Source organism: Spinacia oleracea, chromosome 5, assembly GCF_020520425.1.
Source record: "Spinacia oleracea cultivar Varoflay chromosome 5, BTI_SOV_V1, whole genome shotgun sequence".
Lineage (NCBI taxonomy): Eukaryota > Viridiplantae > Streptophyta > Magnoliopsida > Caryophyllales > Amaranthaceae > Spinacia > Spinacia oleracea.
Genome location: NC_079491.1, coordinates 112,014,103 through 112,086,191, shown reverse-complemented (window position 1 = coordinate 112,086,191; position 72,089 = coordinate 112,014,103). Strand labels below are relative to the sequence as shown.

General features: G+C 37.1%; 2 protein-coding genes and 1 long non-coding RNA gene across 3 annotated transcripts in view; all 3 read right to left on the bottom strand.

Moving 5' to 3' along the window:
• The window catches only part of LOC130460723 (uncharacterized), a 5,380-nt gene extending 5,151 nt beyond the window's left edge, over window positions 1-229 (bottom strand). Inside the window, exon 1 of the long non-coding RNA XR_008920810.1 lies at window positions 1-229. This exon is cut by the window's left edge and continues 61 nt beyond it. This is a non-coding gene — a long non-coding RNA (uncharacterized lncRNA).
• A 48,345-nt stretch (window positions 230-48,574) lies between these two features.
• LOC110805291 (protein NUCLEAR FUSION DEFECTIVE 4) lies at window positions 48,575-51,237 on the bottom strand. The gene is made up of 3 exons (XM_022010885.2): window positions 50,902-51,237; window positions 49,398-50,212; window positions 48,575-49,289 (listed from the first exon to the last, which is right to left on the bottom strand). Exons 1-3 carry the CDS (start codon window positions 51,235-51,237, stop codon window positions 48,803-48,805), a joined length of 1,638 nt encoding a protein of 545 aa, XP_021866577.2. The 3' UTR covers window positions 48,575-48,802.
• Window positions 51,238-52,585: 1,348 nt separating this feature from the next.
• On the bottom strand, window positions 52,586-54,995 carry LOC110805289 (uncharacterized). The gene is made up of 2 exons (XM_022010884.2): window positions 54,680-54,995; window positions 52,586-54,489 (listed from the first exon to the last, which is right to left on the bottom strand). The coding sequence occupies exon 2, from the start codon at window positions 54,486-54,488 to the stop codon at window positions 53,304-53,306; it is 1,185 nt and encodes a 394-aa protein (XP_021866576.1). The 5' UTR covers window position 54,489; window positions 54,680-54,995; the 3' UTR covers window positions 52,586-53,303.
• Window positions 54,996-72,089: the final 17,094 nt, after the last annotated feature.

Genomic DNA, 72,089 nt, shown 5'->3' with positions numbered 1-72,089 from the left:
CATCGTCGACGCCGCCGCCCTTATCACCACCATATCCGTTAAATATCGACGCATGAGGAGGAGAGAGACAGAGATTTGGGGACGAGAGATCGAGAATGGGGACGGGAGAGAAGAAATGAGAGAATAAGAGAATAAGAGAGATTCGAGTAGGAGAGAGAAGTAGAAGACAACAAGAGGTGACAACCTAAGCACGGAGCAGTTTAGGTTTTGATTGGGTTTTGCGCGAGACTGAGATTTTAATTTTTTATGAATTTACGATGATGCCGCCAAGGAGCCAATTTGGTAGTCAATACTTTTTTTTCATTTGTTTTAACGAGAATATAGTACACAGTGTTATTCCAGTAGGAACACGCACAAGAGGGGGGTGAATTGTAATTAGAACTTTGATAAAATTTCTTTCGGAACTTAAGAAACAATCAAGGAACTGAGAATAGAGAAGACAATAACAACAATTGTGAAAACTTCTTGACACTAATCAAGAAGAGAATTCTTTTATTATAGTAATGCCTCGATTACAATAATCTCTCCAACACAAGTTCCTCTCAAACTTGTGTTCCTCACAGTAATCTACTCTGATTACAGCTCTTTCACTTCTCTCTCTCAGACTTAAACTCTAAGTCTCAACAAGATAACTCTATCCTTACTAATACCAAATACAATTCGTGTTTGGATAACTCTAGATATTAATGATGCTTTGGTGTATATATGTCACTTAGGAACTTAGGATTAACTAGGACACAAACTGTTTTTAGAAAAATCTTTGACAATGTGTTTTTAGGAAAGCAAGAACTCTTAGAAAGTTTGTGTATTTTTTCAGAAAACTTCTTGGCCTTATATAGAGTTTTGTCCTTAGGGTTTGTTCCCTTCAAAAACTCAACTGCCAACAACTGACACTTTGATTTTCACGTCCCTAGACTTGAGGAACAAGGGGAGACCACTTCCCACACAACTTCCTCAACTGCTGGACGTGTTTAAGACTATGTCAATCACTGAAAAATGTTTATTTATTTTGTCAAAATATTTAGGAGAAGTTTTAGGAAGATAAAAACTGTTTTTATTTAAGTAACAGAATGTGATGAAAATCTTATTTTTATTAAACAGGAAAAGATATTTTATTTAAAGTATTTTCCTTAAAACTGTGTTGCTTGATATTTTGACAAAAACACACGAGTAATCCAAGTTCCTCTAGTTCTTTATATACTACTTAACATATTAACATATTACATATAATCTAAGCAAGATAAACTACCTAGACATATATGTCTTTCCTTTGGTGAGGCATTCAACTCTGAAGCTTCACTTGTTCCAGCTCAGGAACATTAATGAGTTCCTCTTATGTTTAAATAGGAACTCGTGGCCATGAGTCTGTAATAGTTCTTGTGAATATTCGGAACTCTTGTTATGTAACTGTGTTGCTCCTCTTGTAACTTCAAACTGGAACAAATACAACTTCCAGCTCTGGAACTCCAGTGACTGTTCCAAGTGTACATCAGGAACTTCACCATCTGATTCAAGTTCCTATCCTAATAGAAACTTGGGCATTTACCTGTTCAAAGTCATTTAGCAACCATAATCAGGAAGTTTGCAATATGTGTGTGTCATCAACCAAAACTTAGGAACAACACACAGGATGCACCAAAGCTTTCTATCCTATTAGCTTTTTTTAATTTATATGGTGTAAAAATATATGAAGCAGTTAAGTCTCTTAGGCGCTCTATATTCTTTTCACCATGAAACTGTCACCATAGATAACCGCTCTACATGATCCTGTGAAACGCTTAACACACTTAGCCGCTCTACATTCGGTGTTTCTTATTCTGATTTTGTAGTAGTGTTAGTCATCTCAATATATTCAAGCGTAAAATATGTACTCCACAGGTTGAGTTACTGAGAAGTGACGTGGTTAAAATTGGGTTTAGGTCATTGTCGGTTCTGGTTTTGGGTTCTGGTTTCGGGTTATGATCTTTTATCATTCGGGTCAGTTCGTTATCGGTGAGCGTTCGGTCGGGTGTAGGGTTCGAGTCATACAACATCGGTTTAAAATCGGTTATCGGTTTTGAGTTACCTGTTTGTTTAGACAAAATTTTGGGTCATGGTCGGTTAAGGGGGTTCGGGCAGTTTTGGTCATTTTTGGACAGCTCCTTTTACCCGAATGACCTAACCCTGACCCTTACCCTAACCCTTACCCTTACCATAAATGATTTTAAGTGGCGGGCAATTGGGTTTCCCCGTTACTGAGTGATATACCCGCCCATTAACCAGGACTAAAGCATACTTTCTCCCTCCTCTACCTTCATGTTTCCTTTTTCTCTTTCTCTGTCCTCCATTTTCACGCAGGAATGCAGAAGACTCTTGATTGAATCAGAAATGGCGAACAAGAGTCGAGATTACAATAGATCAAAACACGTACAGATCCGTCTGCCATTTTCATGATGGAAGGTCGAAAGCAGTCAATAATGGCGACGCGGCGACGAAGACGAGAAATCGGTCAACTTGGTGATTGTGTCGAATTAGGTCGAACTCGCACACGAAGAAGTACGAATCGTTCTACCTCGGAGTACGAACGAGTCTCCACCGTAGTAGGTTTAGTACTTTGTATTATTTTTATGAATTATTTTCTCCGTTCCTGAGAGTGTGAGACTTGTTCACTGACTTTCTACTTCGTATTATTTTTATGAATTATTTACTCAGTTTCATAGACCCCTACAAGACTTTGCGTACACAATGCCTCTGGTTGTTCATTTTTATTTATCCATTTATGAAGCACAGCTTTTTGAATTGTCATTTGTGCAACTTAAAACATAATGCAGCTGGAGTTTAGGTTCATGTTGAATAACTATTTTGGTTTAAAACAAATAGGTTTTTTTTATTAACGATTCGTTATGGTTTTTGAATATTCACTACTACAAAATAGAGAATAGAAAACGCTGAATAGAGGACGGTTAAATTTGTTAAGCGTTATCTAGGAGTATAGAGTACGCATTGCTCTCATAACAGTTGTGTGAAAAAAGAATAGAGTACGGTTACCTTACCTAACCGTCTTATATTTTTTACCATAATAAAAAAATATATAAAATTTAAAAATACTTAATAAAATATAAAATTGTTTTTAAGATAGCCGCTTCATATTCTTTTACAAAACTATTTTTACAATAAAAAAAACCTTAATTAAACCAAGTGAACCATTTATTTTAAAATAATAAAAAAAATAACAAAGCAATTCAAATTTTAAGCAGTACTCCCAAAAGTTAGGCGGCAGATCGAAAATGAATTCCCAAAACTTATGAGTTAGGCGCGGGGAATTTAGAAAATTAACCCTGCACGTACTCCAACCTCTACCTCTACTCGCAAGAAAAACCGAAAACCTCTACACCGTCGCTCCTCACTCTGCCGTCGCTCCTCACTCTGCACCGTCGCTCTCTTGCACCCCTTTCCGGCCGCCTCCCAACCGCCGGTAAAACCCTCGGAAAAACACTCCAACCTCTGCTCGGAAGAAAACTTGCAACTCCTCCGCACCGCCGCTCTGCACCACCCCTCCTCACGCTGCACCGCCTCTCCCTTTCACTGCTTTCCGTCCTCCTCCCAACCTCCGGTAAACCCTGGCTGCCCCACTGCTGCCTTCAATTTCAAGGGTTAGTATGTGCTTAATTCTGTTTCTCATTAATTTTATTTAACCTATAACCTAGGGATTATGAATATTTGTTTGTTTGTAATATATGATTAAAGAATTCAGTTTGATAATTGCCAAAATAAAAAAGAATAAGAAATTGTTTAGTTCAATCACGATTGATCAGCGTTGAATATGTTTATTGGCCTAATTGGTGTTTTCTTTGACCTGAATTTAATTTGGAACCGTGTTTTGATATTTACAATTGAATTTTGATGACTAGCTATTTTCTCGTATCAATAGGATGTGTTGGTGTTAATATTAATGCTCTTCTAAGGGATGATTATGATTTTGGATTTGTCTCTGCCTTGTTAGAGGCTTTAATTGATTTATTTAACATTAGCAATCTTTCGTTTGCTTAATACTCTGTATTATGGTTTCTCTGTGACCCAAGTTCTATTTGCCTAATTTTAGCTCTTTAAGAATTCAGGTTTTTAATTGCCAAAATAAAATAGAGTAATAAATTGTTTAGTTTTCAATCACGATCGATCAGCCTAGGATTGTTTAGGGCATTAAGCTCCCCTTAGAATGGAATCGCAACAAAGTGCCGGTTGGGGATAACAAAGATTACTTCGCATCTTACATTGGTGTTGTTGTTCGTGAACGTGTGAATATCAATTACACTGCATGGGATGAAGTTCCTAAAGAAGTCATCAATGAAGTTTATGACTACATTACAGCAAGAAGGATATCACTTCTAGTTTTTTTCTTCTCCCATTTGAATTTCGTTTTATTTTTCTTCAGTTTTTTCAGTTGAGATGCAAATTTTTGTTAGTTAATTGTTTAATCAGCCTGCAGTCAGGCTTCTTGGTTCTGTGTTGTTGTGTGTTGTGTGATGAAGAGTATTGCATCTCGTGGTTCTGTGTTTCTGCTTGGATTAGTAGCAGGGATGCAGGGTGTTTGTTTATGTCTTTAGGTTGCCAACCAGAACTGATGCCAAATCAACTAAAATATCAAGTTATTTAACTGAAATCCTAGGGACAGAACCGGTCAGTACTGAACTGATAAGAATTGATCTGATAAGAACTTATCTGATCAAAACTGATCAGAACAGAACATTAGAACTGACCAGAACTAACTGTCGTGTGTTCTCGCCCTCTCACTTGTCTCTCGTGTTCTGCACAATTCAAGAGAAACTATAAGGCTGTGGGTCATATATTTTACTTTAGGTGATGGCACCTCAAAGCGTCTATCTAAGTGCTACGGGGTAAATTTCAATGATGACTAAGGAATTTTCTGTTTAGCAGTTTAGTAATAGACTAGTAGTATGTAAATCTTAATGTTTCGTGACTGAATCCGCTTCTTTCATAGAAAGAAACTCTGCAAGTTTATGGATTCAGGTAGTTTAACTGTGCAAGTGTATGAATCCTGCCTTTTAGACTGGTAGTTGTTTGTCCGAGCTGTCCAACAATTGCACTGATTGTCGTATGGTTTTGTTGCTGTTTGCAAATATTACTAAATGTTTATTGTGGATCTTATTTATGATTTCGGAACAAGGAAACTGTATTCCTGAGATAAATTATTTGTGTTCTGGAAATTGTATAGAAAATGTTTAGGAGAATTGACTTCTCTTTTCTAAAATGGAATTTTTCTTTCATGCCCCCCTTGAAAACAAGTGTTCGTGAAACTGGCTTATATGACGTCTCTTTTTGTTTGTGGGTTAATTATGATGTTGTTTACAAAAAAGAGTTTTCCCAGAGACTTTTGAGAGGTCGCAACTCTCCCAGCTACCCAATACTCTCAAGAGGCCTTCCATTCTGTCCTCCCTTCCCTTTTATTTACAATTTGGAATAATAAGACAAAAGCAATTAAAACAGCAGCTAGTGTATAAGACAACAGGCTTAATGAGCATTGTGTTCGTTGCCACCCAGTGTAGTGGTGCCTCCCTTTGCCAGAGTATCTGCAGCTTCAGTGTTCCCAGTGCCTAGTTGTCATTTCTGTCGCCTCCTTTCATATGTACGGAAAACATCAAGTGGGTGAGGTGAGTGTGTAGCATATACATATTGTTAAGTATAGCCAAATAGCAAATTGAAAGAATAGAATGGGCTTGTTTTAGTTCCTGATTTATTTTTGTTATCTTTCCATGTTTGTTGTCATCCCGAACTCCCGAACTCCTGCTGCTTGTAATTTCTGTTACATACTTTGTTGAACTATACAAATAATGATCTCTCAACCATAGATGAGCAAATCTTGTATGTGATCACTTAGAAGTTAGAAGTTAGAAGCATAGATCTTGCTGATATTTACATGTATATTTTGTTTGCTGCCTGCTTATGTTGTTGCAACAGCCTTATAGTTTCTCTTGAATTGTGCAGAAGGGATTCACAGTGCCTGAAGAACGTAGAAGGTACGTGTTAGGGCGAGCTTCAATTCGGTGGAGATGTTTCAAGGCTAGATTAAGGAAAGTCTTCATGTACGAGTCTAAGGGAGAGAATGAAAATGTGATAATAAGGACTCCACCTCCGTTGTATGGATGGATAACACAAACTGATTGGGACAAATTCATTGCAACATATACTGATCCTAAGTTCAAGGTACTTTCAATACTCCATGTCACTAATGCATAGTTACTACACATTCAAAAGAATTTTGTGCACTAACTTTTATGTGCATCATATGGATAGGAACTAAGTGACTTGAATCGAGAAAGGGCAAAACACAATACTTCAAGATATCGTGGAGGTCGAAAAGGGTACTTGTATTATGAAGAAGAGATTGTAAGTTCAGAACGATCACATATAATCTAACACTGAAAACTTAAACATATGATTCTTATTCTTATGATTATTATTTTATATTGTTAGGCCGAAGAGCTTCAGGAACAAGGAGTCCAACTCACTGATGTGCCTCGACATTTTGTTTGGTTAAGAGCCCAATTTCGTAACAATATTAGTTTGTTAATACGTTGTATTCTTAGGTGCTTAATTATGATGTAAACTTTCTTGTGTAATAGTGCCCTCGCCAACCTCCAGGCTCCAAGGAAAGTGGATATTATGTTGGTCGCTACATGATTGAAACAATAGCTTTGAGGCAAATGTTCATTCGTGAAAAGGTATTACTTGCTTCTGATGCATTGAAACTCATGCTTATTTTTTATTCTATAATCTATTGCATCGAAACTCTCTTCCTATTTCTACTATATTTGCTGTATGAAGTATTTTTGGGGTCTTTGGATTGTTTGCTGGATTTTGTTTTATTCTGGAATAAAGCACTGTTGTTTAGTTGTGGACAATGTGCTTGGCTTTTAATGTCTTAACATCTTTTCTGAAATAGAAAATTGATCTTCTGATAATATAGTAGGGCCATTCTTTTCAGCTTATGCGAAATCAAATCAGTTCCATTAAAATTAGTTGATCATGTGATAAAAGCATTAGTGAATTAGCAATAGTCAATATTAAGGTGGGAATTTTCCGAAATCGAGGAACTGAAGAACTCTAGATGGTTCATTTGGTAATTAGTAATTCAGATTTGATAAGTTAATCGTCTGGTGTAGTTGCATTTGTCCACAAGGTAGTTTGGCTACTGTCACTAGTGGTCTTTGCTGCTGTCATTTGATTTTCATTACTTTCCTACAAGTTTGTTCCTAAAATACAATTGAAGCATTTTGAAAAAACAAAAAATGCCAAAGTTGTAACTATCTTTTTCTATGGAGAACTGAGAACAGAAACTTAATCATAGAAACATGATGAGGTTTGTATGACTAGCAATATGTCTTCCAGTTCTGAAATGTAATTTGCAACCAAATTTCCTAGTCTATATTATGATCAGTAAGAGTGAAGTAAGAAAGCTATGATTTCTTGTGACATCATAAATATCATGATAGACTTTTAGCACACCATTCCTTCAGCAAAAGCCGTGGGCAAAGTGGAACTTGAATCGTAAGCACAGCATGACTATGACAGGTAAGCTCACTGTGATACAGAATAGTAGAACACTGGTATATTGTGATATTGCAAACTCTATTCCATGATTTAGTATTCAGGGTTCTTGTACTAGTGATTCTCCTGTAAATCTCCTTCAGTCCATCCTCCTCTCCCAAGTTCCATCAAAGTGAAAAAGTCCCACAGCTACTTAAGTAGCAATAGACTCAAGAGCTTGCACATAGTTCACATGCCATTGATGGATAAGATACGATCAAAGAGGGCTATTATAGCTCTCTTATATCACATTTGGACTTGACACTATCAAACTTGATGCTGACCAGGATTGTTCATACGGGGGAATGTTTCACGCACTCAAAGCCCAGCTCATTTTTTGCAGCTTACCTCCTGTCTTGGTTAGCAGTGAACTAAAAGTACCCAGTTTCGTAACAGTGGATGATGAGACTTTCTTAATCAGTTTCATTGGACTGATGGAGTGGATTAAGTTTTATCTAATGTATTTGCAAGAGTTATACTATAATAAATACTGACCATATAAATACTTGTCTTGTAGTATTTTGCCAAAACTCCCACGTATTCTCAAACTACAATTGACGAGCTAAGGGAGAGGTGGATCTCATATGTTACCGAATATTCCCAACCAAATAACGATGAAGATGAAGATGATGATGACGATGATCTAGTGTGACTTAAGCTAGCTCATCAAGGAGATGGTTGTTGTTGTTCCTGCTGCAGTTGTTGCTGTTGCTGCAGTCTGTTCCTGCTGCAGACGTTGCTGTTGCTGTTGAGTTCTTGCTGTTGCTGTTGAGTTCTTGCGGTTCCTGTCTGTTGTTCAGTTCGTGCTGTTGCTGTTGAGTTCCTGCGGTTGTTGTTGAGTTTTTTTTTTTTCACAGTGATATTGGATTTTTTTTACAGTGATTTTTATTTTTATTTTATCAATGAATAATAGAATTTTGTTATTGAATGAACAATATTATTTTGTTATTGAATGGAATGATTGTTTGGAAAGATCGTGTGGATATAATTTTTGTTCTATCATTTTAGATTTGTTTTACATACTAGAATCGTAATATCCTCTTTTTAAATAATATTAATAAAAAATGCGTGGGCTGTTTTTAAATAATATTAAAAAAAAGGGGGTAGAATATAGAACGTTTTTGTAAGGAAACAACTTTATATCTTAATATTAAACATGAAGTATATAGTACGCCTATGTACGGAAGATGTTCTGTATCTCAATATTTCATAGGAAGAATAGAGGACGGTTATGTACGGGAGGCGCGCTTTATTATAGAGTATAGGAGACGGTTATGTACGCTAACCGTTCTATATTCCTTCTTCATTTCCTGATTTTAGGAAGGGAATAGAGGACGCTTATCTCTTATCACTGTACTTTATGACTAGGTATATAAAACGCTTCTTTTACCCGTTTTATAAACTTTATAGCGCGTTGAGTTGGAGAACGCCTCTAAGGCGTCCTATAAAGTGTATTTCAACAGTACTCTATGCCCTTTTTTGTAGTAGTGATTTAAATCTTCTAGAGCCTCTTAGCATAATGTTGCTGGATTATAGCATCATTTTGAATAACTAACTTTGTCTTCCTGTTACCCCTGTTCTCAATGGTGACAGTAACTTTATCTCCCGCTAATATGAGCGGGTTCAATTTAGTTGTAGCAGGCGATGATGATCCGGCACAGAAAGAGTGTGGGGAAAAGAGGAAGCGCAGGACCAGAGCCACTACACAACTGAAGGCTCCTACAACACCAGGAGAAAAGAGGGGTGCGGGGAGACCCAGAGTAGCCTGTAAAAAACAGAGGGAACCGGTAATGGTCTTCACTTACTGAGTATAATTAGTCCAGTTCATTCACTTGAATTTCTTATTGAAAACTAAATATTGCATTTTCTAAACAGTGATGAATTTGGGATGGTATTAACATTTACCAGTTTTACTGTGTTAGTTAGTGATATTTACTTATCCATGTTTGTTTGGACATGTTGATGCAGCCTTATACCTGTAGGTTCAGCCCTGGCAAGTGATGGACGTGAAACAATATATGAGTGATGAAAGGAAGAGCTGGATTGCGAAATCCCACTTACATGCTATGCTGGAACTGAAAATCGGTAAACTGGACAAAAAGTTCATGTGTTGGTTGCATAAAAGGTGGGATGTGGATGCAGGAACCCTGACCATAAAAAAGGACTATGTAGTTGATATTACAAAAGACGTAATAGGCTTTATCATTGGGTTACCCTTTGGAAACAAAACAGACAACCTTCCTCAAGATCTTCCAAAGACAGAATCTGAAGCAAAGGCTATGATCGAATTCTACAAGAATGAAAAGGATAACATATCGTTCGACTAGGTATTCAACCTATGCATTGCAGAGGTAGAGAGACCGGTCTTCTTTTTGAGGCATTACACGCTATTGGTTTTTGGATGCTTGCTCAGCGTGACAAAACATATTATATCAGTCCCAAATTGGTTCCTTATCTGTCGCATAGATTCCTTGAGGAGCCACGCCGCTGGAATTGGTCAGAGTTTGTGCTTCGTAGGATGAAGACGCATGGGCGTAGTGATGATGCCGGGAACGGAGCAAAGGGTGATGGAATCGCGCGTCCTTCTCGAGAAGGAAATAATGCCCTTGGTCCAAGTATGCATTCAATGATAAGTCTAATATATGCGGTTCAGTATTAATTAACAAGTTAATAATTCAGTGAGATCAAGTGAGCTGAATGGCTAGCTAGAGGCCGCTTCAGTTCAAGTGGAATTAATGATATTAATCCACAGCTTACTCTTGACTGAACCCGTAGGGTCACACAAATAGTACGTAAACGGATCAAGTATTTAATGGCATTAAATACTCCATCTATGGATATTCGGAATCGACGGACCTTGGTTTCAGTGGGAGCTGAGATCGTCACAGGCAAGAAATGAATACTCCGGAAACGATGATATTGTCGGAAACGGAAATATGGATCGTATCGGAAATATAAATATATCCAAGTTGTAGATGTTGCCGGAAACGGAAACATGGTACGTATCGGAAAATATTATCTGAAATGGAAATATTGCCGGAATCGGAAATATTGCCGGAAACGGAAATATTGTCAGAATCGGAAATATTATCGGAATCGGAAAATAATTCCGGAATTGGAAATATTAAATATTTGTTCGAAACGGAAATTGATTCCCGAATCGGAAATATTAAATATTGTTCGTATCGGAAATGAATTCCGGAATCGGGAATTTAATCGGAAGCGTATCGTACGAATTAGCATCGGACGAGGCCCACTAGACGAAGGCCCAGCACGAAGCCAGGCCATCGCCCAGCGAGCCAACACGCACCATCGCATGCCAAGCCTCGACCAGGCCCAGCGCAAGGCCAGGCCCAGCCAAGGCCTGGGGCGCGCGCGCGAGAGCATAGCAGTGGGCCGAGCGCTGTGCGCCTAGCGTGGGCCGCAAGGCTTGCGCGGGTGTACGGTGCTCATGCAATGCTTGTGCGGGAATCCTAAAGCAATCGGGATTCGAAATATGATTAAATCCTAAAACTATTAGATAATGATTATTTAATTAGAGTCCTAGTAGGATTATAATTAAATAAATTAGTATCCTAATAGGATTCCAAAACCTTTTCCATAACTCTATAAATAGGTGCCTAGGATCACATATTTACATAGATTATTCAAGTATTCAAAGTGAGTTTTTGAGAGAAAAATTCAGTCACATTCCTTGCCTAAAAGTGTCGAAAATTACTAGTACCTTAAGGGCTATTCTAGTTGGTCAATCTTAAGGCGGATCCGGACGTGCTGTGGACTATCTACGGAGGGACGACACTTGGAGTCCTAAAGACTTGTTCTTGTTCGGTTCAGGCGCAGCTAGGGAAGGCACGCAACAAAGAGTATGCATCTAAACTATGCTATATGATTATGTGTAAATAATATGTATTCCTGGCTAAATGGTTTTTCCGCATGATTTATGAATTGTCATATGTATCATAACCTAACAGTGGTATCACGAGCCTCTTATTATTTTCATAATCTAAATTGCATGAACATGGTTAAATATTACAAATTTGCAAGAATTAAAAGGGGTGATTAATTTTCGTAATTGTTAATTAATTGCAAATTGCGTTTATTTAATTATACGTACGCAGTTTTTCGGCAGTTTTTTCGTTACTCATCCAAATCGAGTGATTTTTGTGTCAATTCCGCATGTAAAAGGCATTCTAAAATTTTGACAAAACTAGTTTTTTTCTGCCGATCCCAGAATTCTCAAATTCGAAGCCTAACTATGACTTTTCGAAGGTTTTAGTTTTTCGAATGCAAAATTTCGTAAATTTAAGATGTTAAATTAAATATTTGCAATTCTTGTTGATAAATCTTGAATTTTTGATTGACCTACTGCATATGTTTAACAAGTTTGAATGCCTAGCCTTGTTAATTATGCAATCTAATTTGTAATTATGATTAATTTGTTGAAAATTAGAATAATTTAGAATTAATTTGATTTTCATAATTAATTATAATTTAATTAGATACCTATGATTAAAAACCACCATAAAAATGTAAATTTATGATAAATTTTAAATTTTTATGACCTAGACTTGAATCCATGTTAATCGAAAATCAATTGAATAATAAATTTTCGATTTTTCGCCCTAAAATTATGAAATTAATATTAATTTATTAATTTGTCATTAATTTTAAATATAAATTTTTTAAATTTTATGCGATTCATTCATATAACTTGCACGCACAAAGCAATGGACGCTACGTGTTACCCTTAAGGGGTGTTGTATAGTGCGGGCATGCGACGACGAGCAAGGGAGCTCGTCGCCCATGCGGCACGAATGCAATGAGCAAGGGCATGGTGCACGAGCACAAGGCAGCAGCCCTGCCTTGTGTCGTGGGCTATGAGCAATGGACGAATGGGCATGGGCGAAGGCATGGCACGGCAGTCGCGTGTGGGCAGCAAGCGAGCTGCGCCACAACGCGCACTGCCTCGCGCGCAGCGAGCGCAAGCTCGCGTGCCACGAGTGCTGCGCCCAGCGTCGATGCCGCGCGCAGTGAGCGCTGGCTCGCACTAAGCGAGTGCTAGCGAGCGCGCACAGCATGCGCTGGCAAGTGCACGAAGCGAGCGCTGGCGCGCGCGCAGCGAGCACTTGCTCGCGTGCATCGAGCGCTGGCGCGCGCGCAGCGAGCACTTGCTCGCGTACATCGAGCGCTGGCGCGCGCGCAGCGAGCACCAGCTCGCGCGATGGCTTGCGAAGGGTAGAAGCAGCAGTTATGCGACGCAGCGCATGGGCTGCGCGCACATGGCCAGCGATGGATATGTGCGTGTGGCCCATGGGCGTGCGATGCGTAGGGTGTTTGCGTTGCGATTAGATCATTTTGAATGTTTAATTTGAAATTTTCAGTTTACGTAATTTTAATTAATTTTAAAATTAATAATTTAAATTATTTTCTTGGATTTTGATTTTGAATATTGTAATTATAATAAATTTTTATTTATTCTAATTATTTTACTAAAATTAAAATCATGAATTAATTTAAATACGACTTAAATTAAATTAAACTTTTGGATTCAATTATAAATTTATATGAGCTTTAAATTTTAATTAAATTTGTATGTTTCCGGTTAGACTAGAAATACATTTTTATGTTTAAAATTAGTAAAGCATATGAATTTATTGGTTTGAGTGGGAGCCCCTTTTAGTCATAAACTCTTGATTAGGTCTACAAATCCTTAAGGTTAAAACAACTTGATTAGAATTAATGAGGACTGAATAATTGGTAGATTATTGGTGCCCTTGATTAATTGCTGCAAATGTTTACGTGATGCATAATGTGTTTTACTAACCAGCTATGTGGGCCATTCATGATAATGAATGGGTGAATGGTATATATTGTATATGTACTGTTTTGCAGGTTATGAAGTGACTAGTATGGCCCAAATAGGATAGAAAATATGGTCTGCGTACCATTAATTTGAATGTAATTGGTCTAAAGTACCAAAGTTGTTTTTCAATTCAAATATGGTCTGCGTACCATCAAATAGTTGTAATTAGTTTTAATTATAGCTTATCCTATTTGAAGAAAATGGTGCCTCCCACGGAGATTTTCAAGACGGACTTTGAAGTCAAAGCTTCAAGATGAAGTCGGGCCATACTAGATCACATTTATCTTATGCATGTTTTAAGTTATTTATTGCTTTTAAATATGTCTTAAAATGCATGAGATCAAAAGCTTGATTATGTTGCATGATTAAGGATTTTAGTTCACTTAAAATCTAACCAACATAGTAAGAGCCTTAAGTTCCAAACTTAAAAATTGAGTTAAAAGGTGCCATGCCAAAATATACACTTGCTTGGATATCCTTTACATCAATCTAGTAATAGTTTTCGCTCAGCGAGGTGTTACTTATTGGTCCTAAAGGGGCAAGGTACACAAATAATTGTGAGTACATGTTAGTTTTGGTGAAACTCAACGATATAAGTAAGGAGTCCTTTTATGTCGTGGCAAAATCGATAGGTTTACCTAATAAGTTCTTAGACGTACCTATCAACCAAGAATAGTTTCTAGACTATTAGCAAAAGGCTTTTGCTTACCTAAGATGTTTTAGGATTAAGTCGACAAACTGTGCTTAGTTCTTCAATGATTTTAGGATCTTGGAATCATTTTATTCACACCTGCCGGAACACATAACTTGAATAAAATGCTTAATAAACATTGAATTATGCATGTATGCTAGAATTTAAGTTTATTAAGAGAAACTGTGAATGGTTATTTATTTGTTTATTCTTTTCAATTGTAGTTTTAAATATGGCAAACAACAATCAAAACATCATCATAGGTTCTGAGCTTATGGTCAAGCTGAACCTGGCAAATTTTCTTGAATGGGAAGCTAAGCTAGTTGAAATAGTCAAACTCAATGGACTTGAGTATGTACTGTCACATCCCATGCCAAGCTACTATGCCAGAGACATGACCCCTGAGAGATTTTACGCCTGGGATGCGGATCTCAAAAAGGTTATGAGTCTCATGCTGAACAATATCCCTGATGATTGGGCTAGAAGGTTTGTAGCCTATGAACCTTTTACGCTCATCAAGAATTTGAGGGATATCTGTCGTGGAAGCACGGAGGACAGGGACCTGAACGTCCATGAGTTGATTGAATCAATGTCTGGTCTAAAGGTTAGTTCTCCCAACAGGTGTTATAGGATGGAGGTCCAAGAAACACATGTTCAGCTCCTTCGCACTAAACAGAGGGTAGGCGTCCCACTGAGGTTCCATGTGGATCTTATGCGTTCATACTTTGATCGCCTAAGTCTACTAGGAACACCAATAAGCGAAAGGATGGCAGTCTCTATCTTGCTCAATTCACTACACAGTGGGTTTGGTCGCTTCAAGCAACTATACCTAAGTGAACCAAGAGAAGAAACAGTTGCAGAATTTGTTCACCTTGTCAGAAAGGCTGAAATAATACTGGACTGTGAAGCCAAAGATTTACTCAAGGCTAGAAGAAGACCGTTCAAGAAAAGTGGAAAGTCCAAGGGCAATGCTAAATCAAAGCAGGACAAGTCCACATCAAGCTGTCTTTATTGTGATGGAATAGGCCATTACAAAAGAGAATGTCCAAAGCTAAAGGAAGATCAGAAGAACGGAACAGTCGTTCCATCTTCAGGTATTTTCGTTATAGACTGTATACTTGCTAATTCAACTTCTTGGGTATTAGATACAGGTTGTGGCTCACACTTATGTTCCAATCCACAGGGACTAAGAAGAAGTAGAAAGTTAAGCAAGGGTGAAGTCGACCTACGAGTGGGAAATGGAGCACGGATTGCTGCATTAGCTGTAGGAACTTATTATTTGTCGTTGCCCTCCGGGCTAGTTTTGGAACTGGAAGAATGTTTCCATGTTCCAAGTCTTACTAAAAACATCATTTCAGTTTCTTGCTTAGATGCTAAGGGATTTTCCTTTTTAATAAAAGATAATAGTTGTTCGTTTTATTTTAAAGAGATGTTTTATGGATCTGCTAGATTAGTCAATGGACTTTATTTATTAGATCACGACAAACAAGTATATAACATAAATACCAAAAAGGCCAAAAAGGATGATTCAGATCTCACCTATCTGTGGCATTGTCGATTAGGCCATATAAACTTGAAACGCTTAGAAAGACTTCAAAAGGAAGGAATTCTAGAACCATTTGACTTAGAGGATTATGGTAAATGCGAATCATGTTTACTTGGCAAAATGACAAAGAAACATTTCTCTAAAGTTGGAGAAAGAGCAAATGAACTATTGGGTTTAATCCATACAGATGTATGTGGACCAATGAGTACAAATGCTAGAGGTGGTTTCAGCTACTTTATCACTTTCACTGATGACTTCAGTAGATATGGTTATGTCTACCTAATGAAGCATAAGTCTGACTCCTTTGACAAATTCAAGGAATTTCAGAGTGAAGTAGAGAATCAATTAGGCAAGAAGATTAAGGCTCTGCGGTCTGATAGAGGCGGTGAATATCTGAGCTATGAATTTGATGACCATCTGAAAGAATGTGGAATTCTATCAGAATTGACTCCTCCTGGAACACCACAATGGAACGGTGTGTCGGAACGGAGGAACAGAACCTTGCTAGACATGGTCAGGTCAATGATGGGTCAGGCCAAACTTCCATTAGAATGTTGGGGACATGCACTAAATACAGCTGCACTCACTATAAATAGAGCTCCGTCTAAAGCTGTCGAAAAGACTCCATATGAATTATGGTTTGGAAAGCCTCCAAATGTGTCTTTTCTTAAGATTTGGGGATGTGAAGTATACGTCAAACGATTAATTTCAGACAAACTTCATCCAAAATCTGACAAATGTATCCTTGTGGGCTATCCAAAGGAAACAAAGGGGTATTACTTCTACAGTACATCTGAGAACAAAGTGTTTGTTGCTCGAGATGGTGTCTTTTTGGAGATAGATCACATTTCCAAAATGACAAGTGGGAGAAAAGTAGACCTCGAAGAAATTCGAGTCGAACAACAAACTCTAGAGAATGCTCAAGATGACATTCAGGATGAAACTCAGAGATCTTTAGAAGAATCTGGTGAGAATCATGGTCAAACTAGAAATGTTACCCCGCGTAGATCGCAAAGATATAGATCTCAACCGGAAAGGTACTTAGGTATTTTGACGAACGAGAACTATGACGTTCTATTACTTGAAAGTGATGAACCTGCGACTTACAAACAAGCTATGACGAGCCCTAGCTCCAAGCAATGGCAAGAAGCCATGCAATCTGAATTAGACTCCATGTCTGAAAACCAAGTATGGGATTTGGTCGATTTGCCAGATGGCTACCAAGCCATTGGAAGCAAATGGGTTTTCAAACTGAAAAAGGACAAGGATGGGAAACTTGAAGTTTTCAAAGCTAGATTGGTTGCAAAAGGTTACAGGCAAGTCCACGGTGTGGATTACGATAAAACCTTTTCACCAGTTGCAATGCTAAAGTCTATTCGGATAATGTTAGCAATCGCTGCATATTACGATTACGAAATATGGCAGATGGATGTCAAAACTGCTTTCTTAAACGGCGTTTTAACAGAAACTGTGTTTATGACACAGCCTGAAGGTTTTGAGGATCCAAAGAATGCTAAAAAGGTATGCAAGCTAAAGAAGTCAATCTACGGATTGAAGCAGGCATCCAGGAGCTGGAATATACGTTTTGATGAAGCAGTCAGTGACTTTGGTTTCATCAAAAACGCAGACGAATCTTGTGTATACAAGAAGGTCAGTGGGAGCAAAATCTCTTTCCTAGTATTATATGTCGACGACATATTACTTATCGGAAATGACATTCCTATGTTGAACTCTGTCAAGATTTGGCTTGGGAAATGTTTTTCGATGAAATATCTAGGAGAAGCACAGTACATATTGGGCATCAAGATTTACAGAGATAGATCTAAAAGGATGATTGGACTTAGTCAAAGCACTTATATCAATAAGGTGCTTGATAGGTTCAAGATGGCGGACTCCAAGCGAGGCTACCTACCCATGTCTCATGGAATGACTCTAAGCAAGACTCAGTGCCCAAAAACACTTGATGAGCGTAGACGAATGAATGGGATTCCATATGCATCATTGATTGGTTCAATAATGTATGCTATGATATGTACACGCCCGGATGTTGCGTATGCACTCAGTGCTACGAGCAGATACCAGTCAGACCCAGGAGAGGCGCATTGGACTGCTGCCAAGAATATTCTGAAGTACCTGAAAAGGCACAAAGATGACTTCCTGGTCTATGGTGGAGATGATGAATTAATTGTTAAAGGCTATACGGACGCAAGTTTCCAAACCGACAAAGATGATTTCAGATCACAGTCTGGGTTTGTCTTCTGCCTCAACAGAGGAGCAGTAAGCTGGAAAAGTGCTAAGCAAAGCACCATTGCGGATTCTACAACTGAAGCGGAGTACATTGCTGCACATGAAGCAGCAAAGGAAGCTATATGGCTAAGGAAGTTCATAGGTGAACTTGGTGTAGTCCCCTCCATTAAAGGACCAATAGCCCTGTATTGTGATAATAACGGAGCTATTGCACAGGCAAAGGAGCCTAGACACCACCAGAGAGTCAAGCATGTACTTCGTAGATTTCACCTTCTACGAGAGTTCGTTGAAAAAAAAGAAGTCGAGATAAGCAAAATTGGAACTGACGACAACATATCAGATCCATTGACTAAACCTCTGCCGCACGTGAAGCACAACTCGCACACTGCAGCTATGGGAATCAAGCATATTGGAGAATGGCTTTGATGTCTCTGTTTAATGTTTTAAAGTTTTAGAGTTTAAATCTTTGTAAAACATTATTGGTTAATCATTCACAATAAATGAAGAGAATTCATTTTTCCATTTAATTTGTGGTTTATTAAATGATGAGTCCCTTCAATTTGACGATATATTCAAGATAGACTGTCAGGACCAGTCCTGTGACTAAGAAATGTCTACCAAGTGAACTTGAATGTCAAAGGTTGAAAATGGTCCCTAGTCGGAGTTTTCTATAAAATTGGACGCATAGAAAACGTTAGACGATTAGAATGCAAGATGACTAGTAGTTCTGTTTCTTGAACTATGTGGACATGGCAATGTCATAATCATTTGCATAGATACTTACTTTGTGAAGACTAGTATCGGACAAGACCTATGAAACTTTACTGTAAGAGATGAAAATCTGTCATAAGTAAATTTCATTAAAATTATTAGACACTAAATCCTCAATACCTGAGTGATTTGAGATTACTTGTTTGAGAACTGGTTGCTTTGACGTTGACCAACCGTCGCACCGTAAAAGGAGGCTATAAAGGCAGCGCTCAGGTAATCACCTATCAAACGAAGTCTAATCTCAAGATCGCAAGATTGGGATTGTCCTCCCATAAATCGGGATGAGATGCTTAAAAGTTGTACAACGCCACTCGGAGAGCTAGAAACTGTGAAATGCATGGCCGTGCTCGGATGAATCATAGGCTATGATTATCTGTTTATTTGATCAGTTGAACTCTGAAACCGAGAAACACCTCTGGACATAATAAGGATGAAAACTCTTACCTTATGTTCAAGAGCAAGCATCGAGCGACAAAGGAATTAGGAAATGCACACTTGTCCCTAAGGACAAGTGGGAGACTGAAGGAAATAATTCCCTTGGTCCAAGTATGCATTCAATGATAAGTCTAATATATGCGGTTCAGTATTAATTAACAAGTTAATAATTCAGTGAGATCAAGTGAGCTGAATGCCTAGCTAGAGGCCGCTTCAGTTCAAGTGGAATTAATGATATTAATCCACAGCTTACTCTTGACTGAACCCGTAAGGTCACACAAATAGTACGTAAACGGATCAAGTATTTAATGGCATTAAATACTCCATCTATGGATATTCGGAATCGACGGATCTTGGTTTCAGTGGGAGCTGAGATTGTCACAGGCAAGAAATGAATACTCCGGAAACGATGATATTGCCGGAAACGGAAATATGGATCGTATCGGAAATATAAATATTATCCAAGTCGTAGATGTTGCCGGAAACGGAAACATGGTACGTATCGGAAAATATTATCGGAAATGGAAATATTGCCGGAATCGGAAATATTGCCGGAAACGGAAATATTGTCAGAATCGGAAATATTAAATATTTGTTCGAAACAGAAATTGATTCCGGAATCGGAAATATTAAATATTGTTCGTATCGGAAATAAGCCAGGCCATCGCCCAGCGAGCCAACACGCACCATCGCATGCCAAGCCTCGACCAGGCCCAGCGCAAGGCCAGGCCCAGCCAAGGCCTGGGGCGCGCGCGCGAGAGCACAGCAGTGGGCCGAGCGCTGTGCGCCTAGCCCAGCCAAGTACCAAGTACCAAGTACCAAGTACCAAGTACCAAGTACCAAGTACCAAGGCCCAAGGCCCAAGGCCCAAGGCCCAAGGCCCAAGGCCCAAGTACCAAGTACCAAGTACCAAGTACCAAGTACCAAGTACCAAGTACCAAGTACCAAGTACCAAGTACCAAGTACCAAGGCCCAAGTACCAAGTACCAAGTACCAAGGCCTTGGCTGGGCCTGGCCTTGCGCTGGGCCTGGTCGAGGCTTGGCATGCGATGGTGCGTGTTGGCTCGCTGGGCGATGGCCTGGCTTATTTCCGATACGAACAATATTTAATATTTCCGATTCCGGAATCAATTTCTGTTTCGAACAAATATTTAATATTTCCGATTCAGACAATATTTCCGTTTCCGGTAATATTTCCGAATCCGGCAATATTTCTATTTCCATTAATATTTTCCGATACGTACCATGTTTCCGTTTCCGGCAACATCTACGACTTGGATAATATTTATATTTCCGATACGATCCATATTTCCGTTTTCGACAATATCATCGTTTCCGGAGTATTCATTTGCTTGCCTTTGACGATCTCAGCTCCCACTGGAACCAAGATCCGTCGATTCCGAATATCCATAGATGGAGTATTTAATGCCTTTAAATACTTGATCCGTTTACGTACTATTTGTGTGACCCTACGGGTTCAGTCAAGAGTAAGCTGTGGATTAATATAATTAATTCCACTTGAACTGAAGCGTCCTCTAGCTAGGCATTCAGCTCACTTGATCTCACAGAATTATTAACTTGTTAATTAATACTGAACCGCATTTATTAAACTTAATATTATATGCATACTTGGACCAAGGGCATTATTTCCTTCAGTATCCCACTTGTCCTTAGGGACAAGTGTGTATTTCCTAATTCCTTTGTCGCTCGATGCTTGCTCTTGAACATAAGGTAAGAGTTGTCATCCTTATTATGTCCAGAGGTGTTTCTCGGTTTCAGAGTTCAACTGATCAAATAAACAGATAATCATAGCCTATGATTCATCCGAGCACGGCCATGCATTTTACAGTTTCTAGCTCTCCGAGTGGCCTTGTACAACTTTTTAAGCATCTCATCCCGATTTATGGGAGGACAATCCCAATCTTGCGATCTTGAGATTAGACTTCGTTTGATAGGTGATTACCTGAGCGTTGCCTTTATAACCTCCTTTTACGGTGCGACGGTTGGTCAACGTCAAAGTAACCAGTTCTCAAACAAGTAATCTCAAATCACTCAGGTATTGAGGATTTAGTGTCTAATAATTTTAATGAAATTTACTTATGACAGATTTTCATCTCTTACAGTAAAGTTTCATAGATCTGTCCGATACTAGTGTTCCCAAAGTAAGTATCTATGCAAATGATTACGACATTGCCATGTCCACATAGTTCAAGAAACAGAACTACTAGTCATCTTGCATTCTAGTCGTCTAACGTTTTCTACGCGTCCATCTTTATAGAAAACTCCGACCAGGGACCTTTTTCAACTTTTGACATTCAAGTTCACTTGATAGACATTTCTTAGTCACAGGACTGGTCCTGACAGTCTATCTTGAATATATCGTCAGATTGAAGGGACTCATCATTTAATACTAAACCAAGATTAAATGGAATCTGAAAATACATTTCATATATGATAAATGTTCAACCCCAATGTTTTACAACCATGGGCCTTAAACCCATCTTTAAAACAGTTCATGGAATTCAAAGCTATGCTTGATTTCCAGTGCTACAATGTGAGTGTTGCTTCTCACTTGTTGCATAGGTTTAGTTATCATGCTTTGCCAATCTTAATATCCTTTTCATCGCATGTTCTTCGAGATAGGATGATAAGATCTTTTGAGTTTGTTTATTATGTGATCTAGTCTTTCTTACTTCGATAGTGGTTCTACGCATTTTGCAATGAAGAACCATCAAGTCAGCAGACATGTGATTCACCCAAGTTCAGAGAAGAACTCATTAATATAAACAACTCTGTTTTATTGCTTCTTAGGCAATAAGTACTTTTACTTCAACTGTTTAGGTTGTTAGTGATTCTTTGTTTGGATTTACTTATCCAAGCAGTTCATAGATATGTGGAATACTTTCCAGCTGTATCTTAGAACATAGAAATTAATATTTTAATTTCCCATGCAACAATTCATGGTCTCCAATCCATGTTGCCATTTCAAAACACGATGCTCTATAGCTCGTCCTTGCCAATGGTTAACTCCAAAGGGATCTTGCTTGATCCTTTACCAGTGTTTATGCGTGTAGCATCAATATTTAGCATATCATTATTTCCTTGAATCAAGAACTATTCCTATGTACCTTTTCAAGTACAATAAGTATTCTTGATCTCAATCTAGTTGATCTTCACTTAGATCAATAGAGATTGGTATATGTTCGTCATGCCTAAAGTCATACGATATGTTTTTGGCGATCCTCATATTATATCATACATGATAAATTCTTTTGCAGAATTATTCTCAATTGAATTCTATTCATGTAACTTTAGCTCATTCAATTTCAGCAGATACTGAATCCAGCTAAATTCTTTGACATATAATATAGGTTAAGAATCTCATTTAGATCCTTTGATGTTTAACTTAGTAAATGCTTATACATAGTTCAAACATTCTTTACTTAGATTTATTCACATGGGTCGAATATCTCCTAAGGAGTCTTTCGTGTTTGATTTAGTAAATGCCATTACTTAATCCAAAATAATATTATAAGATCTTTGTAAATAGATCTTAATACCCAGTATATACTAAGTTTCGCCATGGTCCATCATTGATGAATAATTTCAAATCTAAGTCATTAGTATTTGAATGTTATTTCACAATAGAGAGATATGTGTGTGATACACATAGGACCAATTAAGTTTTTATGTACTCCCACTAAACTTCTTATATATCTATAAGAATCATGTACATTTTATGAAACTAAAATACTTATTAGCTTCATTAAAATACAATTTCCAATTCCCAATTGCTTGCTTAAATTTGTACTTAGATTTTATAATCTAGCTTTCCTTTTCAAGCATTTATTTGGATCCACAAATCCTATGACATACCATGTACATAGTTATTCCAACATTTGATTGAGGAATACGTTTTGTCATCCAATTGCCATATGTATCAATATGCAATCATTGCTTGATTTATAGACTTGAGCATTACGATTATGCATGAGGTTTCAACACAATCCACACCGTGAATTTGCTTGTAACCTTTAACAACTAATCTAGCTTTGTGTGTGAACACAATTCCATGTTTGATGGTTTTTATCCTTAAAACCAACTTTCAATCAATAGATGTGAAACTATTCTTGCAAATCAACAAAATTTCAATTTTGTCATCAAAACATTGGTTATGTTTTATGGCCTTTAACCATCTAAAACATTTGAGTCTATATATGGCCTCTAACCATTTTAGGGAATCTGGGTTTCGTTATAACTTTCTTACAGGTCACAAACTCATTAATCTACATGATAATAGTTTGACTGCAAGTTGTAGATTTCTTCACTATCTAATAGAAGAATCGCATAACTTCAGTGACCTGAACTCCATGTTTCTTCACTATCCAATAGAAGAATATCATAGTTCCAGTGACTTGAACTCTATGCCTACTTGGGTATAGAACATCAAACAAATAGAATATCAATAGCCACTTGAAAGTCCTTTGAATATTTTGTTCTCCTTGAAGCACTTGTAAAGTCTTCTAAGAGATGTCTATTCTTTAAAGCCATTTCTAAAGTCCTTAAAGAATACATGTTCGGATTTTCTAAAGAACTTCGAAAAGCCTCCTGAATGTCCGTTTATGTTTGTTGTTCGCCTCGAAGACTTTCGAGGTCTATTTTCTCCCACTTGTCATTTTGGAAAGGAATCTCCAAAAAGGACATTATTTCGAGCAAACAAACATTATGTTCTCAAAAATTCGTGGTAGAAACAATACCCTTGTGTCTCATTTTGAATAAATCACAATGAAACATATATCTATACTTGGGCCTTAGTTTGTTAAACAACAAACACTAAGCTCCCACTGAGTTTAACAACTCTCTAGATATATATTATGAAAAGATATTCTGAAATTACTTTTCAATAGCTTTGACGAATTTGGTTTAGTTTGGTGGTAGTTGAGCATTTTGTTTCAGAAATTATAGGAAAAGTCTTTATGATTCATCATTGATCGAATCAAGTACTAATTGACTTCGATCATTCCACTTAGATACGCCATATCTCATGGAGCTAGATTGTGAATTTTACTACACACAATCATTGATGATCATTCTTGACTTAAGTAATCATCAACATGATCTAACCTAGATCTTTATGATTTCTTGCCAAGTGGGATTTATACTTCTGAATCTTTGAACTAGCCAAACAGATTCAAACATATATCACATTGAGTAAATAAACCTATATTCACTCAAATCTATGTGAAATAATAAAGTCATAAAACCTTTCTTTAGCTTTGAACTCTATCGTCTAGGCGTTCTAACAATAGTTCATATCTTTTGTTACTTTCAACAAGTAAGACTAGCTTGTCTTGAATTGATCTAGAAATCAATCAACTTTCAAAAGTCCATCAAAATAGAGCTTATGAATGTTAACTTGTTGATATGGTCTAAGCAACAATGCCAAAGTTTAGTGGAACTCAAATCAAGGGTTTGATTTGAACCTAGTAAAGTTTTTATTGTTAAAGAGTTGTTTGTTTTAATCAAGCATATTAACTCAACCCGTAAATGACCATTTCATTCAAACAAACAAACAAACATTGTTTTTGTTCTTCTGAATGTGAGTCTTTATGTGTTTGAAAATAGAAATTTAGGTATGCTGATTGTGGAACAAAATAGCCATTAAGTTCCAGCCTTTGAAAGGACATAAAACAAACTAGATGACCCTACAACTAATGTAGCATTGCCATGCTAATTCATTTCCCACTTGTAGGCCATTAGTGTAGCCTAGCTTCCATAGTTTGAGTTATTACCGAAGTAAGAACCTCAAGCGGTATATGATACCAAGGAAGTTTGATTGCTAGGTCACTTCTCTTTAAACATAAACTTATAGGTAGAAACGAAATCGTAAAATTTCTTTCATTTGTTCCTTGTTTTCCTATTTCTTGTACCCTTTCTTATAGTCTTAAGAATTGTATTCTTTAGTGTTGACTTTTATATTTTGGTTAGACATGTCCAATGTCACTCCATCAAGGTTCTTACCATTTTAATTTATGTTGAATATTTTGTTTCAACTACATGATCTTACCAGAAGCTTCTAAAGTTCTCTAAGCATCGATCTATTCGAATGTCTAGGGACTAGACTCATTCGAGAATTAAATGGACAAAGATGTTAGGTTGTTAACCATTGGTAAAGCTGAGCGTTTAAGCTCAATGCTTTATGATCTCAAAACTAAATTGTATTTTGAATTCACAAGCACCAATCGGTTTTCCATTCGACTTTGATACTCGAAAACAACCATAAGAGTCGCTAAAATAAACGTACATTTTAAATTGCTCACATCTCTCATTTCCGTGAATCGTTCTTGGATTCAGTACCAATCGAGGAAATTTACTGTTACCTTTCTAAAAGGATTTATTGCAGTGCAAGATATTTAATTATAAACAATAATTAAAACATTCATTGAAGCATGCAAAGTCTAAACATTTATCATGAATAATGACTTGAAAATTAAAGCAATCATGCAATTTAAACAAGTTATTAGCATTTTATTCGATTTTATTGTTCCGGCAGGTGTGAATAAAATGATTCCAAGACCCTAAAACCATTGAAGAATTAAGCACATTATGTATTTTGACTCAATTCTAAAACATTTTAGGTAAGCAAAAGCCTTTTGCTAATAGTCTAGAAACTACTCTTGGTTGATAGGTACGTCTAAGAACTTATTATGTAAACCTATCGATTTTGCCACGACATAAAAGGACTTCTTACTTATATCGTTGAGTTTCACCAAAACTAACATGTACTCACAATTATTTGTGTACCTTACCCCTTTAGTTTCGATAAGTAACACCTCGCTATGGCGGAAAACTATTACTAAGATCGATGAAAAAAGGATATCCAAGTAAGTGTTATTTTGGCATGGCACCTTTTAACTCAATTTTTAAGTTTGGAACTTAAGGCTCTTACTATGTTGGTTAGATTTTAAGTGAACTAAAATCTCAAATCATGCAACATAATCAAGCCACAATCTCATGCATATTTAAGACATATTTAAAAGCAATAAATAACTTAAAGCATGCATAAGATAAATGTGATCTAGTATGGCCCGACTTCATCTTGAAGCTTCAACTTCAAAGTCCGTCTTGAAAATCTCCGTGGGAGACGTCATTTTCTTCAAATAGGATAAGCTATAATTAAACTAATTACAACTATTTGATGGTACGCAGACCATATTTGAATTGAAAAACAAATTTGGTGCTTTAGACCAATTATATTCAAATTAATGGTACGCATACCATATTTTCTATTCTATTTGGGCCTTACTAGTCACTTCATAACCTGCAAAACAGTACATATACAATATATACCATTCACTCATTCATTATCATGAATGGCCCACATAGTTGGTTAATAAAACACGTTATATATCACATAAATATTTGCAGCAATATTAATCAAGGGCACCAATAATCTACCAATTATTCAGTCCTTATTAATTCTAATCAAGTTGTTTAACCTTAAAGGATTTGTAGAACTAATCAAGAGTTTATGACTAAAATTGCTCACACTCAAACCAATAAATTCATATGTTTTACTAATTTTAAACATAAAAATGTATTTCTAGTCTAACCGGAAACATACAAATTTAATTAAAATTTAAAGCTCATATAAATTTATAATTGAATCCACTTATTTAATTTATTTTCAGTCGAATTTAAATTAATTCAAGGTTTTTAATTTTAGTAAAATAATTAGAATAAATTAAAATTTATAATAATTATAATATTCAAAATTAAAATCCAAGAAAACAATTTAAATTATTAATTTTAAAATTAATTAAAATTAATTGAACTGAAAAACTCAAATTAAAATTTAAAACGCGACAATCGTAAGACGACGAGCACTTGGGCTTGCTCCCAAGCCCCGTCGAGTGCACGACCAATCGCTGGCCCATGGCACATCACTGCAGCAGCTACGCGCAAACGCAACAAGCCAAGCCACGCTTGCGCGCAGCCTGCTTGCCCGCATGCATCGCAGCAGCTACGGAAGGAGCGCTCGCTCGCTCGCGCGCAAGCAAGCCCTCGAGGCATCGCGTGTTGGTTCTCGGAGCAGCGATCGCTGGGCGACCCAGCTCTCACCCTCGCGCGCGCGCCTCTCCATGTGCCACGCCATCGCCCTTCGCCCATCGCCCATAGCACACAGCACACACACACAAGCTCCTTTGCCTCGTGCGCGCGCCATGCGCTAGGTTGCTCGCTGGATTCGTACCGCATGGGCGACGAGCTCCCTTGCTCGTTGTCGCGTGCCCGCACTATACAACACCCCTTAAGGGTAACACGTAGCTTCCATTGCTTTGTGCGTGCAACATTCATGAGCGTTTTCATAAAAATTTAAAATTTTTAATTCAAAATTAATGACAAATTAATAAAACATATTAATTTCATAATTTTAGGGCGAAAAATCGAAAATTTATTAATCAATTAATTTCCGATTAACATGGATTCAAATCTAGGTCATAAAAATTAAAAATTTAACATAAATTAACAATTTTTATGGTGGATTTTAAACATGGATACCTAATTAAATTATTAATTAATCATGAAAATCAAATCAATTCTAAATTATTCGAATTTCAACAAATTAATCATAATTACAAATTAGGTTGTATAATTAACAAGTCTAGGCATTCATAATTGTTAAACATATAAAGTAGGTCAATCAAAAACTCAAGATTTATCAACAAGAATCGCAAATACTTAATTTAACATCTTAAATTTACAAACTTTTGCGTTCAAAAAACTAAAACCTCCGAAAAGTCATAGTTAGGCTTCGAATTTGAGAATTCTGGGTTCGGCCGAAAATTACTATTTTTGTCAAAATTTTAGAATGCCTTTTACATGCGGAATTAACCCAAAAATCACTCGATTTGGATGAGTAACGAAGAAACTGCCGAAAAACTGCGTACATATAATTAAATAAACGCAATTTGCAATTAATTACGAAAATTAATCACCCCTTTAATTCTTTGCAAATTTGTAAAATTTAACCATGTTCATGCAATTTAGATTATGAAAATAATACGAGGCTCGTGATACCACTGTTAGGTTATGATACATATGAATAAACATAAATCATGCGGAAAAACCATAATGTCAGGAAACATATTATTTACACATAATCATATAGCATAATCTAGATGCATACACTTTGTAGCGTGCCCTCCCTAGCTGCGCCCGAACCGAACAAGAACAAGTCTTTAGGACTCCAAGTGTCGTCCCTCCGTAGATAGTCCACAGCACGTCCGGATCCGCCTTAAGATTGACCAACTAGAATCGCCCTTAAGGTACTATAATTTTCGGGTATTATAGGGCAACAATATGACTGAATTTTGCTCTCAAAAATGTAACTTTGAATACTTTAAAAACCCGTTATAAATTGTGAACCTAGGCCACATATTTATAGGGGTATGGAAAGAGAATTGGAATCCTACTAGGATATGAATTAATTAAATTAGAATCCTAGTAGAACTCTTATTTAATTAATTTATCTTTTAGGATTAGGAATTTAATCATTAAACGAATCCTATACGCTTTAGGTTTCGTATGTGAACAAAAACACACACGCACGTACAACAGCCCACGAGGGGCGCCATGCGCGCGCGCGCACAGCCCGAGCAACGCAGCCCAATTGCCACGGAGCCCACGACTGCCGCAGCCTTGGGCGCGCGCTGGGCCTGCCTTGCGGTGGGCCTGGCGCAGCCTTGGCTGTTTGTGTGGCGCGCTGGCTTGCTGGGCAATGGCCCAGCTTCGTGCTGGGCCTTCGTCTGGCTGGCCTCGTCCGATGCTAATTCGTACGATACGCTTCCGATTAATTTCCCGATTCCGGAATTCATTTCCGATACGAACAATATTTAATATTTTCGATTCCGGAATTAATTTCCCTTTCGAACAAATATTTAATATTTCCGTTTCCGGAATTATTTTCCGATTCTGATAATATTTCCGATTCAGACAATATTTCCGTTTCAGGCAATATTTCCGATTCCGGCAATATTTCTATTTCCATTAATATTTTCCGATACGTACCATGTTTCCGTTTCCGGTAACATCTACGACTTGGATAATATTTATATTTTCGATACGATCCATATTTCCGTTTCCGGCAATATCATCGTTTCCGGAGTATTCATTTGCTTGCCTTTGACGATCTCAGCTCCCACTGGAACCAAGATCTGTCGATTCCGAATATCCATCGATGGAGTATTTAATGCCTTTAAATACTTGATCTGTTTACGTACTATTTGTGTGACCCTACGGGTTCAGTCAAGAGTAAGCTGTGGATTAATATAATTAATTCCACTTGAACTGAAGCGGCCTCTAGCTAGGCATTCAGCTCACTTGATCTCACTGAATTATTAACTTGTTAATTAATACTGAACCGCATTTATTAGACTTAATATTATATGCATACTTGGACCAAGGGCATTATTTCCTTTAGAACTTTCATTAATAATTTAGGGACTAAGGCCCCGTTTAGTTCACCTTATTTCTCCTGATATGGTCTGGGTCTGATCTGATCTGATCTGATTTGAACTTTTTTTTTATCCGATCATCTTGTCTGGTATGATCTGATTCAATCTGAATAAGGTCATGAAAGAAGGTGAACTAAACAGATTTGAACTAACACAAATACGTGGCACTCACTGGTTGGAGGACCACTTCTCAAATTTTCCAAATTGGTTTTGAAATATTTGGATCAGATTTGAATTCAAAATTCAAAAATTAATATATATTTTTAATTTTTAATTCGTCCGCTCTATTATCACTCCAATTAGTGAGTGCCACGTATTTTTGCATGTAGGCGCACATCAAAATACATGACTAACTCTGTAACTGAATAACTGGGAAGAGCAACAAGAATCGCACAAAAATCATCTGCAGTAGTGGAAAATGAATATCCCATCAAACAAAGAAAACGTGGGTTAGTCCTATAGAGAAGAGGACGAACGGTGGGCTTGTTTCATCGTTGCTCTTCATCCAAACAGAGGAAATCTTCCAAATTTGTTGGTCTCTTGTACTTTGGAAAGCTTCTGTGTTTGAAAGAAGATTAGGGTTTTCGTTGGTTGGCCAGAAAAAATCTGAAAATTCAAAATTTCGGTTTGAAATTCTAAACCAAATTTTAATTTAAAATTTAATTCAAAACGAAAATTTGAATAAGCCGGACGTGGCCCACAATTAAGTCCACCCTATTAATACCCGACACATCATTGTGTATGTGGTACCTTACATAATTAAGAAATAGAATTAAGAAATATTGTAGGCTTTAGAGTTTTAGAAATAGAATTAAATTGTACCACATACACAATGCCGTGGCGTGTATTGATAGGGTGTACTTAATTGTGGGCCACGTCCGGCTTATTCAAATTTTCATTTGGAATTTGAATTTAAATTTCAAATTTGAATTTTTTATAGCGTTCTGAAAATAGGAGGTTCTCTCTTTCTCTCTCTTCTAAACTGTGACGTGGCGCTTGATAATTCTCCGGAAGAAATGGGCCCTATTTCAAATTTTGGGGATTGAGAAGGGTAACCATTTTGTTACCATAGGGTTAGGAGAGGTAACAAAATGGGGGTAATGGTTACCCTTAGGAAATGGATTGGGTTACCACTCTCATACCAAACATTAGGTAATGGAAATATTTAATTGATTATTCCTTATTGATTCCCAATTACCCTAGCTTATTCCTTATTGATTGACTTGTTAGTTAGTGTAGAATTGTTAGTTTATTATAATCCAATTCATTTTCCTATTCTAAGCTAGCTTGATTTTGTTAGACTCATTCTCACCATTCTCTTGGGACGATCCCGAACTTGCCGTTATAATCATTACAACTCTATCTTCTTATAAATCTTGTTTGATTTGGTGGTATTGGTTCAACGACACGAAAATCGCTTTCTCAAAATGGCGCCGTTGCCGGGGAGCGGTTGTTGTTTATTGAGTTTAGCTATCGAATTCGAGTCTAGTTTTACTTTAGTTTTCCTTGCTTTTTCTTTTTGATATTTTTAACACCAAAAAAACTGGCAACTACACCTTTGTTCCTCAAAATGATGAATCGATTACACTTGATGATCTTCTCTATCTCCATGATAAGTTCTTAAATTCTTTGAAAGATGAATCTATTGTGTGAGATGCTTCTTTTCATGAAATATCTTGATTTACAAGAAGAATATAGAGTATATTCTAGTTTGAAATCAATTGAGACCATGTCCCAAAGAGTTGTAAAAGGCTTTTTGGGGATCTTTAACCTCATGCATGAATCTATTAAGTATATATGTACCAAAAACTTAATCAATCATTTTCTAATTTTTTATTTTTTTATTATTATTGTTGTTATTACAGAGGGAAGTAGGGGTAGAGAAATAGGGGTGAGGAGTTTTTCTTTTTCTCATGGATAAAGAGGGATATGGAATTTTTTTGCAAATGGGAAAAATGAAAAATGATGAGTGGGAAAGCGGGTATATAGAGATGGAAAATGGTGATTTTTTTGCACATGGTTAACAATGGTCTTGGATGGTTAACAATGGTCTTTGTGAAGTTACTTTGTAAATGAATCAGGGTATACAATTTCTTACAAAGAACTTTCATTAATAATTTAAGGACTAACAGAGCAAACAACGCTTTTAAGTTTTGGCATGTTTGGTACTATTATTGTTTGGGATGGTACCATCGAAAGAATTCTTTTTTGGGGTAATTTTGAAGACATCTTTTGTGTTGTATTAGGTAAGTAACTTTGTAAATGACCTAGGGTATACAATTTCTAACAAAGAACTTTCATAAATAATTTAAGGACTAACAAACCAAATGGCGCTTTTAAGTTTTGGCCTTTTTGGAGTGTCCACTTGCACTATTATGGATTTGTAGATGTTTGGGTTGATTCATATATATATATATATATATATATATATATATGGAGGATGGGATGAATGTAGCTTTTGAGGTGCTAGTGGCTGTTTTTATTAGTTGGTTTTTGGAAAGATTTACATCGAAAGCATTCTTTTTTGGGGTAATTGTGAAGAAATTTTTTGTGTTGTATCAGGTAAGTAACTTTGTAAATTAACTAGGGTATACAATTTCTTACAAAGAACTTTCATAAATAATTTAAGGACTAACAGACCGAACGGCGCTTTTCAGTTTTGGCCTCTTTGAAGTGTCCACTTGCACTATTATGGATTTGTAGTTGTTTGGGATTCATATATATATATATATATATATATATATATATATATATATATATATATATATATATATATATATATTTGGAGGATGGGATGGATGTAGCTTTTGAGATGCTAGTGGCTGGTTTTATTGGTTGGTTTATGGGAAGATTTCCATCAAAAGCATTCTTTTTGGGGGTAATTGTGACGACATATTTTGTGTTGTATTGTGTAAATTTCTGTTGGAATATCGCGCGCCACTCTACCCATGCCTACAGGCTACGTTAGCACTGGCGCCAACCCAGGCCAGCACATGGCGCTGCAGCGATGGCAAGGCCCAACACCTTAGCCATGCGCGTGCGGCAATGTGTTGCTACTGCTCCTACACCTTGGCCATGCGCGTGGAGGCTCTATGTTGCTGTTGCTCCTACCAACGCTAAGCAATGCGTGGGCTGCACCCATGGGGCTTGCTAGAACACAAAATGGCATAAGGCACAATATGCGTTTTAATTCTTATGACATGTATGTCTAATGGAGAAATTAAGGCTTTTGGGAGGCCCCTTTGGACTCCAAAATATTCCCCGTGAAGGAGATGATTGCACCGAGGGGTGAAAGAGACACAGTGGTTTTTTTTTCCTCATGGTCTTGGTCCAATATTCCATGGTCAGCAGATCGAATAATGTTATCCCGCATGTGCTATATTGTTATATGACCTAGATTAGAGATGGATGGTCAAGAATTCTCTAATGGCCTGTTTGGATACTATTTTTTCATTTCAAATGATGGAATTGCCTCAAATAACATGTTTGGAAACTATTTTTCCAATTTGGGGAAAGCCAAATATATACTCGATGATGACAATGTGTAGTAAAAGTATATTGGCTTTCCCCAAATTGCATTTTGAAGTACAAAGTATGTTGTAGTAAAAGCCATAGTTCAGCCGTTTGAAAATGTGGTGGGCCCTTTATTTTAATAGATGCGTAGGGATTTTATATTCAAAAGGGTTAATTGTTAAAGGTCATGGAACGAAGAAATAACGATTAATCAATTCTAAGCACAGAAAGAAATATAGATCCGCAACCAACCACCACAGATGACCTCTTCATCTTCCCGAATCTCACCAGGTCTGTTTAATTTGGGTTTTTATTGAAAAGATTAATTTTAAGATCTTGTATGTTTTTAAACAATGTCATTTTCCAATTTCTGGTTGTGTTTGTTTAATTTTCCTATCATGTGAATATATATGGTCATTATATTTTCATGATTTGTTGATTTTATACTTGCTGGATTGATTTGGGAGCTAGAATAGTGAGTTGTGCGGTCTAATTTCGCCGTCCATTAGGGTTTTCGCCGTCCAAAGAAGCAGATTGTATATTTTGACAATGTTTTACTCGCCACTCATGGAGATTGACTGGGCAGAGCTCTGAATTCAAACGCCTGTTTCAATTTCGCCCGGTCTAATGGAGCAATACTTGAAGTTCAGAATTTCAATTTCCAGATTTCAAATCATGTATTTCAAATGGGAACTCAAGTTTCCAAACCTAACCTAACTTTATATTAATGTTATCGTAATATTTAGCGTATTTGCAGGCTTACGGAAAGTATGAACTTAAGTATCGGGAATACTCTCTACAATATCTTTTACTCCACCTTATCAATGAAATTAAAGACGGGGTTGAACAATGAGTTCTGGGTGGTGATGTTGCACTATGAGCCATGTGGGGAGGCCGATGCAGATGAGGAAGGGTGCAGTACACAATACCTTCTCTTTTGTATGTGTATAATGTAATTGTGTATATTATGGTGTACCAAACACTTGTAGTCCAAACGGCTTCAGAATTCAAATCTCGAAGCCGCAGAGCAAATCAATAGAACAGAAAATGGTGAACTTTTAAAATAATGAACAAATCTATAAAATGTTATAAAAACTATTTCTTCCAATAAAATTATTCCTAAAATCTGATCCAAACAGAAAATAAGCTAGCAACTTATAATAAAATTGGTAATCTATTGTTACTTCACCCCTGTGTTATTTATTTTTATTCCAAATACTTCCATGATTAAGATCTTTTATGATTTTTTCCTATTTAAAAAATCCTTGTACACTTTTAAAGTTTCTTTCGTTTTCCTATTCGAGATCAACTTCTAACATTCGTAATCTATATATTTAATGTTTTGAAAACTATTTCTTCCAATAAAATTATTCTTCAAATCAAATAGAAAATTGGTCATCTATTTTCTACTTATAATAAAATTGGTGATCTATTTTTACTTCACCCCTGTTTTATTCTCTTTATTGTGAAATCTTCTACGTTTTTCTCCTCTTTATCACCCTTAATTAATCCAGTACTTTGAAAATTTGTTCCGTTTCCCTATTTGGGATAAGTAGGCTTTGTTGTTTTCCAGGTTATACCATATTAAAATGTTTTCATGTTCATTTTTTTCTGCTAATGAGAAACAAAGGGATATTAAAGAGTTTTCCAAGCGGAATACTGTAATTTGAGTAATAGATAAGTACTGCAATTTCAGTAATAGATTAAGTACTGCAATTTAAGTCTTCCTAAATAATAGAGCAAAACCTGAATTAATTTGAGTAATAGATAAGTACTGTAATTTGAATAATAGAGAAAAACTTAATACAGAATATTACACAAGTCCAAATGTGAAACGAAAGCTATTTTACAATCCAAGTACTAAGACAAAACATTATGTAATTATTCTTAAGTATTACAAAATATACCATTTAAATCCAAAATACCAAACCTTCATTGTTCATATGTCAGCTTCGAGAACTAAATTCACGAAGAACTCCATTCACGTACTGTACTTTTTGATCGATCGCCAAATCAGTTTTGCATCAACCGAGTCCGCCCAGACAGTGTGATGTTCGGACATCTCAAAGTAATAACCGTGGAAGTTAACTTGGCAATCAAACGACGCTTTCGAAGATTTGAACACTGCCTTTGTTAGCTCATATTCATCCCACAATTGAATCTTCTCTACATCGCGCGCAAAATTTTCCCTCTGAGGAAACACATCAAGTGCTTGTAATACAGGTGCTCTTAACAACACATCTTGCATCCACTGCAGATCAGCTGCATTTCCCCCCAAAACACCGGATACCTTTGACCTCTTCAACTTGCTTAATACACATTGTGGTATTGGTGGAGTATCATAAGTCAACTCAACTTCTAAATTCCTCAAATTAGAGAACATTGACCATGTCTCATCGTTAACATCCTCAAAGTCCACTCTACAAAACATACCAAGATAGCCTAGTTCCAGCGTCTCCGCGCACGAAATTCCTCCGAGTAAATCCGTTATCTGTGTGGTCAACTGATTCTAAGTTTCTACCCAGACCTTGCCTAACATAATTTCTGCATATTTTAGTGAAGGTGGAAGGCCAACAAAGCTGTAATAAGCAATTCTACCGTTTATATGTATTGTTTCCAACATCGGAGCATCTATATTGAACCCACTATAGTTGGATGGGCCAATTGTAGTAACTGTGAAGCAACTCAATTTAGGAGCAAAACATCTACTGTAATATCCTAACTCAATTTGATATCTAAATGTAAAACCTTCAACACCGTTGAAGACTTAATCAGGTCGCTAAGCATGGACGGTTCAAATGTTACCAAAGAAAGAGAGAGAACGCGCAATCCAGGGAGATTAAACTTACCATTTTCAGGATGCTGGCAGTGCAAATTGCCGACCATTGTGAGATTTTTCAGGGTGTCTAATTGAAAACACTTGGGAGAACATAGAATGTTTCATCCACGCTTGCTGCCAGGGCTTCAATATTCAACTTCACCAACTTTCGAGTGTAAAGTTCAGGAACCCATTTACATAAAAACGAATTCACAAAGTCGATGTCTTCAGAGTGTCGAAGAATAGAGTATGGGAGTTCTATAGAGAAGCTTTCAATTTCAGGGTCGGTACATTTTTTGAGGATGTGATCGAGTTGTTGTAAGAATTACGCGATATCACAGCCCGATCCCCTGCAACAGAAGTTTAAGTGTCGATATTGGGTCCAAAGGTGTTCCCAACGCCTGGCTAAGATGGAGGTTGCAGCGGCAGATTGGATAGGCAGGAGCCTTAAAATCTCAACCAGGAGGGAATCCGGAAGAGAAGACAATCTGTTACTCCCAATGCTTGGATTCTCCATATTTGAGAGTTTAGACATTTTGGACATGATTTTCAAATTGTAGGTAAGATGGTGAGATGGACATGATGAGCGAGAAAATAAGTAGTCATGACTCTATAAACAAAATACTAGTAGTATGTAAATATAAAAATTTGTATCATTCGGTTAATTTAAAGTAGTATAGAACGTATTTCAACTGTATAAAAGGCTGTAATATTACATACTAGTAGATTTCTCGATTGTCCACAAGCTAAGGCTTTCATTTTGGCTAATTCATTATACAAGGGCCGATTCATTATACACAGGCTTTTAATAACCGATCAAGATCTATATCATATCGCATTTTAACCATTAAAAGCGAATGTATATGTTGTACGATGGAAAAAAACTCAACTATCAAAACGAAACAAAGGAAAATCCTGCACCCAAAGTGACCTCAACGATAAAAACTCATTGCATATATAAAGTAGCTACATTAGTACAAAATATTAAGAAACAAACATTCACGTCTCCAAAAATTCACTTGCTAATTGGTTGAGACAAGACTTTCAACATGATGATGACCCCCAATCGGAACCGTGTCAAAACCAATACCTTCGGCATGTTCAAGATATTATACAATGGAGTGGTCAACCACATTTAGCTCCTCATGGGCAGGGTTCTACCAAACATTTGCCGGTTGATGACAAAGCAAGAATTTGTTCGAATATCGAAGGGATCCAATTCACCCAACAATCGGAATCACCGGGTTGATGTTGCTTCATAATCCAAACATCATCAAACAGATTACGCTCATCATGCACGCATAGAAAATAATCTCAATACAGCTAGAAACTAGAATATTGAGTATCCGGGATTGTAATTTCTTTGAACTTATCAATGCGTTGTGTTTGAGGCTGAGGGATTGGAACGCCTTCTTTATAGGCAGGTTGTGTTTGAAGGATTCGAACTTACCATAAGTTTATAGAAAGATCGCTTAAGCACATGCATAAAAGGTTGGAAATTTCTTTAATCACCAGCTCACTCTAATTGTTTTCATCTATTTCTCATTGTTTTTAATTAGTTTACACACATTTTTTTAAAACATTATTCCACAATTTCAACCTTTTATTATTTTTTAGCGAGAGGTTGAAGTGTGTTTTCTTTGATACAAGAAAACAACCTTTACTTATGTAATCACATGTGCTTTTACTTTGTTATTTTAAATTTTATTTTTTATTCCCCATAATTTAATAAAAAACAGCGGTCTACAGAAAAATTAGTTCGTTTTCAATATGGAAAGGACATGAAATTGGCAGTTATTAATATGATCTCTCTATATGTACCCCTCACTACCCTCCCATTTGTGTGTAAATACTATTACTAGGGTTTGTAATTGAATTTATCGTGTGCATGTACCTACCTTGATAGGCCAACCCCCCCCCCCCCCCTCCCCAAAAGAAAAAAAAAGATTGATATAAATATATTTAAATCCCGATAAACGTTGCCAAATTTGTCTTGCCCCAACGGTTTAGTGGTCAATGTTTGACACAATTAATCCAGGATTGAATCCCTACAATGACACATTATTCACATTTTTTTCTTGGCTTTTTTTTAGTTGACATAAACCGCCACTCGCCAACTAATGTTTACAGAGTATACGGAACTTAGTGTATGTGAGGTACCATATACACACAAAACGTGGGCCCATCTGATTGATTGTATGTGAAGAATTAAAGTTAGAAACCTAACCAAGAAATAATTCATTGTTCGACAGAAACATAGGAAATTGCACTTCATTTGTTGAAGTTTGATAATTACATAAAAGAACGACTTTGATGATCAACCAACAACTTTATAAAATTGCAAATTCACACTGTATGTAGTATGAAGTAGTAAGACCAAATAATTCAATTTCGTGAATGTTTATTTATCGTATTTGTCTTAACAAAATATCAACGACATACAACAACACACTACATACAAGTGACAGTTATCTAATGTTTCAACCCAGCACTTCCGCTAATGGTTGGTGGTACTACGTAGCCAATATGGATTATGCCTTGACTGTTGGGATAATCCCTGAGATAGGTTCGGATCTGAAGGGGACTGCCCAACACTTAGATCGTTGTCATACCCGTGGTGGTGCATCGATCCAGAATGGGAACTTCCGTCATTTGAAAAGCCGCCATTATTACTCCTGCTTTCTATTTTCTGAATTTTAGGCTTATTACTAAATACTAATGCTCATATTTTAATACATAAAGTTTAATAATCCAATTAGTTTCTAATAAATTGTTTTTTATTTTCAGGAAGGAAATATATTTAATTATTGATTTTACTAAAATAAGTTACTAGCTTGACTTATCAAAGATGGAATTTAAACAATATTTCATGAAAATTGATTTAAGAAATTATAATATATATATATATATATATATATATATATATATATATATATATATATATATATATATATATATATATATATATATATATATATATATATATATATATATATATATATATATATGTTAAAGAAAATATTATTAAACTAAATTTCAATCAATTATATATATATATATTTGACTGAAATATAGTTTAATAATATTTTCTTTAATTTATGAAATTATAAAATTAATGTTATTATTTTTAAAAATGTTGGTTTTAAAGTAATTATCGTTTTAATACTAATTCAATAATTTCATTTGAAAGAAATCGGACTCGGAGCTCAGGAAGAACGAACCAAGGAAAAGGCTTAGCAAATCGCGGAATTGAGGTAACGGTTATATCTAGTATCCGCAATCCCCTTCTAAATATGATTATGAAATTATGATGTTATGATTGAATTTATGAATTAAATGGTTTGACGTGTTTTATGGATTGTGGGAATGAAATATGATTTAATTGAACTATTTCTTATAAAATGATGTTTATGTGAAACCATGAAAGAAATGATGTTTTATTGATCTCATGATCTAAATGAGTTATGTTACTTCAAAATGAAGTACAAAAGCCAAGAAAAGTAAAACTAAATACAACATGATAAATTAAAATAAAGACCTAGTTTGTTTGGCAGTACATATACTCTCATGTTTCTCTTTTTCGGTCATGCATGTACCTATTGGGCACCTGCCCACCCATGTTAAGCCCAGGCTCCCATGGTTTATGAGCCCAGGCTCGGGCCGAGGCCTAATGTACTAGTTCGATTATGAGCTCAGGCTCCGATGGGCCCATGCCCTTCATGGGAGATATTCCACAAGTTTGTACTTGTCAAACGACTAGCATGTTAGTAAAATGTTATGAATAAATTAATATGATATTTTATTAAATATTTTACATTATTCTATTCTCCCTGTGTCATCAACTAAAATGAGTTGAAATGAATTTACGTCACTAGAATAGTTTGTTATTAAGTCTTCGGCTCATCGTTTTTGTTTCTGTTTTAGGTATTGCTGGGGACGATGGAAACGAGTAGTGGCAAGGATTTCACTTTAATAATGTTCACCTAGTTAATGTTCAAAGTTATAATAGTTTAATTAAAGACTTTTAGTAAGTTATGTACTTTATTTTGGAAATAAAACGATTATTATATTAATTTGGAGATTTAATGGCTTATATTATGATGTTGCCTTGTAATTCCCAAGAGGGAGTTACGGTGGTAATGTCCAGACCGAATTAGGTTAATCTTGCTGCTTAATTACTTGAATTAGAAGTCGGGGCGTTACAATTTAGCTTCCAATTTGATTTTGGAAGTGTCCAGAAATTGCTTATGTTCATTTTACAACAACAACAACAACAACAACAACAATAGAATCCACTGTAGATCAGCTGAATAGTAATAATAGTAATAATAATAATAATAATAGTAATAATAATAATAATAATAATAGTAATAATAGAATCCAATGCATCCCTGAATTCCCCTTATTGGCCCAGAAGAATTTTGCTAACATAGAATCCACTTTATTCATAATCGAACCAGGAACCTCCATACAGGAAAGAACACGAGAAGCCATAGCAATGAGCACTGAATTTATTAAGATTAGCTTCTGCGATTGAGAAAGAGGAACGGAATTCCAGGAATTTATCTTAGTGGCAATCTTGTCAATAATGAAATGAAAATTTGAATTCTTAGGACCTACCAAATCAATTGGAACTCCCAAATGAGTTGACAAAGAAGGTACTAAATCCATCTGGAACGTGGCTTTGAATTTTTGCCTCATCTCTAGAGGTGTATTCGGACTGACTTTGAAGTGATATTTCTGCAAATTTAGTTGTTGGCCTGAAATTGCGCAAAATCTCCCAATGATATTTTTAACCTGAATACAACTTTCCTCTGTTGCTTTGAAAAACAAAAGAGCATCGTCAGCAAAGAACAGGTGGGACATCTGCGGGCAACCCCTTGTGATTTTAATCCCTTGGAAAAGCCTAAGATCATTTCCCATTTATAGCATACGAGACAGAATATCCATGCAGAAAAGAAACAGAAATGGAGACAAAGGATCTCCCTGCCGTATATGAGATATTACCCCAACTTTTATAGCAAAATATGAGATATTACCCTAAAGATCACAAAGATTTCAGCTATTTCCTTAATTTCCAATCATATAAAGAGTGACTCAAATTTCAAAAACCCAGATTATAAAGAGAGAATAATAAATAATAATTAATAACAGCATTAAAAAGAGAGAATAATAAATAATAATTAATTAATTAATTAATAACATACCAACCTCTCCTTGGCAGTTGGTGAAGATAGAGACTCAACTACAACAGTCTCACTCCCAGGTCTAAAATGATTTCAATGGGCACCATGGGAAAGTAAGAGTGAGCTGAAGGAAGAGGATGATGAAAAACCCTATGTTGAGGACGAACAACATTCACGTGACGTTGTTGTTAATGCTGCTGATGATGAACACCATTAGGGTTAGGGTTAGGATTTAAGTTCAGATTCTGCGTATGTGGCCGAGAAATGACCACCGGCGAAACAGTCACAATTATAGAAACCCCAATTAAGTATTTGGTCGAAATCCACCACCACCACCAACCAAAACCACCGCAATTAACAATAAAAAGGGATAAATTATAGGGAAAGAAAGAACAAACCAACGGAAGTTTGATGTTGGCTTGAGCACGATGAAGTGATATGTCGTCATTGTCCTGTCGCCATTAGAGCTTAAAAGAAAGGTTCTAGGACTTTGGGGTTTGGTTAGGACTGAGGGAGAGAGGGAGGCAGAGAATATATATTGGGGTAAGAATGTCAAAACACTGTTCTTAAGAAATAAACTCAATTTTTGGCGAAGGAATTTTAGAGTATTATGGTCTTTCTACTGCTCCAAATAAACACTTTTGTCTTATGAAAGGATTATGATTTAATTAATATATGATTTTTTTCATATTTACTTATTGTATTTTATGGTAACGATAACTAATATGGAAAGATACATAAAGAATTAAAAGATTCATCAATATATAAAATAAATTGTCAGTTAATAAATATATATGATTCATCACCAGTTAACAATAAGTTTAAGATATTTATACACACTTTAACATTAAGATATGTTGTTCAAAACCTTATACTTGACACAATTCCCGGATATATTAAGTTTTAACAAGTGTAATATACATATAAAATCTTAGTGCATATGGAGTGTAATTTAAACATTTTAACTATATAATTAAGGGTTTTTTTTTAAGTTGTAACGTTAAAGATACGATTTTGAACGCTCTATATATTATACATTTATCAAGACACTAGCTGCAAATCCTGCAAGCGTCCTACAATAAAATAATGAAAATATTTCATAAAAATTTTACATAAAACCTTCTAATTACTTATGGTAATAATTTATTGTAATTTGGAACTATATTATATCCCGTGCACACATAAATATTCTAAAATTATTATTTGACCGGCCATATTGTTTACTCCGTATAAAATATTTTTTCCCCAAATCTAGTGTATCATTAATAAATCTTGAACGTACATATTTATTGAATCATCTAATATGTAATTTGTGAAACAATTTCAATAAATTCTTCGTTTAACTTTTATATTATTTGTTTCTTTCTTTTTGATCATTTGGTGGGTAATATATTTTTACATTATATTATAATCCACTGAATGCAATTTCTGATAACCAATACTCCTTATAATAGTTGAACTTGTACTATCAATTTAATTATTATAATATTATCAACTGTTTAAAATTTTGTGTCATATAACAAATATGGATGTGTATAAAAACGTTAACTCTTGACTTAACATATTTAACAAGGTTGTCTCAAACATATTTTAGTCTACATGTTAACTAACAAAATGAGGCCCCTGACCTTATACTTTTTTATGACGCGCTCTAGCCTATACTTTATTTTCAAACTAAAGAAAAATAATTTTCTTCACGTTCTCATTTTAGTAATATTTTTACACGAATCAGAAATAATCAATTATTCCCCCCACACAGAGTATTATTGAAGTCTTAAGAGGATGTTGATTTAAACTTTTGACTAATATATTGTAATCAACTATTTCTAAAATCATAAATCTAGATGATTAAGTTTACTTATTATGTTTGCAACACAACAAAAATAGTCTTATATGTTACTGTAAAACATTACAATATCATTTACTCAGTAACGTATATATAAAATTTCGTGCAAATTAACATTTTGATATGTAAACCGTGCATCATATTTGATTATGAGGCGAGTTTGGATTTTGGATAAGGTTGACGATGAAGATAAACGTGGATGATTGACTAATTAATATTGACTAATAAATATTGATTTGGTGTTGGTGACCGGGTATAAAGATACCATGTACCCACCTTGGTGATGGGGCAGGTTTACATTTTCTGGATTTAGCTAACACTCACCCAATCCTAATTATGCATGTCACTTTTAAATATTTTATCAATATTATAGCTAATACAATTAATTTTAATAATAAAGTTATGTCAATATATTCAAAAGTTAAGTAAGGCAAAGTGGCTTATTGTAATACCCCGTATTTATGAACATATTTTATTAATAATTAGCTTTATTAGCTTTTAAAGCATCTTAATTTGAACTTTCAAAATTTCTTTTTATAAAATGAGTGAAGTATATTTCGTTTATATTTATTCTTTCGGTTATTTAAATTGATATTAAAATGTTTTGATTATAAATTATATTTAATTTCCTTAAATTTATCGATGTACTAAATTATGATTTTAAAGCAAATTTTACATTTTATAAGCGGAAATTATATTATTTATTGATTTAAAAGTTATTACGATTTAAGTTTAATTATTTTCTAAAACTATAACAATTTATAAAATTATGATTTTGAAACTTAGCTCGTGTTAGTTTCATACGAGCAATTATTTTTCTAAAACTTGTTATTAATTAATTGGGCCAATTAAGCTTATTCAAGTCCAAGAAATTCCAAGCCCATGTGATTTAAATCTCAAATTTTATCACAAAAAGAAAAGGAAAAACAAAATTGCACATCCATCCCCATCATCATCAATCTCACGCATCATCATCATCTCCATCATACCTCTCCTTCAATTCCATGATGATACCTTGATGCACCATACATCCATGGAAGCTTCTTGCAATTTGCAAATTCATTACTACTTAGCTTCTTCTACGTGTAAACACCTAAATCAAACACCATCATCAAACTCTCTCCACCATATGATGCACCACCCAAATCATCCAATCAAATTTGAAGCTTAATCTGATTTTCATCCAAATTCATCTATAAATAGAGCAAGGATTCAACCAAATCAATTCACTAATCAATTGCAAACTCACCTCCAAAAATTCAATCACTTCAATCCAAGAAACACCCAATTAAAATCCCAAATAAATACTCCCTGCTTCTCGTTGCCTCGGCCAGCCACCACCGCTGACCACCGCCGAATCAACCACCTAACCACCGTCGGAAAAACCTACATCCAGCCGCACTCCGACGCCCTCACTCCTCTTCTCTTCTACCCGTAGCTCTCTCTCTCTCTTTCCTGCTCCTTTCTCTTCCCCCTCTCGTGTCTCCTTCCTCCCCTCCTTGCCTGATCCTTCCTCTCCTCCGCCTTGCTGCACCGACACCAGCAGCTCCACCACCCCACCACGCCACCCTGCAACCCTCTCTCCTCCTCCCTCCTCCTTCTCTTTCCGTCGCTCGCTCCTCCCTCTGCCTCCCCTCTCTCGAAACTCTCTCCTGTCCCCTCCCTTCTCGCTGTAGTCCACCGCAAACCACCACCGCCAAAACCCGACGCCACGACCACCCTTGCAGCACCGCAACCACGTTCTGTGCTGCCGCTGTCCCAGCCCAACCGACGAACCAAACTCACGCAACCCCCCTCTTTTTCTTCCTCTCCTCTGCTTCTCCTTTCTCTGTAAACAAGGACAACTTTGATTTTTTTTGAAACCAACTAATGAATCAGTAAACTCAAAAGTCATGTTACCCATTTGACCCAATTAAGAGTAAGTAGGCCCAATTTCAAATTCCTATTTTCTATTTTAATTCATATGCACTTCTCATATTTATTTATGTTAATATATTTATTTAAGCTAATTTAATTATTTTCACATTTTATTTTTATTGAATATATTTTCAAATGTTGCAAAATTATTTATTGATATTATTATTGACCACTTTATATTAATATGAGAATATGATATTTTATTACATTTATTTCTAAAATAATTAAAATGGAGTTTTTTTGTTATTACTTAAATGATTTAAAAGTCGTTGTTATTGAAGTATAAATTCTAAACGATGTTTTATTTATTCATTATTATTATTATTATTATTATTATTACATTCTCCTATTTTTAAAGTAAACAAAATAGATTATTCATTATTACTTTAATTATTTTATTATTATGAATTATATTTACAATAGGCTATACTATTTACATGATAAGTTTAAATATTTGTTTTCAAACTAAAGTAATTAATGTCATTTTTTCTACGAAATAAACATATTTCTATAGGGTGAGTAACTATTTTAAAGTAATTATATTAGGTAAGTTTATTTGTTTTAAAAGAGGTTTCTTATAACAATATAAAATGTTTTCTTGAAGGGAATTCTAAAGTTGGAGATTATCTAGAACCTAAGCGTAGTTCGATGATAGAGTTTATTATAATTGGTAACTACTAACATCGTGATTAAATTCATTACAAGATTCGTTTCTCGGAATTCAAGGCGAACGTTTCAATAAAGTTAAGGATTAAGAATTTCGTATTGCGGTATAAGGTAACATCTATTGCTAACACCCACAATCCCCTTCGCAAATGCGTTTATGGAAATGATTTATGAATTTGAGAAAAGCTTTATGATATACAACCATGTTTATGATACGATTCTTGTTTGGATGGTGGGATTCTCTTTTGATTTCAATAATGAATTTATTAAAGTATGAATGATTTCAATGAGCCTTACGAAGCATGATTTATGATTATGAAATGATATTCTGTCAACGCATGAATAAGAAACGAAACATGATAATGAAAAGCGAAAGACAAGGTTTTGGCAGTATTTGATCTGTTCCGTTCTGTTCTGCAACTGATTCTGATTCTGATTATGGTCGTGCACGTACCCTCGTACCCCGCTACCCCATAATGGGTAACGTCTGTTTCTGTCTGATTATGATGGTACGATCTGGTGGGAGACGTCCTACATTATGTTCATACTTGCCAGTAACCATGAATGAATGTTTTTAATAATATAATGGAAAACTATTACTCCCTCCGTCCCGGAATACTTGACCTGTTTTCCTTATCGGGCCGTCCCTTAATACTTGACCTGTTTCTAAAAATGGAAATATTCTAACAATATTATATTATTTCTCACTCCACCCCTATTAACCCACCTACCCCCTACTCCATACAAAAATAATTAAAAATTCAACCCCTACTCTCCACCAACCCCACCCCTTTACACATTTCCTACTAACTACATTAAAATAATACTCCACTATCAACTACTACCTATTAAATTAAATAAGTCAATTCAAGTCTCTTAAACTCTGTGCCGGTCAAACCGGGTCGAGTATTCCGGGACGGAGGGAGTATATTTTATCTTATTGTTTATCTTGAATTGCAAAAGATTTATGAAATGATTTGCAAAAAGGTTTTACAATATTCTACTCTCCTTCTGTTTGCAAATTAAATGAATTGAAATGAATTTACGTTGTTAGGGTAGTTGTTACTGGGCCTCGGCTCATGATATTGCTTTTGGATTTTAGGTACCGAAGAGGACAACGGGATGGATTATTGGTGAGGACGTATCAGTTAAAGCAAAGTTACTCAGTTTAATAAGTGAGCTTCACTAGCTAATTATGTACTAAAACTCTAGCTTTAAATTCTAAGAATTATTATGGTTTGTATTATGACAATTTAGTTAATTCACGAGTCTTTTGTTTCATTAATCTTAGTTTAGATTAATATTGAATTATGCGCCTTGTATCTCTCAATAGAGAGGTACGGCATGTGACGAACCGACTAAACTAGGATTCCGCTGCTAATTATGGATTATTAACTTAATAAAATTGATTGAAAGTCGGGGCGTTACACTTATTTACCGAATATAGGGATGCCTGGTTGTCAAAGCAGCTGGGTTTTTGGGAAATCCTTCGCGCATCCTCTTCAAGTGGGCGGGAGTGAAGGAAACTTTGGTGGGTGACGTGGCTAAAAATGTATCCGCCGCGGGTAAAAGGGCGAGAACGGATTTTAGATTGGACCCGCCAGCCCGCGTCGCTTATCTTTCATCTAACGCACATATTTATCCTTCGCGCATCCTCTTCAAGTGGGCATGAATATATCAATTTTTTTTTAATACTAACGCACATATTTATAATGTTTATTTATTACTCATTTAATCGAATCAGACAATTGAATTATCCGCCAGAACATAGTTTTACAATTCAAAACTCTTTTACCAAAAAAAAAAAGTTTACTCTAAGGGTGGATTTACACAGGTGGGCGATGGAGCGTGGATGGATTTTATTTTGTACCCGACCTCTCAAGATGGGGATTGGGAGGGGTGGGTAGATATTAAGTGATCGAATAATGAGGTAAACGAGACCAAGTATTAAGTGAGTATGACTACCGAAACGAAGGGTGGATGAAATAAATTAATGCTTAACAGGGGGTGATGAACGGGGATGAAAATAATTTTGTCCATGTACCATTATTTGTTTTAATTTTTTTTAATAAATAAGATACCAAAAGGGGCAATAAAAATTTATCCGTCATTGTTTTAATTAGGAGAATATCTATAAGCACTATTTTAATGATATTCCCCCGTCCCTTCATACTCGCACCGCTTTCCTTTACGGGTCGTCCCTTAATACTTGCACCGCTTCTATAAAAGGATTTTTTTTACCAATATTATATTATTTCTCACACTTACATACTAACTCATTCCCTACAAAAAAATCATTTAAAAATTCACACCACCACTACCCCTTACACATTTCCCACTAACTATATTAAAAAAATACCCCCATATCAACTATCACACATTAAATTAATAAGTCAATTCAAGTCTCTTAAACTCCGCATCGGTCAAACCGGTGCGAGTATTAAAGAACGAATGGAGTAATTGTCTATCAGATTTTCATATAAATTTATATTTAGATTATAAACTATGCATATTAAGCTCACACCATGGTGTAGACTTATGCATTTTGAAGCTCCTACCATGGTACGAGCTTAAAATTCATATGGTATGAACTTAAAATGCATAAGTCTATACCATGTTACAAGCTTAAAATTCATAAGTTATGGTACAAGCTTAAAATGCACAACTCTGTGAATTTTTTTCCGGAAATAAATAATTAAAATAAAACCGGTGGAGGTTTTTTCTCCGGACAAATGTGTGGCAATTGGTAGTGGTTGGCTGGTGAAGTGTCGGTAGATGTCTTTTCTCCAATAATAGGAGGTGAAAGTTGGGCGAAAAGAAAAATGAAAAGTTGGGATAAGGATATTAATGTAAAATAATGGAGCGGTTTTGAGCATATTAGGGCGGCTTTTAGTGTTACATATCAAAACTCATTAGTATTTACATGATTAACAAACAACGATTTTGAAGAGCAAAACAATAACACAAAAAGGGAATAAATAACTAACAAAAAGTTGGCTATCCACCAACTTCATAGGGTTTCTGCATTGATGATTAAGAGTGAAATATTATTACATAAATTACATTAGACATAACTCACAAAACTGATGTATCCCAAGCTGATGTATTTTATTTGAGTCCTGTGTATTGGGTATGAACCCAGTTTTAAATCTTTGTACCTTCTGAGTTGTCAACAAATGTTCTAATTACTACCCCAAGCCATAAATTAAGTTTGCGATTTAGCATAAAGATGAGCATAAACACTCCTAGTCCGTCGAACAACAATCAAATTTAGCACAACAGCAATGCAAACAACTCCAGTCAAAATTGCACAGGTGATGGAATAACATACACTACCCATACAAGTAAGAGAATCTTCAGCTGTTAGTTGCATAATGAGTTTAATGTCAACATTCCCAGCTTGTTTCTCTGCATAGTAATCATAGACGCGACTAGCGAGGATGCTAGAGAAAATGAAAGAGCCAGTAGGCATTGCAAGTATAACAAAGTTATACAAAGCACCAAAGCATTTCAGACCAAACATCTCTGAAACTGCTGCAGGGGCGATCCCCCAGTGTGCTCCGTACCCAAGAGAAGTTAGCACAGTTAACATATAAATTGCTGCAGGCCATCCCATTGCGTAATATAGGAGTCCGAATGCTAGGATAGCTTGAACAATTGCCAAAGCCACAAGCCTAGGATACGCGTAGTTTCTGATAACAGAAGCAAAAGTAGCACCATATCAGCATTGTTAATTGTAAATTTTTGAGCTTCACAGTAAGAAAGACAATGTGTTTTTAGACCTATAGAACATACTAAACCTGACAATTAGCTCTGACAAGTATCCACCACCAACACGGCCAAGAAAATTGCAGATGCTGATGATTGAAACGAAGATTCTTGTATTGGAATATCCAAGAGATTCACATATCTGACCCATATTGTCAATAATTGTAATACCAGATCCAGAACCCAATACCAGGGATACAAACAAAAGCCAAAGATCCGCCTTGCCTAAAGCTTGCCGCAAGATGAAATTCTCCCCTAGTTTAGGACCTCTTTTTTTACTGTCAGCCTCAGTTTCAACCTCGCCAATGATGGCTTCAGGTTTATCTTGTACAGATTCGCTCAACTCACCAGGTAGGAGGCTCTCTTCAATTGGATCATGCACTTCTGAAGAAAAGGACAGTGCAATAGGCACTACTAAGGGAAGTAGCAAGATGCTGAGCAAGATTATGGAACAAAATATGATCAAAGATTGGCTCAAGTAGTCTTCAAGAAGCAAGGAAGACATCAAATAAGCAGCCAAGACGAGGCAAACACCATACACAAATGAGAAGCTCAAATTGTCTGAAGGCCTTTGTTGTCGATGACCTTCCACATATCTGATGGAAAACATTAGAGAAAGAACAACAATTGAGGGAGCAATGGCTATTGTTAATATGAGGGAAGTGCGATTAGAAGTGCTGAAGATGTGATACATTTGGCTTAAAATTGCTCCACTCAAACCAGCAAATCCTTTAAGTATCCCAACAATAGGGCCACGGCTATCAGGGAAGTTTAGCACACATGAAACTAGAGCTGCTGTATTATAATAGGTCTCACCATTTGTTCCCACGAATATGGCAATGAATAGCTGCAACAATTTGTAGGAAGAACATGTCATGCATCATAATTTTAAAACTGCCTATGACATGCTAAGGATTATATAATAAAAAATCAAATAAATTATGACAAATTTAATATTATAGCCAGCAGAGTTGTGTGTTTGTATTGATTCCTTGAACCAGCGGTTTATGCATTACCTTTCACATAGATGCTTAGCTTAATCACTTATCGGATATTAGCTATTCATGACTTTAAGAGAAAACAACCAAAACACAAACTGTTGACCACATCAAAATCCAATGACCAAGCAAGGTCTCTATGACTAAAAAAAAAAATAGTTATAGAAATAATAAAAAGAGAGAAATGCAGCCAGCTTCTAAGTTGAACTAGTTTTAGTTCACCCTTAATTGAAAAAATTGGTTCAAATTTATCTGCACATGTGAAAAGAGACAGAATGAGAAATAAAAATATTGAAATAAAAATAGTATATAAAAATAATAAAAAGAGAGAAATGCAGCCAGCTTCTAAGTTGAATTATCACGTTGATCATAATAAATATTGTATTTGACCAAAGCATCATTACATATTTATCCAGGCAGTGAAGAAAATAATTGCTAAAATTCGATTCAATAAGACCCAATTAATCATAAAATCATCACAATTACATACAATTACAAGAAATTTGAGCAGAAGAAGGAAGAAAAGTCACCAACTTACCACCCACAGAGGTAAAGTAGTCAATCTGTTGGCGATAATTAGCCAAAGAAATCCATACCCAACAAAAGTCTGCAGAACACCAATTGACAAAACACCCCAGAATGGTAAAATCTCGCACAATGCACCAGCAATAAATCCAATGCAGTCGCCTAAGTTCTTAGCCACACCCAAGTAAGAAACTTGCTTTTGGTTATACCCCATTGTACTCTTAATCATTGGAGAAATGCTTCCGAACAGATACCCGACTCCTGCAAAAGATTGCACCCACATTGAAGCTACAAATACCAGCCATCTGTTGTTGAAAAATGCTCTTAATCTCTCTGATTGTGCCACCATTTTTTGGCACCTTATCAGAAGATTAGGAGCAAGAGGTGGTTGTTGTGGTTGGTACTATCTTCTAAAACATAATTTGCATATTTGTAATCTTGATTGCTCTACCCCACTACTTCTTAACATGTAATGACCTGGTGTGATAGAGTATTTCTTAATAGTATTAGTAACTATAGTAGGACTAATCTTTTCAAAGATTTGAACTCCTAAATAAAATTAGAAATATAATGTCCATGTGTTGCAGGTGTTTGCTGAGTTGTCATAATAAATAAGAAGTCTTGTTCAACAGGTCGGGTCTGCGAAAAGTCGAGCCTACACTAAAACAGGGTGAAGGGTTTGGTCTAAACAACTGGTCGTCTGGTTGAGGTGGGTGAATTAGGCTCACTTTGGTCTAGACCTGTTTCCGTAGAAAAAAGGGAATCGGTCTATATTCTATAGTCTATAGAGTGCCCTTATGCCTTATTGTAAGCCTTATCCTAGTACTAAACTCTTTGTTAACAAGTCCTGTAACTAAAAGATTAAAAACATCTTAGAACATTTTAAAGTTAGTATAACCAACTTTTCAGGACAGTCACAAGGTAGTGGGAAATAATACTTCCATAGAAAAGGGATGCAATGCTACTACACGGGAAGTATTTCTCACGATCACATAACAGTAGACTCAAATTGAAATTTAGAAATGCAACGCGTAGGGAGTCCGGAGTCAAACCTGTGCCTCAGTGCCCCTTCTTGACAAAGCTTGAAGCATGCTATATACTCCAATCTTCATTAGCCAATATAACTGACTAACCCATCTGCAGGTTTGGGATTAAGGACAAGCTTTAACTTCAATAAAGTTAATACTTTCTTTGAAATGACAGAGATCAATACCCCAGTCTTGCAAGCATCTGATCTTTCCAAATATCTAGGTTTTTCTCTGGCTTTGCTGGAAAATTTGGGTCCGCTCGACTCAGAGCACGTTTTCTCCTAGAGGCATTTTAAATTCACTGGCAACCAAGCACATAATTCAATTGTCCAACAGTTTCTACTTGCAACCAACATCAGAAAGTAGTTACAATAAGCAAGACAGTTATCCTAGCATAACGTGCACAAGCCTTCAAATCATCATGCAAGGACTTACAAAATCGATGCCGGATTCATCAATCATTTCGTATTTGATGCATGCTCATAAACTTGATTTGAAAACCTAATCTGCACAACATATCCCTCCTTGAGGATGAATGAAATGATTGATGAATCCGGCATCGAGTTTGTAAGTCCTTGCACTTTCAACCTAGTGGGGATAAAAGGTCAGGAGTCTTCTACATAACTACTTCCAATACAAGTCACCACATTTAAATTACTACAACTCCAATAAGCCGACTTCCACTTCCACCTGTAAAACGAGGCAAAAGAAAACCAGAAAATCAACAGAATAGCGTATGTGATCCAGTTTACAACAATTAATATGCTTTAACTTATAACTAGTGTTTATCAAATACAGAACCATAAATAACTTTAGATGCATAGGATGTGATTGCAAATCTAGCTGGAACAACTGTCTTATTCTTCTGGGCGAGGAGGAAACTTGGCTATTTTCTCTTTGCTTCTCATTCTGCACATATTTTTGACCCTTGTCTTTTGCAAGACTTAGCATTGTGGCCAAAAGACTTGCAATTACTACATTGTACAGTTTTGCTCCTCTTACCTTTCATCTCAATCAATGCCTGAGATCTCGCCCTATGAAGTGTTATTGGAGCCATTGAAACATCATATTCCCATTCACCGCTGCATGTATGTTCTGAATTTTGGATGGATTTAATTCCCCATGTAACTCCACCAGGAAGCCTTGAAGCATGCAACCTCCTACCACAGTTAGCAGAACATTTAACTGTCCATCAGAAGTTGTCGGTCCTAACAACCACAATAGAAATCCCAGTTTGAGATACTCCTTCACAACATCCCTCAAACGTTGCTTATCAGTGAATATATGCCAACGTTTGATAACAATTTTCCCAAACTCCTCATCCTGATATATCTTGGGTTCATAATCATTTTCGGACACATCTGCATCACCATGATCAGGCATTTCTTCACCATCCCCATTTTTCAGTTGATTCTTCACCCTCCATATCATTGTGGCCAAAAGACTCGCACTTACTAAATTGTACAGTTTTGCTCCTCTTACGCTTCATCTCAATCAATGCCCGAGATCTCGCCCTATAAAGTGTTATTGGAGCCATCTGAACCTCATATCTCTTCCACAAGATCTCATTCATTGATTTTGCAGAAATAAGATTGTTATCTCTGATATCTTCCATTAAAACTTTAGTTGCCCATATCCCCATTGGCTTCTTAATCTCAAAACCACTGCATTTATGTTCTGAATTTCGGATGGATTTAATTCCCCATGTAACTCCGTCAGGAAGCCTTGAAGAATGCAACTTCCAACCACAGTTAGCGGAACATTTAACCGTCCACCTGAAGTTGTCGGCCCTAACAACCACAATAGAAATCCCATTTTGGATGCAGTAGTCCTTCACATCATCTCTCAAATGTTGCTTATCAGTGAATATATGCCAAGGTTTGATAACAATTTTCCCAAACTCCTCATCCTCATACATCTTGGTTTCATAATCATCTTCAGACATATCTGCATCCCCATCAACTTGATCAGACAACTCTTCATCATCATCCCTGTTTTCAGTTGATTCTTCACCCTCCATATCCTGATCAGACAACTGTTCTTCAAATTGACCCTCACAGTCTTCAACCGCTAGCTCCTCACTAGGCTTAGTAATAGTAGGTTTCTCCGAAATAAAATTTGACCTATAAACCAAACCCTTCCTCCATGCAGTAATTCTTGGAATTTTCTTTCCATAAGAAGTTGATACTCCATTATCCTCAGACTCCATTATTGGAATTAACTCAAGCATACTTTCTTTAAGTTGTTTAGCAATCCGGGATGTCCTCAGTGCCCTAGCAGTCTTCACAATTTTAGAAGAAGCCGATACCTCTCCGACCCAAATGTATATACAGTCTCGACCACTTAAGTTGTTAAACATCATCCTCAAGTCCTTATCAGACTTTAGTGCGAAATGTTTCATCTTATGCGCATATGCAAATGAAGGGTATTTAGGTGTCCGTTTCTTACTTCGAACAGCCGTATCCCAGTAATCTATAATCAGATCAATTAACATGACCTTAACAACATCATCAACTACTACATCAACATCAACCCCCCTGTACTGAAACTTAAGAACCACAACATCACCCATTCTGCAATTTAACACATAACACATGCGAAAGCACACAACTATAAGAATAGAAAATAAAACAAACAAATTCAAGAATCAAAAAACACATTTTTCTACACAATCAAATTCAACATTTTACTCGAATTATGGCTATGTACAACAGAGTATAAATTGAAATATGGGTAAGTAATTTATCGAAGAATTTGAGGTACCTGGACTCAATTATGAGTAGAAATTGCTCAAAGTTTGTATCGTTGCAACTAACAGCTCCAATTCTCCAAAACTCAGTAAGCTATTTAATAAGGGAAATGCAGATGATTTTACGGCTTTATTAGTCTAAGGATACGCTTGGATTGAGTGTAATGGATGATGGGGGTAATAAAAGTTAAACCACCATAATAAAAGGACAATGAAGGTGAATTTTCGTGGTTGCAAGGAGGGTGGTGTGGTGGTATTGTGATGAGAAGTTGTGGTAGTGGTAGTGTTGTGAGGAGAAGGGAGGATGGGGGGAAGTAATTACCCCAAATGAGGGTAATAATCACCCTAGTGGGATGGTGGGTAACTATTTCCCCCATGATGAGGGTATTAGTTCCCCCTTTCCTTTTATTTTCTTCTTGCCAACACTAGCTAGTTTTCTCTGCCACCACTTCATCCCCTCATCATCACCTTCAATTAACTTAGTTTGACTTTTATTACTCCTTTAATACATTACCCTCAATCCAAGCATGCCCTAAGGGTTCTTAAGTAATTTAGCTTAGTAGCATCTTTTCTGTTTTGCTAGAATAAATATCTACCTAGGATCATGTACTGATCTTGTCCTTTTCTCCTTAAATCATGTGCTGTCAGTAGACAGGTGCCAGGGTAATGATGAGAGCCGTTGTAAGGCTTTGCTCACTATATAAGCTGTATTGTGGGCTTAAGGCCTAAGTAATGAAAGCAGCCTCTTCTTTTCCTTCTCTCAAATTCGGATCTTAATCTGCTGCATTTACACTTGCAAATATAAGTCTTTATGTTTATGGGAGGAACTTGATTGTATGAAAATCTTGCCTGCTGTATCTACTAGTACTAGTACTAGTGATATTACAAAACTGTTAAGGGCCATTGATCAACAGAGGGAGGAATCAAGGTAGTTTCAGTTTCTTAATGGCCTAGATGAATCTTTTGGGCCACAGAGAAGTCAACTTCTTATGTTAACACCTCTTCCAACTGTGGAAGTAGCATGTGCTATGTTGCAACAGGAGGAGTCGCAAAGAGAAATTCTTCACTCACCTAAGTTCCATGGTGGTGAAATGGTTGCTATGTATAGCATAGGTACTGAAAGATCTATGCAGTGCTCAGCTTGCAATGGAAAAGGTCATACAGCCGAGAGATGTTGGTCAGTTATTGGATACCCAAAATGGCATCACAAACACAAGAAGCAAGGTGGAAGAGGGTCTGCGAATACTGGATCTAAGTGGAACTCGGGGTCTAAAATGGCTGCAAATGCACAGGGATCAGGATCAGTTGCAGGGAGCTCAGTTAACACGGCTGGAAATGTGTTGGTTTTTACTCAACAATAAGTGGAACAACTGTTAAAATTGCTATCTACATCAGCTAACTATGTGTGAAGAGGCTCCGAATTAGATGATGAAATAGATAATCATTTCTCAAGAATGGTGAGTAGTTTGTCTGCAAATGTGGTTGTGACTGATTGGATAATTGATTCGGGAGCCAGTGACCATATGACCCCTATTTTCTCTGAAATAATCCACCCTATTCCAGCCACAAAACAGATCAAAATAAGTCTACCAACTGGTGCAACAACATTTATTTCACACATTGGATCTGTGAAATTGCACAATAGTCTTGTGTTGGAGAATGTCTTGTGTGTTCCACATTTCCAACATAATCTTCTGTCTGTCAACAAGTTGATGAAGGATAATAACTGTCAAGTTATATTTTATCCTGATTATTATATCATAATTGATTGCCAAACAATGGCACTTAAAGGCTTCGGAAAAGCAAAGATGGGTTGTATTATTTGCTAAATGTACCTCTTGGTGATGCAACTTCTCAAATTTCTGCTATGTCTCACTCAAAACAATGCAATACTACCAGAGTCACTTGTTCTTCTCTCTCCACCAGCAAAAACTCACAAAATCAGTACACCCTATGGCATCATAGGCTAGGGCATGCATCGTTGTCCAAACTTCAACATGTGCCTTGTGTTAAGCCTTATGTGAATGACAACACTGAAATCTGTATAACTTGCCCCTTGGCAAAGTTACAAAGTTGCCATTTGCGTTAAGTGAGTCTCGTGCTCTCGAGCAATTTGAGCTAGTACACATGGCTATATGGGGACCATATAAAACACCAACTAGAGGAAAGTTCAGGTATTTCATGACCATTGTTGATGATTGTACTAGACATACATGGATCTATCTTATTCAATATAAATCAGAGGCACTGTCAACCTTGCAGAGTTTTCAGAATTATGTTTACACCCAATTTCAGAAGAAAATAAAAATTCTCAGAACAAATAATGCATTGGAGTTTGATGATACTCCGTGTCAGAAATTCTTTGCAGAAAGTGGCATTGTACACCAAACATCTTGTATCAAAAGACCTCAACAGAATGCCAGGGTTGAACGAAAGCATAGACATGTTCTTGAAATGGCTAGGGGTCTGAGGTTCCAATCTGGTTTGGCTTTGCAGTATTGAGGGGATTGTGTGATGGCTGCTGTGCATATTATTAATAGGTTGCCTACTGATGTTCTTAACAACAAGACTCCATACGAATTACTTCACAAAAAGACACCTGAGTACGCTCACCCCAAAGTGTTTGGGTGCCTCGCTTTTGCATCTAATGCAGATACTCATCAAGACAAGTTCACACCAAGAGGTGTTCCCTGTGCCTTTTTGGGTTATCCATCAACTCAGAAAGGTTATAGGCTTCTAAATCTTCTCACGGTGAAGATTTTTGTGTCTAGAGATGTGACGTTTCATGAACATATTGGTTGCCTTTCAATCCAAACACTGATCCAGCATACATGACACCCCTCCCAGTTTCTTTACCTACTTCACCTCTAACCCAAGAGATTTATGATGATCCTTTGATACCCATGGAAACTTGTGATGAGCAGATCAATGCTCCAATAATAGATACTCAACAACAGCAGGCAGACCCTACTGTTCAACCAGCTCTCAAACAGTCTACGAGACCAAGAAAACCACCAAGTTGGGGGAAAGATTATGTTATGCTGATAGGCGTGTTTTCCGTCGTTGATAGAAAACAACCTATTCAAACAATATTTATAAAACCACTCAACTACCGGCTAGCGGTAAGCAAAGGGATCGTCCCAAAGAAACGGTGGTTATTGAATTTGAAAGTCAATCTAGTTCGAACAAGGATTTGGTTTTGAATTGTCACTTTTAAGAATCTAAAAACGAAGAATTATGCTAAATTGAATCAAGAAAGGGAAACGTTAGGGAGTCGGGGATAGGCTAGGGAAACCGGGGGAAATGAATTCAACTATCTAGCAATGGTGATCATGCAACGAAATGGTGATTAGGCAAATGACATCTAAAGACGAACCCGCCACCTCTCGGATAGGGAACGATAAGCGTCTAATCCACGGAAGAGCTTTCGCCTAATCCTAGATTAAACTAACTAGCATATAATAGGCACCGCCATTTGATCACACAAGATAGGCCCACAATCTCTCGTCAAACCTATCCTATGGTTCCACGTGACTCTAATCGAATAGCATTTGCAACTACCACTCAACTAGCATGGATATCCTATCATCAAATCATATTTAATCACATGAATCAACCAACAATCAATCAACAATTTCCCCTAATTAAGCCCCTAGATTCTCCCCTTACCCTAACCTAATTCTACTCACTAGTCATTCTAGAAATCAAGCAATCCATTAAGAATAAGCTAGCAAGCATGATATTGAAGGAGTAGGAGAAGAGAATTAAGAGTTCAATTGCACAATCAAATCACAAATTGAAAATCAAAGTAACTTCAATCAATGAAATCAAGAATTCAAGAAATTAAGGAATTGAAGAACAATCAACAACAAAGCAAGAGCAAGAATTAAGAAACTAAGAATTAAATTGCAAGAAAAAGAGAAGAGTTGGAGGAATTACAGAATTGAAGCTTGAAAATCAATGAGTTTCTCTCTCTAGAACACTAGCTTGAAGAGCAAAATATCTAAAAACCTCCTAAAATCTATTTCTGAAATTAATTGTTAATGAAAATAAAGAAAATTTTATTTATACTAAACCCCGAAAATAAGAGATTTAAACTCGAAAACTGAATCCCGCGCAGCTGTGCGAACGGGCATACCCAGCTGCGATCGCACCGGTGCAATCGTGCTGTGATCCATGCGAACGAGCTCAGCGATGATTCTCCTCCTTCGTGCCGTGCGATCGTGTTCAGCAACCGTGTGATTGCACGGTTCTGACTTGGCCAAATCTCCATAAATCCTCATGTGCTTGCACAGGAATTCAGTGCGAGCCCACCGAAATTTCGTGCGAGCGGGCTCCTCTGTGGTGCGATCGCACAAAATCACTCATAGTTCCTGCATCGATTTTCCATATTCGTGCGAACGAGCTCCTCTGTGATGCGATCGCATAAATTCCCATATAGTTCCTGCATCGATTTTCCAAATTTGTGCGAACACACACTTCTGGGGCACGAGCACACGAACCCGCTTGACTTTGGAGGCAACTTTGCTGACCCGTGCAAACGCACATGAATTCCGTGCGATCGCACGGGCCCTGTTCGATCAATTCTCAGCTATTTTCCATCATTTTCAACACTTTTTACCTGAAAAGTACAAAGATGGAATAAGGGGATAAAAATACAACAAAACTATGCAAAACCATCGAAAAGCTTAATAAAATTCTATAAAATCCTAGGCCTAGAGCGACATAAATGCCGCTCATCAAACTCCCCCAAGCTAGGCGTTTGCTAGTCTCTAGCAAACAAAACTCAACTAGGGAAGAATGAGCAACTAACCAGTTTCTAAAAATTTACTAAAATCAAAATCTAGCAAATCTAATCAAGGAAAGACTAAAATGGAAAACACAAACCAAGAAAAGGAAGAAAGAAAAGAAGAAGAAAAGAAAAGAGAAGAAAAGAAATTAAACTACAAAATCCAAGATGGGGGCCGTATTATGGAACAAGTATAGAAGAACACTAATATTACTAATCAAATAAATGAATACACGCTAACTAATGTCCTAAATCGAGTGAAAGATTCGAGCATCAAGCAAAGCGAACTAAGGGCAAGCACTAGTCAATTCCCCTACATCCGGGCATATACCACGTCAAATCTCTAGATCTTATCCACCCTTGAGAATAGCGTCTCAAGACACCGCGAAGGCGCCAGAAAATCAATAATAGGCTACCCGACATCTTAGCATGACAACCTTGTTCCTTAAGCTTGAACAAATCCTCCCTCCACCGACAATGACTCAACTCTAAAGGGTTAAGAGGGCTTTTAGGGCGTAACGAAGGCTAGGGGTAAGGTGCGGAACAAATTTGGCAATTTGGTGCTCATACCTAAAATGAAGCGCAATAAGAACTCAACTCAAGCATTTTGAACCAAACACAAACTCGCACCACTTATTTGGGGTACCCCCAAGCTTATTCAACAACAATTCTAAACTACAACTCTTTTTTGCACTTTTCTTGATTTGATTTTCTCTTTTTTTGTGTTTCAAATGAAACTTTTCATGCCTTGTTTTTCTCTATTTTTTTTGGGTTTTTCATAATTTAACTCTCTTTTTGCTTTTTGCATCAATTATTCACTTATATACAACATTCTTCCAAAACTTTGCCATTCATACAAAACAACATTCATTCCTCAACTTTGCATAATTACTCCAAAACAACAAGCATCATAACTCTAAGCTTCACTATCACTTCTAAGGGTGAAAACAAAACAAAGGCTATTAGGCTTGTAATGTGCTCATAAGAAATGAAGGGTCAAGGCTCAAATGGCTAGCAAAGGGGGCAAATGCAAACAAAAACATATGAGAAAAATAGAAAATAAAGTCCTAAGCTAAAAAGAAAAATAGTCACCGAAAGAAATGCCTCTATCGTCCCCTAAAGTAGTTCGGTCGCGGTCTCGGGAAGGAAATGGTCAAACTCGGGAGACAAGAAAGTCAATGCTAAGGATCCATGCCACTCAATATATGAAAATGTGTTTGGGCTTATTTTTGAACATGAACCTCACAAGGGAGCAAATACCATTCTCTCCGGCTTCAAATCACTAGAGAAATCGACACCATCTTACCACAAGCCAAGAGTTCATGACGCATGCTACCCATAGTTCAACCAACTTTCTTGACACCAAATCCTAGACTCGACCCAAGACATTAAGAACCGTGTAAAAATCTACCAATTAGGAATAAAAGCACTCTAATCTACAAGTTCCAATTTTATATGCCCCAATCAAGAATATTGCCTAAGAAATCCTAGAAAAACTTGCCTTGACAAAAGGAAAGGAAAATAAAAGAAAAAGGAAGAAAATAAGAAAACACACCAAAAAGGGAAACAAAAAGAAACAAACAAAAAGAAAAGAAACTAGAATCAAACTAAATCAAACTAAAAACAAAGAAACAAGCACATAATGGTATGATTCATAGCAATGAGCATCAACAAGTAGCCAACCACACAACAAAACTCCCCCCAAGCTAGAATTAGGCCATGTCCTCAAGGCCTAAAACCAAGCAAGGAGGGGCAGCACAACTGCCCATCCAACCAAATGCCCCAACATGATGTATGCCCGTCCCCTAAAGTATGCAATAGAGTTAGAAGGATGTTACCGGAAATTTCGTGGGAGCAAGTCCCGCAAAGAGCCGTTAAAACCCGAACAACCTCACCAAAATAAAGACGGACAAGGCAAAAGGTGGAAAGTGTGAACCCACCGCAATGAAACATACCAAAACAATGCTAAAAAACAAGCAAGAAAAAATATTAGTAGACAAGGGCCAAATGGCCAAAACACACCAAAAGTACCATCATAGACTCGTCATCATCATATGTACAACCACACAAAGTGGCAAGAAGACCAACAACACCAACAAGCATCAAAAGATCCCTAAGCAAACCCCCACTCCGCATTTCTCCCCCAAGCTAATCGCAAGCATACCATCACATCAAGATGGGGGAGAAATGGAGGAAACACTAAGAAGAAGAACCCGCGGCGTGCGCCTTACCTGTCGAATCATAAAGCCTCCAATAGTCATCCCGCTCAAGGCGATGAGCACGAGCCTCATCGGCGGTGAACGGGGTGAAATTGTAGGTGGGGTCCACATCGGGCCCCGAAGCATCGGTATAAGGCGGCCAACTATATTCGGGCCAAAGGGGGTAATTTCCATGGGATGGCTCTCCTCGGGGACCATCCCAACCTCCCGTGTACCCCCTAGGCCACCCGGTGAAATCCTCGGGCCAACCATCTGGCCGATCAACCGATGGGGAAGTGGGATACATGGGGTCACCGCGGTAGTCACTCCCGCCCATCATGGTATAATTATAAGGCGGAAAAGAGGGAGGAGTGACACCGGGTTGGGATGGACCCGTCCAATACGGGTAAGTGGGTGTACGCTCCTCATTCCAACTAGGGATGGGCCGTTGTTGGGGAGGGTGATAAGGATATTTGACATAGGGGGCAAAGTCCCCTTTGTCAACATGGAAGTCGTACATCCGCCTACCGTAGTAGGACGAGTCATAATCGGGATAAGAATCCCCCGTGCGGCTCCCTCGAGGAGCAAGAGAAGCCAAGGTATTAGCTTGGTTCTCTTGCCCTTGCAAGATAGCCGCAAGGGTAGATTGCAAGCCATGGAAATCAAAGGGAGAGGAGGAAGAGGATGTACCACCCTCATTAGGGGAAGGCTCCGAGATAGGAGGAGGACCATGGGGAGGAGACTCCGGAGCGGGGTGAGGAGGAGGAAACCGTTGATCTTGGGCAAGGAATTGAGGATCGCGGGGAAGCAAATACCGGACATTGGGAGTCCAAGAAGTGATGGTAGGATTGGGGAGGATGCACCAATCTCGTTGCTTCACCGTCCAAATATACTTATCATTATTGGTGGCCTTGATCCACTTGGCATGGGAGAGCGTCCTCAAGTCAAGGAATTCCCCTCCGGGAACCTCATCTAACTCAGCTAGGGTGTGCTCATAAGGATCACCGGGGAGTGCCCTCAAGAGAAGAGTGAGCATCCCACCTAAAAGAATATCCCCACTAGTTGGTTGCCCGTCCCGATGCTCAATCATCCGGGTGATCAAAAGCTGCCCAAAATCCAAGATCCCTTCATCCTTTTCAGAAGCTATCCATAGTGCACCAAGTTCCGGACTTGACAAGGATCCGGTGGCCCCTTTTGCAAAGACCGCGTATAGGAGCATGCGGTTCAAGTAATGGATGGCTGGGTGATGAAAAGAAGATGACTTCGCCGAGGAGGAAATGAACTTCCTCTCTTCTCCCGTGAGCTCTCCCCACCAAATATTCTCATCATAAGAATCCGCACACTCCGCCACCGGGTTAACAACAAGACCCCGGTTTGGGTAGATGGTGAAAAAATCATTGATCGCTTCATCGGTGAGCACATGTTGATTATTGAATGCTTGGAAATGAAGCTCGACCGACTCTTTTCCATTCTCATGAATCCGGCACCTCCTAGCCGAGGCAAGGAACTCGAGAGTGACTCTCCGGTATGTCTTGGCACTCATCCCCACAAACTCCTCGAGATCGAGCCCCTCAATCAAAGTGTTAGCTCCTTCTCAAACCCCAAAGTTTGAACGGCCTTCTTGTCATAGAATTTTGTCGGGCGGATGTTCCGCTTAGACGTTTCCTCAAAGTAAGTCCAAGACCGTTGCTCCGGAAATGAAATTCCGTAAGTCTCGAAGGCCGGAGGGGTGATAGCCTTGCGCTTGTTCGGTTGGGAGTTAGGTCCTGAAGGAAATAATGCCCTTGGTCCAAGTATGCATATAATATTAAGTCTAATAAATGCGGTTCATTATTAATTAACAAGTTAATAATTCAGTGAGATCAAGTGAGCTGAATGCCTAGCTAGAGGCCGCTTCAGTTCAAGTGGAATTAATGATATTAATCCACAGCTTACTCTTGACTGAATCCGTAGGGTCACACAAATAGCACGTAAACGGATCAAGTATTTAATGTCATTAAATACTCCATCTATGGATATTCGGAATCGACGGATCTTGGTTTCAGTGGGAGCTGAGATCGTCACAAGCAAGAAATGAATACTCCGGAAACGATAATATTGCCGGAAACGGAAATATGGATCGTATCGGAAATATAAATATTATCCAAGTCGTAGATGTTGCCGGAAACGGAAACATGGTACGTATCGGAAAATATTATTGGAAATGGAAATATTACCGGAATCGGAAATATTGCCGGAAACGGAAATATTGTCAGAATCGGAAATATTATCGGGATCGGAAAATAATTTCGGAAACGGAAATATTAAATATTTGTTCGAAACGGAAATTAATTCCGGAATCGAAAATATTAAATATTGTTCGTATCGGAAATGAATTCCGGAACCGGGAATTTAATCGGAAGCGCATCGTACGAATTAACATCGGACGAGGCTTGCTAGACGAAGGCCCAGCACGAAGCCAGGCCCGCGCCCAGCAAGCCGAGCGCCCAGCATGGAGCTGCCACAGCCTCGCCAGGCCCAGCGCAAGGCCAGGCCCAGCAAGGCCTTGGCGCGCGCACGCTGAGCGTGCTGTTGGGCCGCGAGCAGCGACTGCTCGTGTGGGCCGCAAGGCCTGCGCGGGTGGTGCAATGCTCGTGGCCATACGATGATCATGTTCGTAACGAATCCTGATCCTATCGGAATTCGTGTATTAATTAAATCCTAATCCTAATAGATTAAATTTATTATTTAGAGTTCAAATAGGATTCTAATTAATAAATCCAAATCCTAGTAGGATTATAATTCCTTTTCCATACCTCTTTAAATAGGTGCCTAGGGTCATAATTTATAGATACAATTGAAGTATTCAAAGGTAAGATTTTCAAGAAAAATCAGCCACTCTCTTGCCCCTATTTAGCCGAAATCTATACTACCTTAAGGGCGATTCTAGTTGGTCAAGCTTAAGGCGGATCCGGACGTGCTGTGGACTATCTACTGAGGGACGACACTTGGAGTCCTAAAGACTTGTTCTTGTTCGGTTCGGGCGCAGCTAGGGAAGGCACGCAACAAAGAGTATGCATCTAAACTATGCTATATGATTATGTGTAAATAATATGTATTCCTGGCTAAATGGTTTTTCCGCATGATTTATGAATTGTCATATGTATCATAACCTAACAGTGGTATCACGAGCCTCTTATTATTTTCATAATCTAAATTGCATGAACATGGTTAAATATTACAAATTTGCAAGGAATTAAAAGGGGTGATTAATTTTCGTAATTGTTAATTAATTGCAAATTGCGTTTATTTAATTATATGTACGCAGTTTTTCGGCAGTTTCTTCGTTACTCATCCAAATCGAGTGTTTTTTGTGTCAATTCCGCATGTAAAAGGCATTCTAAAATTTTGACAAAAAAAAGTCTTTTTCGCCGAAACCCAAAATTTTGAATGCCTAGCCTTGTTAATTATACAACCTAATTTGTAATTATGATTAATTTGTTGAAATTCGAATAATTTAGAATTAATTTGATTTTCATAATTAATTAATAATTTAATTAGGTACCAATGATTAAAAACCACCATAAAAATTGTTAATTTGTGTTAAATTTTAAATTTTTATGACCTAAATTTGAATCAATGTTAATCGGAAATTAATTGATTAATAAATTTTTGATTTTTCGCCCTAAAATTATGAAATTAATATGATTTATTAATTTGTCATTAATTTTGGAAATAAAAGTTTTAATTTTATGTAATTCGCTCATAAAACTTGCACGCACAAAGCAATGAACGCTACGTGTTACCCTTAAGGGGTGTTGTATAGTGCGGGCATGCGACGACGAGCAAGGGAGCTCGTCGCCCATGCAGTACGAATGCAGCGAACAAGGCGAGTAGCACGCGAGCACAAGGCAACAGCCCTGCCTTGCGTCGAGTGCTGCGATGATGCATGGGCGGATGGGCGAAGAAGCAAGGCCAGCGAGTAAAGGCAGGCGCGCGCGCGCGGGCAGCGAGGGGTGCCTCGCAGCACAAGCGCTGCCTCGCCCAGCCTCGCCAAGCAACTGCTGCGCTACGAAGCAGCGAGCGATGTTGCACGCAAGCGTGGCTCGGCTTGCTGCATTTGCGCGTGGCAGCTGCTCGTGCCTTGCTGTGCGATCACTCGTGAGGGGCGATGATGCCTCGAGGACTCGACAGGGCATGGGCGCAAGCCCATGGACTCGTCTTGACCCGATTGATGCGTTTTGAATTTAATTTTTAATTTTCAGTTCGGGAACGATTTCAATTAATTTTAAAAATTCGTAATTTAAATTGTTTTCTTGGATTTTAATTTTGAATATTATAATTATTATAAATTTTATTTATACTAATTATTTTACTAAAATTAAATCTTGAATTAATTTAAATTCGTTTAATTCAACTGAAATAAATTAAATTAATGGATTCGATTATAAATTCATATGAGCTTTAAATTTTAATTAAATTTGTATGTTTCCGGTTAGACTAGAAATACATTTTTATGTTTAAAATTAGTAAAGCATATGAATTTATTGGTTTAAGTGGGAGCATTATTTAGTCATAAACTCTTGATTAGGTCTACAAATCCTTTAATGTTAAACAACTTGATTAGAATTAATAAGGACTGAATAATTGGTAGATTATTGGTGCCCTTAATTAATTGCTGCAAATATTTATGTGATGCATAACGTGTTTTACTAACCAGCTATGTGGGCCATTCATGATAATGAATGGTATATGTTGTATATGTACTGTTTTGCAGGTTATGGAAGTGACTAGTATGGCCCAAATAGGATAGAAAATATGGTATGCGTACCAAATTTGTTTTTCAATTTAAATATGGTCTGCGTACCATCAAATAGTTGTAATTATAGCTTATCCTATTTGAAGAAAATGGCGCCTCCCACGGTGAAATTCAAGACGAAGTTACCATTTTCGAGACGGACTTTGAAGTTGAAGCTTCAAGATGAAGTCGGGCCATACTAGATCACATTTATCTTATGCATGCTTTAAGTTATTTATTGCTTTAAATATGTCTTAATTATGCATGAGATTGTGGCTTGATTATGTTGCATGATTAAGGATTTTAGTTCACTTAAAATCTAACCAACATAGTAAGAGCCTTAAGTTCCAAACTTAAAAATTGAGTTAAAAGGTGCCATGCCAAAATAAACACTTACTTGGATATCCTTTACATCAATCTAGTAATAGTTTTCGCTCAGCGAGGTGTTACTTATTGGTCCTAAAGGGGTAAGGTACACAAAAAATTGTGAGTACATGTTAGTTTTGGTGAAACTCAACGATATAAGTAAGGAGTCCTTTTATGTCGTGGCAAAAATCGATAGGTTTACCTAATAAGTTCTTAGACGTACCTATCAACCAAGAGTAGTTTCTAGACTATTAGCAAAAGGCTTTTGCTTACCTAAAAGATTTTAGAATTAAGTCTAAATACATAATGTGCTTAATTCTTCAATGGATTTTAGGGTCTTGGAATCATTTTATTCACACCTGCCGGAACACATAACTTGAATAAAATGCTTAATGAACATTGAATTATGCATGTATGCTAGAATTTAAGCTTATTAAGAGAAACTGTGAATGGTTATTTATTTGTTTATTCTTTTCAATTGTAGTTTTAATTATGGCAAACAACAATTCATTCAACATTCGATCAATTCTCGAAAAGGAGAAGTTGAGCGGGAAAAACATCCTTGACTGGCAAAGGAACTTGCAAATAGTTCATATGCAGGAAGAAAAGGAGTATGTCCTGGAAGAGGCGATGCCCGAAGCCGCAGGCGAAGGGGTCACTCAGGCAGCCCTCAATCGTTGGATTGATGCCAACAAGGATGTGAAATGTCTAATGCTTGCAACCATGAGTGCAGATCTACAGAAAACGTTCATCAACTCAGATGCTTTCACGATCATCAGTGAGTTAAAGAACATGTTCCAAGATCTGACTCGAGTCGAAAGATTCGAGACTCATAGGCAAATTATTGAGACCAAGCTTAAGAAAGGCGAGCCCGTAAGTCCACATGTTCTCAAAATGATTGGACTCATTGAGAATATGAGTCGGCTGGATCAGCAATTCTCTAAGGAAATGGCTGTAAACACCATCCTCCATTCTCTTCATAACGGGTATGATCAGTTCAAACTGAACTACAGTATGAATAGTCTGGACAAAACGCTCACTGAGCTTCACGGTATGCTGAAGACCGCTGAAAAGACGCTCAAAAGTGATAAGCAAAATGTGCTTATGGTGCGTGGGGGCAAGTTCAAGAAATCTGGAAAGAAGAGGAATGCTAAGAAAGGTGGCAACAAGGCCAACCCAACTAAGCAAACTGGCGCCAAATCTGAAAAGAGGAAGGTCAGTCAACCCACTTCTGAATCTGAATGCTTCTACTGCAAGAAAAAGGGGCATTGGAAGAGAGATTGCTTGAAGCTAAAGGAAGATCAGAAGAACGGAACAGTCGTTCCATCTTCAGGTATTTTCGTTATTGACTGTATACTTGCTAATTCAACTTCTTGGGTATTAGATACAGGTTGTGGCTCACACTTATGTTCCAATCCGCAGGGACTAAGAAGAAGTAGAAAGTTAAGCAAGGGTGAAATCGACCTACGAGTGGGAAATGGAGCACGGATTGCTGCATTAGCTGTAGGAACTTATTATTTGTCGTTGCCCTCTGGGCTAGTTTTGGAACTGGAAGAGTGTTTCCATGTTCCAAGTCTTACTAAGAACATCATTTCTGTTTCTTGCTTAGATGCTAAGGGATTTTCCTTTTTAATAAAAGACAATAGTTGTTCGTTTTATTTTAAAGAGATGTTTTATGGATCTGCTAGATTAGTCAATGGACTTTATTTATTAGATCACAACAAACAAGTTTATAACATAAATACCAAAAAGGCCAAAAAGGATGATTCAGATCTCACCTATCTGTGGCATTGTCGATTAGGCCATATTAACTTGAAATGCATGGAAAGACTTCAAAAGGAAGAAATTCTAGAACCATTTGACTTAGAGGATGATGGTAAGTGCGAATCATGTTTACTTGGCAAAATGACAAAGCAACCTTTCTCTAATGTTGGAGAAAGAGCAACTGAACTATTGGGTTTAATCCATACAGATGTATGTGGACCAATGAGTACAAATGCTAGGGGTGGTTTCAACTACTTTATCACTTTCACTGATGACTTTAGTAGATATGGTTATGTCTACCTAATGAAGCATAAGTCTGAATCCTTTGACAAATTCAAGGAATTTCAGAGTGAAGTAGAGAATCAATTAGGCAAGAAGATTAAAGCACTGCGGTCTGATAGAGGCGGTGAATATCTGAGCTATGAATTTGATTACCATCTGAAAGAATGTGGAATTCTATCAGAATTGACTCCTCCTGGAACACCACAATGGAACAGTGTGTCGGAACGGAGGAACAGAACCTTGCTAGACATGGTTAGGTCAATGATGGGTCAAGCCGAACTTCCAATAGAATTTTGGGGACATGCACTAAATACAGCTGCACTCACTATAAATAGAGCTCCGTCTAAAGCAGTTGAAAAGACTCCATATGAGTTATGGTTTGGAAAGCCTCCAAATGTGTCTTTTCTTAAGATTTGGGGATGTGAAGTATACGTCAAGCGATTAATTTCAGACAAACTTCATCCAAAATCTGACAAATGTATCCTTGTGGGATATCCAAAGGAAACAAAGGGGTATTACTTCTACAATACATCTGAGAACAAAGTCTTTGTTGTTCGAGATGGTATCTTTTTGGAAAAGAATCACATTTCCAAAATGACAAGTGGGAGAAAAGTAGACCTCGAAGAAATTCGAGTCGAACAACAAACTCTAGAGAATGCTCAAGATGAAATTCAAGATGAAACTCAGAGATCTTTAGAAGTATCTGGTGAGAATCATGGTCAATCTAGAGATGTAACCCCGCGTAGATCGCAGAGACATGGATCTCAACCGGAAAGGTACTTAGGTATTTTGACGAACGAGAGCTATGATGTTCTATTACTTAAAAGTGATGAACCTGCGACTTACAAACAAGCTATGACGAGCCCTAGCTCCAAGCAATGGCAAGAAGCCATGCAATATGAATTAGACTCCATGTCTGAAAACCAAGTATGGGATTCGGTCGATTTGCCAGATGGCTACCAAGCCATTGGAAGCAAATGGGTTTTCAAACTGAAAAAGGACAAGGATGGGAAACTTGAAGTTTTCAAAGCTAGATTGGTTGCAAAAGGTTACAGGCAGGTCCACGGTGTGGATTACAATGAAACCTTTTCACCAGTTGCAATGCTAAAGTCTATTCGGATAATGTTAGCAATCGCTGCATATTACGATTACGAAATATGGCAGATGGATGTCAAAACCGCTTTCTTAAAACGGCGTTTTAACAGAAACTGTGTTTATGACACAACCTGAAGGTTTTGAGGATCCAAAGAATGCTAAAAAGGTATGTAAGCCAAAGAAATCAATCTACGGATTGAAGCAAGCATCCAGGAGCTGGAATATACATTTTGATGAAGCAGTCAGTGACTTTGGTTTCATCAAGAACGCAGACGAATCTTGTGTATACAAGAAGGTCAGTGGGAGAAAAATTTCTTTCCTAGTATTATATGTCGATGACATATTACTTATCGGAAATGCCATTCCTATGTTAAACTCTGTCAAGATTTGGCTTGGGAAATGTTTTTCGATGAAGGATCTAGGAGAAGCACAGTACATATTGGGCATCAAGATTTACAGAGATAGATCTAAAAAGATGATTGGACTTAGTCAAAGCACTTATATCAATAAGGTGCTTGAAAGGTTCAAGATGGCAGACTCCAAGCGAGGCTACCTACCCATGTCTCATGGAATGACTCTAAGCAAGACTCAGTGCCCAAAAACACTTGATGAGCGTAGACGAATGAATGGGATTCCATATGCATCATTGATTGGTTCAATAATGTATGCTATGATATGTACACGCCCGAATGTTGCGTACGCACTCAGTGGTACGAGCAGATACCAGTCAGACCCAGGAGAGGCACATTGGACTGCTGCCAAGAACATTCTGAAGTACCTGAAAAGGCACAAAGATGACTTCCTGGTCTATAGTGGAGATGATGAATTAACTGTTAAAGGCTATACGGACGCAAGTTTCCAAACCGACAAAGATGATTTCAGATCACAGTCTGGGTTTGTCTTCTGCCTCAACGGAGGTGCAGTAAGCTGGAAAGTGCTAAGCAAAGCACCATTGCGGATTCTACAACTAAAGCGGAGTACATTGTTGCACATGAAGCAACAAAGGAAGCTATATGGCTAAGGAAGTTCATAGGTGAACTTGGTGTAGTCCCCTCCATTAAAGGACCAATAGCCCTGTATTGTGATAATAACGGAGCTATTGCACAGGCAAAGGAGCCTAGACACCACCAAAGAGTCAAGCATGTACTTCGTAGATTTCACCTTCTACGAGAGTTCGTTGAAAGAAAAGAAGTCGAGATAAGCAAGATTGGAACTGATGACAACATATCAGATCCATTGACTAAACCTCTGCCGCAGGCGAAGCACAACTCGCACACTGCAGCTATGGGAATCAAGCATATTGGTAAATGGCTTTGATGTCCTTATTTAATGTTTTAAAGTTTTAGAGTTTGATTCTTTGTAAAACATTATTGGTTAATCATTCACAATAAATGAATAGAATTCATTTTTCCATTTAATTTTTGGTTTATTAAATGATGAGTCCCTTCAATTTGACGATATATTCAAGATAGACTGTCAGGACAAGTCCTGTGACTAAGAAATGTCTATCAAGTGAACTTGAATGTCAAAGGTTGAAAATGGTCCCTGGTCGGAGTTTTCTATAAAATTGGACGCATAGAAAACGTTAGACGACTGGAATGCAAGATGACTAATAGTTCTGTTTCTTGAACTATGTGGACATGGCAATGTCGTAATCATTTGCATAGATACTTACTTTGGGAAGACTAGTATCAAACAGACCTATGAAATTTTACTGTAAGAGATGAAAATCTTGAAGGAAATAATGCCCTTGGTCCAAGTATGCATTCAATGTTAAGTCTAATAAATGCGGTTCAGTATTAATTAACAAGTTAATAATTCAGTGAGATCAAGTGAGCTGAATGCCTAGCTAGAGGCCGCTTCAGTTCAAGTGGAATTAATGATATTAATCCACAGCTTACTCTTGACTGAACCCGTAGGGTCACACAAATAGTACGTAAACGGATCAAGTATTTAATGGCATTAAATACTCCATCTATGGATATTCGGAATCGACGGATCTTGGTTTCAGTGGGAGCTAAGATCGTCACAGGCAAGAAATGAATACTCCGGAAACGATGATATTGCCGGAAACGGAAATATGGATCGTATCGGAAATATAAATATTATCCAAGTCGTAGATGTTACCGGAAACGGAAACATGGTACGTATCG

Coding starts and splice junctions, on each gene's coding strand:
- LOC110805291 (XM_022010885.2), bottom strand. CDS start 51,237: ATGGTGGCACAATCAGAGAGATTAAGAGCATTTTTCAACAACAGATGG. Junction 50,213..50,901: donor CTACTTTACCTCTGTGGGTG/GTAAGTTGGTGA, acceptor AAATTGTTGCAG/CTATTCATTGCCATATTCGT. Junction 49,290..49,397: donor TTGTCAGAGCTAATTGTCAG/GTTTAGTATGTT, acceptor TTCTGTTATCAG/AAACTACGCGTATCCTAGGC.
- LOC110805289 (XM_022010884.2), bottom strand. CDS start 54,488: ATGGGTGATGTTGTGGTTCTTAAGTTTCAGTACAGGGGGGTTGATGTT.